This window comes from Acipenser ruthenus, chromosome 1, assembly GCF_902713425.1.
Source record: "Acipenser ruthenus chromosome 1, fAciRut3.2 maternal haplotype, whole genome shotgun sequence".
Taxonomy (NCBI): domain Eukaryota; kingdom Metazoa; phylum Chordata; class Actinopteri; order Acipenseriformes; family Acipenseridae; genus Acipenser; species Acipenser ruthenus.
The window spans coordinates 47,524,523-47,596,611 of NC_081189.1; positions in this window are offsets into that span (position 1 = coordinate 47,524,523).

The following is a 72,089-nucleotide window of genomic DNA, read 5'->3' on the forward strand; positions in this document are numbered from 1 at the left end:
GACTGGAACTATTTATGCATTTAGGATAAGTAAAAGGAAAAATAATGTATAAAAGAGAAAAATTGAAGTTGTGAAACAATTTACTTATATTTAATGGTCATTCGGGGAGTGTCCCAATTACCATTTTAAAAATATAGTATAAAGATATTGTTAAATTGGTATATTTATGAATGACCTGTATGCAACAAGTGCAGACTTGCAGCTACTGAACTGTGTGTCACTCATGACCATATCACTCCAGCATTCCCGGGACAGTTTTGAGGTCATTCTGGAATTTAAGTTCCCCTTAAATTTACACAAAACATCACATCTTTGTTATTGACAAATGCCTAGCTAATTACAGTAGGCCAAACAAGTAAGTCTCTCTGATCAGCTTTTTAGAAATTCTGACAGTGATAATTCTTTATTTTCCAAAAGGAACACAGTCTGTATTTGTGTGGTTTTTTTTTTTTCTTTTTGAAGATTTTGTCCAGACTAAACCCTGTTAACTTAATTCTGATTGATTTCAGACTTGTCAGGCAGTAACATAGTGGTGCACCTATGTCTGATTATATCAGGGGTGCCCAATCCTGGTCCTGGAGGGCCGATGCCCTCCTGGTTTTTGTTCCAACAGTACACTAAATTGCTTAATTTGACCAATTAAGCTTCTAATAAGTGCTTGATTGGTCCAATTAAGTAATTTATGGGACAGTTGGAACAAAAGCCAGGAGGACACCGGCCCTCCAGGACCAGGATTGGGCACCCCTGGATTATATCATCCTTGGGGGTTGGCCTAGGGCAGGGCTACTCAACCTTGGTCCTGGAGGGCCACTGTCCCTCCTGGTTTTTGTTCTAACTGTACACTAAATTGATTAATTGGACCAAATTAAGCTTCTAATAAGCACTCAATTGGTCCAATTAAGTAATTTAGGGTACAGTTGGAACAAAAGCCAGGAGGGACAGGGTTGAGTGTCCCTGGCCTAGGGGGATCAAACTTGGGTACATTTAGAAGATTTTACCTATAAGCTTACTGATTTCAACCTTGGCATGCTTTTAGCATGGATAGAGAAGTTGTGCACCTGAAATTATAGAGATGATCACCTTCATGGGTGGAGCATGAAGTGTTGTCACATATGGCCTTGCTGGTTCATTAAGTGAGACACCTATGTTAAGAAAACATAAGTGCAATGTAATATATAGGAGCAATAGTGACGAGTTTCATTTATCCATCCATCCACAGGATTCACTAAGGTGCCATGTATTGGAACGACTCAGATCCTGGCTGATACACACTACAACAGCTAGCACTAGATCTGGACTACTGTGATTTTGTTTGCAATCAGGAGTTTTTTTTTTTTTTTTTTTAATCAGTGCAGCATTAGATGTTTTGGAAATTCCTTCTTGTATTATGGTTAGTCTCACAGAATTTCACAGACTTGTTCGAGCTGGAATTACACAGCAAAGTCATTCACAATTATTCACATTGGAACAGGGTGAAAAGGGACGTCCAAAGTTTGACATTTCTTTTCTCCCACAGACTTACGTCTCTCCTCTGACACTGTCTCCCCATAATGAGCTGGGAGTGGGTCTTTTATATCTGTGGCTGGAGCCTTAATTACCTATTAAACAATGACCTTATTAAGGCTCCAGCCACATTCTCACAAGCTTTACAGGGATGGGGATTCAACCCCATCCACACCAGCTACACTGTGAGACTGGCTTTTTCGCCGGTCTCAAACAGTAAACAATGACGGACAGCTTTTGTCCGTCTGCACAAAACATAATATATATATATATATATATATATATATATATATATATATATATATATATATAATATATATATATACTAATAATACTAACAATAATAATACAAATAAATTACAAAAATAGCACACAATAATATTGGGGGTAGGGCTCTCCGTCACACCAGATTTAACTTAAATCTTGTATTTTTTCCCCAGATTTATAAATGTTGTGAAAATATTTTTTTAAAGGTGTACATTCAGATATCATTTATAAATCTAGTTACAAGATTTAATTTTTAGCTAAATATTTAACTAAATCTTAAACCTCTTAACAAGATTTAACATTTAGCTAAATATTTAACTAAATCTTAAATCGCTTAACAATATTTAACATTTAGCTAAATATTTAACTGGCCAGCTAAATCTGGAGTTTGTATGCAAATGAGCTCCACCCACATAGCCCATCTGCATTTTCGTGGGCCGCCCCCGCTCTGTGATGGATTGTATACTGGTAGGGCTGGAGTTGCTCTATCCAGCGTGCCACCTGCCCTTTGGGCTCTCGAAAGGACATGAGCCACCGCAACAGCGCATGGTCAGTCCGAATCCTAAAGGGCAAGCTACGGCTAGCAGCTCCCTGCAGGTGACACAATAGTTGCACTCAGGTTTGCTGAGTGTTTGACTAAAGTAAGCGACAACCCTCTCTCCTTCTGGAGTCTCCTGGGCCAACACGCCTCCGAGCCTCCCGTCACTGGCATCCATGTCGAGGATGTAGGGTCGTTGAGGGTCGGGGGTGGTTACAAGGCCCTTTTTAGCGTGTCGAAGGCCTCCTGTTGTTCTGTATTCCACTCGAAGGGGACCCCTTTTCTGGTCAGGCTATGGAGGTGAGTAGCAATGGTGGTGAACCTGGCGACAAAACGGCAATAGTATGAGGCAAGGCCCAGAAAGGCTCTCAACTGCCGCAGGTTAGCAGGGGGCGGCCAGTCCTGCATGGCCGCGACCTTATCCTCCTCAGTGGTAATGTCCACTTTGCTCACCCGATGGCCCAGGAATGACACCTCCTGCCTCAGTAACTTGCACATTTCAGGGTGGAGTTTGAGGCCCACCGATCGGACCCTGGTCAGTACCTCCCTCAGTGTAGACAGGGCCTCATCGATGTCCTTCCCATGCACAAGGAGGTCAGATAGACTAGACATCGGGTCGGAGGTACTCCCGCCAACATCCTCTCCATCAGCCGTTCAAAAGTCGCCGGAGCGTTGCAGAGGCCGAACAGCATGGCACGGAACTGCCATTACCCTCGCCCTGTGGAGAATGCCATTTTGGGCCTGGCTTCGGGGGTCAGGGCTACCTGCCAATAGCCGCTTTTCAAGTCCAGGAACGAAAACCACTCTGACCCTGTGACCAGGTCAAGTGATTCATCGATCTGAAGTAGGGGGCAGGAGTCCTTGAGCGTCACCTCATTCAGCCGGTGGTAGTCCACACAGAACCTCCACGTGCCATCCTTCTTAGGAACCAGGACGGCGATGCCTAAGGACTGTCGGATGGCTTGATGATACCTGCAGCCCTCATTTCCTCCAGGGCTTGGTCAGCAGCAACCTGGCGAGCTTGCGGCATCCGGCGGGGGTGTTTGATTGGGTGGGCATCCTCATTGTCAATATGGTGTTGGACGAGATGGGTTCTTCCAACACACTGCGTAGTGGCGAAGCAATGGTGGAACTCGTACAGCAGGTCCCAGAGCCTTTGGCATTGCTCGGCTTGCAGGTCCTCACAGTTCTCTGTCCACACTTTGCGCGCAGCAGCGACGGCGGCTTCCTCAGCTGCCGTCTCGTTCGCAGGGGACCTGGCTGTTGAGGGGACCTGGGTTTGGTATGCCACCATGCCTGAGCCTCTCTTTAGTGGTTTGCAGGCTTGTAGACACACTGGTGGCCCATCACGGAACTGCATAGTGCCCGCTTGCAAGTCAAGTAGTCCCCCGCCGCATTGGAGGTCCAGCCCTAGGATGCAGGACTCTTGGATTTCCACCACCCACACCACGTGGAAGAAGGTGCGGTCGGCTATATCAATCCGCATCTGACCCCGGACCCTCATGGCGGTTTCTTCACCGGTCACTGTGGTCAGCAGCGCTATTGCTGGTTCCAGCGGCGTGCCCTCCGGCAACAGGTCAGGGTGCAAGAGTGTTACGGTGGACCTGGTATCCAGCAGGGCGTGGCTGGGTCATAGGCTGTTCACTTGGGGTGTGACGAGGTCTGGTCTAGTGGGTGGGGAAGGAGAGGAGGATTGTGGCAAGATCGGGATGTGCCTCAAGGCCGGTGGTGTCCCTCCTATACCGGTCCGGGTTTGTTTCCCTGTGGAGTAGGCGGCAGGGTGGCAAGCGAGGCCCGGCAGCGGCGTCGGATGTGCCCCAGCCATCCACAGCACCAGCAAATGAGGGGCTCAGTCTGAGCATCAGGTTCAGTCCCTGTGTTTGTGTCAGTAGGACTCTGGGTGTAGCGAGCACTGAAGCGGGGCAGCTGCTTGAAGGGGGCTGAAAGCAGCGGCTGCTCTCCCAGGACCACTTCCACCAGTTTGGCCTGGGAGAGTGCAGCGTCCAGCATCGTTGGAGTGGTGAGGCGAAAATGAAAACAAATAAAATAAAATTAATAAATATTACAAATTGTATGTAATATATATTATAAGTTACAATGAGGTTTGAAAAAGACTGGTTAGGCATGTGGAAATGGTTGCCAATAGAAGTGCTAGTAATTTTGTTGCTGATGGTGTGTCTGTCCGAAGATGTTGTTTGGTTTCGCCTATGTAGGTCCCATTGAAGAATTTGTTACACTTAATCATGTAGGTTATGTTTTTGGATTTGCAGGTAAATGATCCTTTTATCTCCAGTTATTTACCTTGTGCTGTGAGGATGGTATTCTGTATCGAGATATTGGGACAGGTTTTGCATCTGTTGGTATTGCAGGGTTTAGTGCCATTATGTACATTGTTTAGGTCAGTTGGTAGTGTGCTCTGGATGATAACTTGGGACAGGTTACGTGGTTGTCTGTAGGACAGGAGAGGTGTTTCCAAGAAAATATATTTTTTTTCCAAAAAAGTCTCCATAAAATAAGTCCACAGAAATCTCAGCTGGCTGATATCATCCTTCAAAATATTGCTTGTTTTCTAAACTAATCGTGTAGCACTGACAATTATATAACACAATACGCTTGCAAACTGAAGGTTATAGTTTCAGTCAAATTCCACACATACTAGACCTTTTTTATATTTATATTATATAAAAGATATATGTATTTTTGCAGGCAAATGTTCCATTTTAAAACAGATATAAAGTAACATAAATGATATAGACGTCACAATAACTGTGTTCCCTAGTATATTAACATGTTGACAAAACATAAGAACATAAAGTTTACAAACGAGAGGAGGCCATTCGGCCCATCTTGCTTGTTTGGTTGTTAGTAGCTTATTGATCCCAGAATCTCATCAAGCAGCTTCTTGAAGGATCCCAGGGTATCAGCTTCAACAACATTACTGGGGAGTTGGTTCCAGGCCCTCACAATTCTCTATGTAAAAAAGTGCCTCCCTATTTTCTGTTCTGAATGCCCCTTTAATCTGCACTTGTGACCCCTGGTCCTTGTTTCTTTTTTCAGGTCGAAAAAGTCCCTTGGGTCGACATTGTCAATACCTTTTAGAATTTTGAATGCTTGAATCAGATCGCCGCGTAGTCTTCTTTGTTCAAAACTGAACAGATTCAATTATTTTAGCCTGTCTGCATATGACATGCCCTTTAAACCTGGGATAATTCTGGTTGCTCTTCTTTGCACTGTTTCTAGAGCAGCAATATCCTTTTTTGTAGCGAGGTGACCAGAACTGAACACAGTATTCTAGATGAGGTCTTACTAATGCATTGTGAAGTTTTAACATTACTTCCCTTGATTTAAATTCAACACTTTTCACTATATATCCCAGCATCCTGTTGGCCTTTTTTATAGCTTCCCCACATTGTCTAGATGAAGATATTTCTGAGTCAACATAAACTCCTAGGTCTTTTTCATAGATTTCATCTTCAATTTCAGTATCTCCCATATGGTATTTATAATGCACATGTTTATTGCCTGCATGCAGTACCTTACCCTTTTCTCTATTAAATGTAATTTGCCATGTGTCTGCCCAGTTCTGAATGCTGTCTAGATAATTTTGGATGACCTTTGCTGCTGCATCAATGTTTGCTACTCCTATTTTTGTGTCGTCTGCAAATTTAACAAGTTTGCTTACTATGTCAGAATCTAGGTTACCTCGCTCCATTTTGAGGTTTCTCCTCTAATCAGTACTTTCTGTTTTCTACAGGTTAACCACTCCCTAATCCATGTGCATGCATTTCCTTGAATCCCTACTGTGTTCAGTTTGAGAATTAATCTTTTATGCGGGACTTTGTCAGAAGCTTTCTGGAAATCTAAATAAACCATGTCATATACTTTGCAATTATCCATTGTCGATGTTGCATCCTCAAAAAAATCAAGCAGGTTAGTTAGACACGATCTCCCTTTCCTAAAACCATGCTGACTGTCTCCCAGGATACTGTTACCATATAGGTCATTTTCCATTTTGGATCTTATTATAGTTTCCATAAGTTCAGGATTCAGGCTTATTGGTCTGTAGTTACCTGGTTCGGTTTTGTTTCCATTTTTGTGGATTGGTATGTTTGCAATTCTCCAGTGTGTCGGTACAACCCCTGTGTCAGACTGTTGCATGATCTTGATTAACAGTTTGTAAATAACTTCTTTCATTTACTTGTCATATAGAGCATAGCTTCCTCTTGAAATGTAGTGTTCTGCTATTTGCATTGTAGATGTAATTAAGTTGTACCACTGCAGGGTAAAAGTAAATAGCTAAAGGACTTAAGAAAAAAAATGCATTTAACAAAACACTTCAAAGTGTTTTGAAAGCTAGAACAAAAATAATGGAGTTACTGTTTGTCTTTCAACACAAGCAAAATATATACCTATGCCGAAGAATGAACCGCTTGCCATGTGACAGTGTAATTGTTGTTTTTGAGGATTTTTGCCACCATCTCCCTTGCTTCTTTTGTGTTTTAATTACTGGACTCTCAAATTTTTCCTTGAGTCCCCTCTAGTAAGCAGCATGACAGCTGCATGAGGCCAAGTAAATGCACCTGGAACATAAACAAATGTATATCTATCTATTATCTGTCTTCCGCCTGTTAATTTCTGTCTGTCTACCCCTCTCTCTAAGATATATTAGTTAGACACGATCTCCCTTTCCTAAAACCATGCTAACTGTCTCCCAGGATACTGTTACCATATAGGTCATTTTCCATTTTGGATCTTATTATAGTTTCCACAAGTTTACTTGGTATCTGAATTTGGCGGCCTATAGCATGTCCCTATTATGCCCTTTGAATTTTTGTCCATTATTCTGACCCATATTGATTCTGCGTTGTTTTCTTCATCCAGATTTAACACCTGGGTTCAAGACAAGTTCAAGTTTTTATGTATAGCGCTACCCCTCCACCTCTTCTGTCCTGCCTGTCTTTCCTATACAGTGTATACCCACTAATATTATATTCGCCTCCATCACTCTCGGATAACCAAGTTTCTGTAACACCTATCACATAGTAGCTAGTTGTTACTGCAGTAGTTTCAAGTTCTAACATTTGGTTTCTGAGACTTCTAGCCTGTAGTATTTTGTATTTAATCATATCCTGATGTAACTATCACTATTATCTGCTGTATTATTGAATTGTGGTTTGTCACACTTGAACAAAAGTTATTGGATTTCTTGCTCTTATTGTATTGTATTGTAACACTTGAAATGTATTTGCTTGCGATTGTAAGTCGCCCTGGATAAGGGCATCTGCTAAGAAATAAATAATAATAATAATTGTCCAGACAGTAATTTGTGTGTAAAAGAATAAATAGTTTTATTATTATTTTTCTTTACACAACAAAAATAATCAAAAAAAATAAAAAGAACGGCGTGAGGGAGGGGGTGCTGGAGTAAAGAAGAGAAGTGGAAACACCCTTAATCGTCTTCACAGTGTTCCCAGACATAAAACAAAAAAGAATAAAACAGAAAAGAAATTATTAGTACAGTTTCCAATTCGTATCTCCAGAAATTCAAAAAAACCACCACCACCAAACTTTCGTTCTCCCTCCGCCCGTTACTCCGCCTATTTTCCCTCAGGACCAACCCCGAACACAGTAGTACATTCCCTTTAGTATGCAACGTCCCGCCTCTGTAGTCAGTGGAACACCAATCCCCAACTGACAAGTGTCCTTATAACTCACTTGACTCCAATGGCTGGAATTTACATACTCGTACTTCCGCCCCTCACCAAGGTGCCGCCCCTCATAAAGATGACTTTCGTCATGGTCACGAGACCTTGGTAAGGGAAGTCCTGAGTTGGTTTAATGCCTTCTACTGTCAGGAGACTGAATTACAGACCAAAACCCCTTTGACCCATCACAATTATGTATTTCCAGCTGTTCATATTGTCCTTTGCAAGGTGCCAGCAGTATCCCAGAAAAAAATACAGTTTTGGTGTTGTCTTTTAATTTCCTTCCTAGCTCTCTGAATTTGTTTTGCAGGTATTTCAATCTTGTTTGTCATTAAACAAGTTAATTGTAATTAAATTTGGATGTCCTGTAATATACTGTATATATGCATGGATAAAACTCCCTGGGGTCTTCAAAAAAGTTTTGGGTTTTTTTTGCGTGTGTGTCGACTAGTCAATTTTAAATATAAAAAAAAACGTTTAATATAAATGATACAGACGTCAAAATAAATGCATTCCCGAGTATATTTCCATGTTGACAAAACAAGTTAATTGTCATTAAACTCGTATGTCCTATAATATACATATGCATGGATAAATGTGCCGGGGGTCTGCAAAAATCTGCAAAAAACATTTGACCTTACTTTGGCAACTTATTTCTCTTACTGTGTAACAGGTATTGCCTTTTTTCTACATTTCACCTAAGAGTGTTGGGAACTGCAAATTAAAAGTGAAATAGTGCTTTTGGCTGATTTACTTTTGCTGCACCATTACCCTGAAAACATGTGAACTATCCTTCTTGTATAGAGTGTGTCTGGCAGTTCTCGCTGATAACTTGGTGCAAATAAATTATTTTCTCCTTTGCAACTTTCTTTTCCCTCAGTTCGAGTTTACAAATATATTTTTTAAAACAGTTCAATACAGCAACATTTCCCGACAATTTTGATGGATTACCGTCCTTGTTACATTCAATGAAATAACTTAATGCGATGTTTGTCTGAAATAAACTCTGCAGCTAATCAAGATCATGGTTCCATCAGACATGCTTTTTCTGTTCTGTTCCACCTTTCAACTTTGTGGGGTTTTTAACTTAATACAAAAAAAATAAACATTCTTCCAGGGCTCTACACATCTGCCATATATTTGAAAGGTAATAACAAAATAACATTTTTGTGACAAACATCTCTTCGGAGCATTACATATTTACTATAACCTACATATTTCTTATTGCGGTAAAATGTCTTAATATAGGAATATAACTAGCAAACCTCTGATTATTAACAAAGCACTTCACTTGCCACACATACTTTTACAGCTTGTTTTCTGTGTACATAACTTAATAATAAGTTAATAACAGTACCTGTTTATTTTGAGCAAATACAAGACTGATCACGGGGAACTTTAAGATCATTTGTTATCTTTTTCTAAGAATACAATTAGAATCCACTGTAGATAAATTTAACACCCATTTAATTTGTTCTTAATTATTCAAGCCCTGTTGATTTAATTTCTTAGATCAATGTTATTCTACCTCTGTGTACTTAAGTCACTCTCACATGTAACATCTGGTATTTTTGACAATTTTAGTATTTGTAATATACTTTTAATAATCATTTCATTGACTAACTATTTCTTGTTGATAAATGAATTAGTTCAATACATGTAATGGCTGCTAGGAATGGGTGAAAGTGATATACAATAGGAGTCTTATTTCCATGCTTGTGTGTGTGTGTGTGTCTGTCTGGGTTTCTCTCTCTCTTTCCCTCTCTGTCTGTGTCTTTCTCTATCTTTCCCTGTCCCCTCTTTCTCTGTATTTCTCTCTCCTCCTGTGGCAGGGCAGAAAAGCCCTGCCCTGCACCGCCCAAGGATGCCTGCACGGTTAGGAGACCACCTCCACCAGCAGCAGTTCGACTACCAGGATTGCCTTGGCCGGAGGAGCCAGCTTGTTCGTGGTCAGCCTGGCTGCTGCTAGGGTTGGCATGGGAGGAGGACCTCCCATCGTGGCTGCCACCCATGGACCATGGTTGCCTGGGCCGAAACTATGACCAGGACTATTGGGACTTGGCTGTTGGGGCCAGGTGAGCTGCGCACAAGGAGGAGGGAGAGAGATATGTGGCAGGACGGAAAAGCCTTGCTTGTAATTTAGAGGGGACGGGGCAAAGCCCTGCATGTAAATAAATGTGTCGGCCATGCTAACAAAAACCTGGTGACTGACTCCAGATTAACCCTTTGCGGTCCTATGTCGGACCTGGTCCAACATTGCAATTATTCCTATCCGGTCCAATGTCGGACCCTGTCTGACATCATCAAAAAAATGCAAAAAACAGGTTTCTAGTCGTTTTTTTCTCCGGAAAAAGCCGAGAAAACCATTCAATGGCCGAGTGGGAGCGACAGGAGCCGAGACAAGCTGAAAAAAATAAATAAATAAAAATAAAGGGCGTATCTCATGAATAGTCATACTTGCCCCTGGCATCAGATAGGGGCGTCAATAAGGAAACAAGCTGGCTGTTACTGAATCAGCGCACAGAGAATATCACGGACATCTGCAGAGCTTTTCTGAGATGTTATAGTAATAAAATAATGACTTGGATCGCATTATTGAGGAGTTTGGTGATAAAATGAGTGATCAGGAGATGATTGATCGGTATGTACGACTATTATTATTATTATTATTTATTTCTTAGCATATGTGAAAGCAATAGCGAACGAAAGGGTGGGGTGGGGCTGGAGATGCCTAGTTAGTGCTTTGTCGATATGCAGGGCCTTTTAAGCCCATTTGACTGTGGAAAAAAAATACTTTTAAACAGTGCGTCTAAAATTAACTGCGCGTGTGAAAATAAATTGGACCTGACACGCCTTTCACGCACTTAATAAATGGACTGCAAAGGGTTAATTAATTGATTCATTTATTGGTAGTCTGGAGATGGTCACCGGTATATAAGCCTGCAGCTTTCCTTGTTCAGGGTGGTTGTTCAGGAAGGAGGAACTGTGCAAGAGAGAGCGAGAAACGAAACAGAAAGTAAAGAATAACAATTGCTACGCGTGCTGGAAGCACCAGCACGGTACTTGTTTATTTGTTTGGTGTCAGTGTGTTTGTGTTTGTTTTTGTTCAACTTTTTATTTTGCTTTTTATTTTATTTTTGTTTAATAAAAACGGCACCGCAGAGTGCTTTTCATCTGTGTTGTCTCTGTCAGCTGTCTGGTCTGGGAACATCAACCCTCAACTACCTCTCCCCTGATCTGAGAACTGCCGGGGGTGGAGACATATGTTCTTTGTTAAGTGAGGAGTTGCTGATATGGAGGTGGGCTTGTCAAAGAATGTATGGGCTGTGGGTGGAGGTTGGAGGCTTTATGTAATGTTACAATGTTAAAATCAGCACAGCTGGAAAAACAGGAGGGAGGCTGACATGCACCAACTGTCCAGAGTTAATAGCTAAGTATTTTACTTTATCTGTTACTCTGTATCAGGGTCTAATTCATAAACTCTAGTGAATTTATCTGTATAATTTTACCTGTATGTTGATAATAAAACCTGAGTACTATGATTTGAAATTGTTAGTCTAGTAATTTTCACTCTCACGTTTCAATAAATATTAATAAAATATTATTTCAGTTAATTGAAACAACATCTAAATGCACTCCTTTACATTTCACATATATCAACCTTTTTACAATTATACATATATTACATTCCCCAAGTATATTTCCTGTAACTCTTTCAATTCTTTAGTTTAATGGAGAAAAAGTTATCGAATACATTTGATAACTTTTGAGCATTGTTGCTTTCAGGACTTTGCTTTAATGAAGCTCTTTTTCACATCAACTATTAACCTTTCCTTTCTTCAATGGTGATCCAGTTTAATATAGCTCATTTTTAAGTCATTTTATCAAATTTAAAGTTTCTTTCAAGTGTACAGAATTGTTTGGGGTGTTTAGCTGGATTTAATGGGGAGCTGGTATTTTCTAGTCCTTGTCTGTTGTCATCTTCTCTGTCTGTCAAACTCTCTGAAATAAAGACTGATCTTTCTGTAACCTTGGGATTGTTTTTCAAATTTACACACATATCTTATTCCTTCAACAACAAGCTCAGGGGTGATCATTTCATCTGGGACTTCGAGGGAGTCCCCCAGTTAAGCAGAGGTTTTCAAGTTCTTATCACCTGTTTCCATGGAGACTAGGCCAGCCTAGTGTCTAAATAAATTCCTTGTTACAATTTCAATGTACTGGTACAAATAAAAAGATGTTTAACCCTTTAACTACTCTTATGGCAGTACAGCACTGATGGGAATTGTGCTTCCAACCTCTATGGGAATTGTCTGGGTCACCCTTACACTGTTAAAGTGATCAGCTCTTTAACTCAAATTTCAAATCATTATATATATATATATATATATATATATATATATATATATATATATATATATATATATATATATATATATTATATGATCTATATCCTGTGGAGTAGTTTAACATTTACATTATCTGGGGAGTGGGTGAAAGCTATGTGAAGACAAAACTGCCTAAACAGTGTAAAAAGTCTTGAAAACTGTACCATATGATTACTCAGCCTCTACATATTAAAAAGCATTATTATTGTATGAGTTACTACTTCTTTAATCATGTAGTATAATTCGATGTTTCTCATTGATTTACTGCCCCATCTGGACAACTTTGTCTTGGCTTGGAAGCATTTAAATGTGTTAAAAAAAACTCATATAATGATTGTTTAGTGCTGTAATGGGGAAACAGTATTGCCAGAGGAGATGTTGGGCGGATGAGGCAAGAAGGAGAGCAGTACAATAAGAGTCAGTACTTATCTTGAAATTAGAATCTTTGTTTCAGAGTCTTTGGGCCTGTGTGACTGAGAGAGAAGGAATCTGAGCTGCAAATCTCCCTCCTGACCAGAAAGGGCACTGTGTAAGGTTGGTGGTATGCTTTCTTTTAGACCGGGCGACTCGATGGTCGGTGGCAACCGGAAGTCGGCCATTTTGGAGAAAGCGTGTAGCTTCGAGTTTACTAAACAACTCCATTGTGGTCAGCAGCGGGGAATGCAGCGATTGGATAGACCATGGCGCCAGGCTGATCACAGGGAGGAGCTTGGTAGTACAAAGGGGACGCAGCTACGTGAATATGGTCCCTTACGCTGAACTTAATGCATCAGAGCGCCGTTGTTTGTATTTGTTTTGCAGAGTATGAGTAGGACTGGGAGCTGCAGCCACTAAGCCAGCATGTACACCCATGAGACGAGCACCACTACCTCTGCACTGCACAGCACATCACAGGCACAATGCACCTTGAGAAGCACTTTTCCGTGACTACAGTTGGAGTACAGCTGTGTTCTTATTTTGTGAAACCTTTCTGATTGGGACTGTAAACCTGCCATATCAACACCCATACCTTTGCTGGTATATGGGGTACTTGCAGGATATTGTAAACATCCAGTTCTCACACCTTATAAACGAACCAAGTGCACTTGCAAACTGCATTGTGAACACAAATGAACTCGGTCCTGAAAAAAAAGGAAAAGGACCAAAAAAACAAACTTTAGTTTGCATCTAAATTAACTCAGTCCCTTTGCTCGCAGATATGTGTTAACAACAAGTACATTGATACATTGTTTCAAACAAAACGAACCAGACTGAGTTTGAAACGGACCCACAGTGTGAATGTAGCTTTAATCCCATTTTCACAGCTTGTCAGTATCTTTTATCAGTGCTGTTAAAAACATTATATTTTAGAATATATGTTAAATATTGAGACTTAACATTATATACTCTGACATCTTTTTTATTATTTTAATTTTTGATATTTCTTTTGAAAGTAAAATGTCTTCTATTTCCTCCATTATATTACATTTGTGATATTGAGGTTTTGTCAGTGTTCTAGGAAAGCTGCTTCCAGTTATATCTGCCTATTTTTGTACTATAAAATACATTAAGATAATATGTTGATTAATTGATTGAAACCGTGCCTGTATACTTATTGATTACTAGGAATCGTGCAGTAGGGGTAATGTGTTTTGTGTAAAGTAGTATATTTGAGTATATTGGCCTACATTCAATTTCTATAGACATTTTCAGGATGCATACATTTTTTTTTTTTTTTTTTTTTTTTTTACAGTATGGCCCACCAAGTGAACAGTCTTAACTTAAACAGCTCTTGCTGCCAGATTAGTTTGACACCAAGTTTGACATGAGTTTTGAATCAAACGAATCAGTCAGTAAAAATAATCGAATTGCATATCACTAGTTTTCATTTTTTTAAATGTATTTTGCTAACACATTTTAGGTCTAATGGTAATTTAAATACTGTATGAGGTAGCTGAACTGAAGAACAGCTCCATGTAAGTAGAAGCTTTTTTTTTTTTTTAGTATTGAGGTATTATTTGGCAATTGGAAATACCCACGAAGTGTCCACCGCTGAAATTCTGAGAAAAAAAACATGAGGAAAACTTTGTGCTGCATAAAATCACAAAAATGAACAAGAGAAACAATGTTTAGTTTTTTTAACGTATCCATTTTCTAATAGCAATAGAACCCTAATAAGAGGGCTTTACTGTCTGGTTTACCTTCTCGTTATATTTAACTGGTTATGTTATGCTACTTGTTATGTTATATTTAACTCATTATGTTATATTTAACTCTGTAACAGTAGCTCTGCACAACTGAGAGGCAGCTGCACTGACCTATCTAAGGAGATAGTACTGGCCCTATTCCTATAACTAAATAAGTCAGCAAGACTGACACACAGCAAAAGCAGGGACGTCAGAGGTGTCAATTTCAAACCGGTTTATTGTTATGAACGACAATGTCAACAAATGGGAAAATATGAACAAAAACCAAAATACAGATGGGATAGAACAAATAAAGAAATAACAAAAATAAGAACTTTTGGAAGCAATAATAATAAGAAAGGAAAACAAATAATTGCAGGGAACAGGTAAGAATAAAGCTGGTACAGATAAGTAGGAAAGGTGGACAAATCAGGTATGTGTAAAGATGGTACAGGTAAGTTGGTAAATGGAAAGCAGAAGGCCAAAAAGTAACACAAAGGAGAAATGGGTGGGCCTCAAATAACCCCCCCCCCCCACTCACACAAACACAAAAACAATGCACAGACAGACAGAGAAAGAGAAGGAGCCAAAAGCACTATTTCACTTTTAATTTGCAGTTCCCAACACTCTTAGGTGAAATGTAGAAAAAAGGCAATACCTGTTATACAGCAAGAGAAATAAGTTGCCAAAGTAAGGTCAAATGTTTTTTGCAGATTTTTGCAGACCCCCGGCACATTTATCCATGCATATGTATATTATAGGACATACGAGTTTAATGACAATTAACTTGTTTTGTCAACATGGAAATATACTCGGGAATGCATTTATTTTGACGTCTGTATCATTTATATTAAACGTTTTTTTTTATATTTAAAATTGACTAGTCGACACACACACAAAAAAAAACCAAAACTTTTTTGAAGACCCCAGGGAGTTTTATCCATGTATATATACAGTATATTACAGGACATCCAAATTTAATTACAATTAACTTGTTTAATGACAAACAAGATTGAAATACCTGCAAAACAAATTCAGAGAGCTAGGAAGGAAATTAAAAGACAACACCAAAACTGTATTTTTTTCTGGGATACTGCTGGCACCTTGCAAAGGACAATATGAACAGCTGGAAATACATAATTGTGATGGGTCAAAGGGGTTTCGGTCTGTAATTCAGTCTCCTGACAGTAGAAGGCATTAAACCAACTCAGGACTTCCCTTACCAAGGTCTCGTGACCATGACGAAAGTCATCTTTATGAGGGGCGGAAGTACGAGTATGTAAATTCCAGCCATTGGAGTCAAATGAGTTGGAGTCAAGGACACTTGTCAGTTGGGGATTGGTGTCCCACTGACTACAGAGGCGGGACGTTGCATACTAAAGGGAACGTACTACTGTGTTCGGGGTTGGTCCTGAGGGAAAACAGGCGGAGTAACGGGCGGAGGGAGAACGAAAGTTTGGTGGTGGTGGTTTTTTTGAATTTCTGGAGATACGAATTGGAAACTGTACTAATAATTTCTTTTCTGTTTTATTCTTTTTTGTTTTATGTCTGGGAACACTGTGAAGACGATTAAGGGTGTTTCCACTTCTCTTCTTTACTCCAGCACCCCCTCCCTCACGCCGTTCTTTTTATTTTTTTTGATTATTTTTGTTGTGTAAAGAAAAATAATAATAAAACTATTTATTCTTTTACACACAAATTACTGTCTGGACAATTATTATTATTATTTATTTCTTAGCAGATGCCCTTATCCAGGGCGACTTACAATCGCAAGCAAATACATTTCAAGTGTTACAATACAAGTAATACAATAAGAGCAAGAAATACAAAAATTTTTGTTCAAGTGTGACAAACCACAATTCAATAATACAGCAGATAATAGTGATAGTTACATCAGGATATGATTAAATAGTGATAGTTACATCAGGATATGATTAAGTACAAAATACTACAGGTTAAACACTTGGCAGATTACAATATTCTGAAGTACAGGATTAAATGCAGTAAAATAGGGGGCAGATAAGAGCAAAATAAAGCACATTTAAATAAAGGGTGATAATGTCCCAGGATACAACAGAGGAGTTCTACAGGTGCTGTTTGAAGAGGTGAGTCTTAAGGAGGCGCCGGAATGTGGTCAGGGACTGGGCAGTCCTGACATCTGTAGGAAGGTCGTTCCACCACTGCGGAGCAAGGGTGGAGAAGGAGCGGGCTCTGGAGGCAGGGGAGCGTAGCGGAGGTAGAGCCAGTCTTCTAGTGCAGGCGGAGCGGAGAGGTCGAGTGGGGTTGTAGGGAGAGATGAGGGTCTGGAGGTAGCTGGGTGCAGTCTGGTCAAGGCATCTGTAGGCTAGTACAAGAGTCTTGAACTGGATGCGAGCAGTGATCGGGAGCCAGTGGAGCGAGCGGAGTAGTGGAGTAGCATGGGCGAAGCGAGGCAGAGAGAACACCAGGCGGGCAGCAGAGTTCTGGATGAGCTGGAGCGGACGGGTGGCGGACGCAGGGAGGCCAGCCAGGAGGGAGTTGCAGTAGTATAGGCGGGAGAGTACCAGGGCCTGGACCAGGAGCTGGGTAGCATAGTTGGTGAGGAAGGGTCGGATTCTTTGTATGTTGCTCAGGAAGAATCGGCAAGTGCGTGCCAGAGTGGAGATGTGCTGGGAATAAGAGAGGCAGGGGTCCAGGGTGACTCCAAGGTTCTTAGCGGAGGAAGAGGGAAAGAGTGTGGTAGATTCCAGAGGAACAGAGATAGAGAGATCAGAGGAGGGGGAGGAGGAGGGAAAGAAAAGGAGGTCAGATTTAGAGAGGTTGAGTTTGAGGTGATGCGAGTGCATCCAGGAGGAAATAGCTGACAGACAGGTAGAGATACGGGAGGAGATGGTGGAGTCAGAGGTGGGGAAGGAGAGGAAAATCTGAGCATCATCAGCATAGAAATGGTATGAGAAACCATAGGATGCGATGAGGGGGCCCAGGGAGCGGGTGTAGAGAGAGAACAGGAGAGGACCCAAGACTGACCCTTGGGGGACTCCAGTTAAGAGTGGGTGAGGTGTGGAGGTTGCTCCACGCCAGGTTACCTGGTAAGTGCAGTTGGAGAGGTAGGAGGAGAACCAGGCCAGAGCAGTGCCAGAGATCCCCAGGTCAGCAAGAGATGATCAACAGTGTCAAAGACAGCAGAGAGGTCGAGGAGAATTAGGACAGAGGAGAGAGAGGCAGCTCGGGCACACTTAAGTGAGTTGGTGACAGACAGGAGGGCGGTTTCAGTGGAGTGAGCAGAGCGGAAGCCAGATTGGAGAGGGTCAAGCAGAGAGTGGTTGGACAGGAAAGCAGAGAGCTGGCGGTGTACAGTCCGCTCGAGGGTTTTGGAGGGGAAGGGTAGGAGGGAGACAGGACGGAAGCTCTGGAGGGAGGTGGGGTCGAGGGTAGGTTTTTTGAGGAGGGGAGTGATAGAGGCTTTTTTGAAGGCAGAGGGAAAGATACCAGAAAGTAGAGAGGTGTTGAGGAGTGAGGAGATGAAGGGGAGTAGAGCAGGAGCAGCAGCTTGAAAGAGGTGAGTGGGGAGGGGGTCCAAGGCACACGTGGTGGGTTTGTGACCCTGGAGCAGGGAGGAGAGGTCAGAGTCTGAGAGGGGCAAGAAGGTGGAGAAGGAGGGCGAGTTAGTAGGGGATGTAGTGGGTGTAGGGGTTGGAGCAGGAGGGGGTGCGGGGGAGGGAGAGGTGTTAAAGAGTTTGCGGATATCTGAGATTTTAGAAGAGAAGAAGGAGGCAAAGTCGTCAGGGGAGATAGAGGAGGGAGGAGGAGGGGGAGGGTTTAGGAGGGAGGAGAAGGTAGAGAATAGTTTACGTGGGTTGTTAGTGGAGGCTTCGATTACAGATTGGAAATAAGCACATTTAGCAGAGAGTAGAGGAGAAGGAGGAGAGGAGAGTGCGGTAAAGGTCTAGGGCAGCAGGGAGTTTGGTTCTCTTCCATTTCTTTTCAGCAGATCGCAGTGTGATTCTTGCCGAGCGGAGCGCAGAGGAGAGCCAGGGATGGGGAGGGGAGTCATGGGCCGTACTGCAAGGAATTCATCGCACTTGTCCAGGTAGTTGATGGCATTGCTGCTGGCCTCCCCACCAAACTCTGGGAAGTTAATTTTAATAGGCACCTTTGCTTGGGGAAGACTTTCATCATTTCTGGAGCCACGGTAATCAGCTGACCCACCCACTGCCTTCCAGATGAGAGCAACAGCAAAGCAAGCGGCAGAGGAGGGGTGCTGGTCTTCTTGAAGAGTTTTTTCAGCTCTTCTTCCCACAGCCAGGGGTGGCGCCATGAGGAGCCTGGGCCCACCCATTTTGCTCATGGGCCCACCCAGTTATGGAGCGATTGACAATTAAAAACATTTCATGCCAAACCGTATCAGACTATAATCCGCTGCTGCGAGTCTAGCTCATCCTTGTGGTTCAAAAAATATATCCGTCCCACACACCTCAGCACCGTTGTCATGGTTATGAAAAAAAAGATTGGTGATTGGACGGCTGAGATATGAGATGTTACATCTTCGATACTATAGTATCGAAATTACAACGTATCGGCAGCATACATACAGGAACTTTTCTTTCATTGCAAGGCACGCAAGCAAACTTGTGCAGCTGCTGTTTAGTTATTTTTTACATTTGCAATTAGCTATCTAATTACCTACACAGGGCAACAGTGTGGAGTAGTGGTTAGGGCTCTGGATTCCTTATTGGAGGGTTGTGGGTTTAATCCCAGGTGAGGAGGCACTGCTGTTGTACCCTTGAGCAAGGTACTTTAACTAGATTGCTCCAGTAAAAACCCAACTGTATAAATCGGTAATTGTATGTAAAAATAATGTGATGTCTTGTAACAATTGTAAGTCTAAGAAATATAATAATACCAAATGTTTAGCCAACTTTGCAGTAAACCATAGCTAAATTTGTGTCTTACGCATTAGCTATGTCCCGACAAATTTTGTAAAAAGAAAACGAACCGACAAATCAACAAATGTGCCAGTAATGTAAGTACCTACATTTAATTTTATCAACTTGAATTCAGTTGACTGATGCAGCTGAGATGTATGTTATGCTGAACTCATGCCTCTATTCCTGTTTTTCTTTTTGTTCCCATGTAACTGACACTTTTTTAAAGCTCAAATGGAAGTATTAACATTCACTTTTAATCAATGTATGAGAGCTTTTTAAATTTAAGCTCACTTTGGGAAGTCGAAACACGTGTGAGAGCTTTTGTCAGACGCTAACGTTATGGAATTTGTGCTGCTGTGCCTGTTGGTGGTAAATTGGATTTCCGACTGTCAAAATGTCTTGGTAGAGTGTGCGTTCGTGGAGAATATGGTGCTATTTCAGACAGTATGGAGTCAAAGATCTTCTAGTTACTATAAAGATCTTCGATAGCATGTCCTCAGTACGCATATTAGTAATTACGTCATTACGTTTATGTCATTAAGTCATAAACGACCCATCCGTGAAAATTTGGGGCCCAGCCAGGAATTAAATCCTGCAGCCGCTACTGCCCACAGCATATCACGGCATTTAAGGCACTTCACCACTTCCAGATTCATTTCATCTATGGCCTCTTGCCTTCGGGCCACCAATTTCTTCTTTGTGTTACTTTCCATTTACCAACTTGTACCATCTACCGACCTGTACCACCTTTCCTACTTATCTGTACCAGTTTTATTCTTACCTGTTCCCTGCAATTATTTGTTTTCCTTTCTTATTATTATTGTTTCCAATCTTTCTTATTTTTGTTATTTCTTTATTGGTTCTATCCCATCTGTATTTTGTTTTTTGTTCATATTTCATTTGTTGACATTGTTGTTCATAACAATAAACCGGTTGTTTGTGAAATTGACACCTCTGACGTTCCTGCTTTTGCTGTCTGTCACTCTTGCTGACTTATTTAGTTATAGGAATAGGGCCAGTAGTATCTCTTTAGGGTGGACAGTGCAACTGCTTCTCAGTGCAGAGTGACAGTTACAGAATTGGTGGCCCCTACGGGAATCGAACCTGTGACCTTGGCGTCAGCACCATTTAATAACACAAGGTGGGCCTTACCAGACGGTAAAGCCCTCTTCTTCGTGTTCTATTGCTTAATTAGTTTAGTCTACTGGGGCATAGGAACAGCATATATAACTAAGAAAAAAATAAAATAAGATGATAAAAAAAACATTACAGGTCAACCGTAAATATTGTTCAAAATTGTTTTTAATTAGGGGGTTAATTTAATGTGGAGCCATGTACTGTATATAAATTGGTGTCTGCTGTATGTAGTATATGATCAGAGATTGCTTATGTAATGTAATGTAAGTTTAATGTAGCCAGTTATCATTTTATATATTTTTGACACACCCTCGCTATAACGAACCTGTTGGGATCCAAGCCTTTTGTTCTTTATACCAAGGGGTTCGTTATAGCGAAAGGACAATCAAAATGAATGATAAACTGTTGGAGTAAGTTAATGAGATGATATTGTGAATAAAAGTAGAATTACATGTACCTGTTTGTTTCATGTATGCAGTATTCTGCCTTTGCTTTAAATTGTTAATTAAAACACAGTACAAAAAGCTAAAATCCTGAATTGAAGCTAAACTTTTATTCAAAATCAATCTGACATGAATTGTTTCAAAGTGCACCAAATCTTAATCCAACATGCAAGAATCCCAAACTGATATTTTATTCTGAATCAACCTGACATGAAAAGTTTGACATGAAAAGTTAACCAGATCCTCATGTTTTTTTTTTTTTTTTAAATCAATTTTGCTTTGCTGCATGGTTGCTGAACAAGCCAAAAACAGAGTGCTTTTTGACAACCTATATTCACGACAGAGATATGCCTGCAAACTCCTTTTTTCAAGTGATCAATATAGTTTCCAGCTTTGTTGCAACATAAAATGACTTCACTGCGAGGTGGCATCCTGTGTGTACAGACCAGGATGTTGACAGTGTGTGTATAGTGTAACAAAAATCCTTTACCCTATAAGAATAAGCCTTCAGTCGATTCAGAGCCAAACTCGATATTTATTACACTAATAAATGATCAAAGACAATATGCCAATTGTTAACTAACAATTAACAGGTTGCTGTGGGCCACGACCTACATCGCTAAAACAAATTCATGTTTAAAAGGAATCTCAGTGTGGAACTATTCTGTCTCTGTTTATTCACTTCTCTCTCTGCTTCACAACAACAACAACAACATCTACAACAACTCACTGGTCTTTAGCCCCAGTTAGTCCTGCCTCGTCCCACTCCATGACCAATCACCAGCCAATCAATTGCCCATAGGCTGAAACACAGCCCCTCCTACTTCAAGCATTCCTGCACTTCACATACCTCACATATGTTACAATATTATCTTTTTTTTTTTTTTTATCTGGGGTCCAGGGGCCAGGTTTGTTGCAGCCAAAGGTTCGTTATAATGAAGGGCATTATAGCGAGGGTGTACTGTACTGTGCCCAGACTCTTGTCTTGATTTACATTATTATATTTTTAGGACTCGATAAATAAGATTCTTGATAATGCAGTTGAAAAGACTCACCTGAGTCTGAAATAGTTTGAGTGTGAAGGGGGTGTTGTCCAGTCATTATATATTCATGTGTACAAGCTGATCAAATGAATATGTAACAGCAAGGAAAACTTTCCTTTTGAGCTCAGTCCAGCTTGGTGCATATTACGGCATCCCCTGTGCAAGTTATTTTCAACTAACATATTTTTACATTCAGAACCTTTTGTGTAAACAACCTAACTACAGCAAAGACTCCTGGTCCTGACGTAAACACTTTATCTGCATAGCGGCACTGCCACTTTGACTCTGTTTATTTATATATAGCATTCATTTTTATATGGCACACTGTTTTCCAGTGCAAAAACAGAAAATCAGAAAAAATACTAAAGCTAAATTAACATTAATATTCCTTTTCTTTCTTTCTTTTTTATAGCATAGCCATTACAAATCCCATTAATGACTGGCTAAAGTAACAGTAATGTAGTTGTACACATTTTAACATACAATGAAGACAGAAATTAGCCCAATAAAGCAGCTGTAATGGTTTCCCATTTACTATTAAAAAATGTTATTATACAAATATTATACAAATACACAGCTTAGCAATAGTCGTGGTTACTTCTTTTATAGGTATAATATAAAATGTATTTCTCAGAGGGATAAATGTTCTGTATGACTTGAATTTATTATTCAAGCAGTAATTAAAACAAAACAGGTATCTTTCTACTCAGCTGTTGTATGCATTCTGTTTTCTATTATGTATATTCAGTATACCATATCCGTATCCCAGCTAGCTGTATTTGGGACAGACCCTGACAATGTGCAATAAATTAGTAAACTGAAGGACATTGTTTTTTTTTTTTTACAGCTCATAGCTCTGTGCTTTTTTATGGCAGGGTTTATGAGTTTCAATCTCCATTGGATCCATTTTTATGTGTTCCTGCTTGATTTATGTTTTTAACTGTCTATTTAATGCAACACTAAGGTGCTTCAGTAGACATAAATCAGGAAATATCCCCTTCACGAGGTGCAGGCAATCTCTAAAATGTCAGAGGCTGCCTTTAGATCAGAAAGAGCAATATCAGTGCAAGGCATTCTTGGTAAGTGGAAGGACTCTCTTCAGTTCAGGTCACGTTGCTATCTGTATCATCCTGTACATTTAAAGACATCAAGTATTGCACCTGGAAAGGGTTGTATTGTGTTCTCAGTCCAGTGGTTCTTAAAATGCTTCTAGGAAGTGCCTGCTGTACTGCTACACTTTGTAAGCATTTTACTCCACAATCTAAATAGTTATTTATTTCAAAGGAGTAAAAACCTGTTCAAGTTGTTGAACTAGCAATCAGGCAGTAATTCTTAATCTTATGCATTCATGAAAGTGGATTTTTTTTTTTTTTTTACTTTAGAGTCATTTATTCTTTAAAGTAAAAAGTGCCTTAACCACTATGTAAAATAGCCTGACTTTTCTGCATGTGTGGTTATAGAGCTTTTAACCTCATCTCATTGACTGTGGTTTAGAATCGGTAACACCAGTGTATCACACAACATTGTATGTTAAATTTGCAATGATTCGGAGTTGAAATTACTGAAATTATGTGAGGCCAAGTTTCAGGTTCCATTATTTTGTGTTAAGATTTAAAACTATGGCCGATTTGCATACAAACGGAAATCTGTGTTTTAACTTCCTTTAAGTGTCGCATCCATGCTGTAAATCTTTAACGTACAAAAAAAACGATGTCTTTATTAAAAGTCAGTAAAGGTCTAGAGCGCAAGTTTGGTGTGTAAATGAACGATTACGATGGATATGAACTCTATCATATAAATTGGAACAGAGAAAAGAGTAGAAGTTAATATGTAACTAATACAGAAAAAAATATTACTCTACAATAAAAAGTATGTTATTTGCTATTGTAAATATGTAATTCATTGCATAACAAGTAAAAAATCTCTAAAAAAAGCTGTAGGATTGTTTGATATTCTAAAATTTCAGGGTTCCAATTATTATTAGAATAATAATCACATTTATTATTATATATAAACCTTTTCTTGATATCACTCACTGAAAACAGCACCAGATTTACATATTACAATAAACTCGTATAAGTACTTGATACACATTTCACAGATTGTGTTTGTTACAGAGTGAATGATTTATTAGGAATCTAAACAATGGAATTTATTAATCATGCAACAATAAATTCAGAAAATCAAATATAACAATCGACAGTCAATATTAAACTAAAACAACATTTTGATAAAGCCAAGGCAATAGGCAACCCTTTATTCTTAATAAATGTAATGTAATAGACAGGAAGTTAGTTCCATGATCAGTCAATATCTCTTTGGGGATCCCTACTCTCGACATAATCTGCACTAGTACCTTAGCTACCGCAATGGCGCTAGTGGACCTCAATGGAACTGCTTCTGGGTATCAGAAGGTAGCAAAGGGCCCACTATGTCCATTGCAATGCATTCAAAGGGAGTGGAAATAATTGACAGTGAGACCAAAGGGGCGGGGTGCACTCAACCCAGCGCTACTTTCTGGCAGTCTGGGCATGTGGCTACATATTTCGACACTTCCTTATGAAGCCCCACCCAATAAAATCGAGCAAATATCCGTTCCCTTGTTTTGTTAGCTCCGAGGTGCCCTGCAAAAGGGATATCGTGCGCCAGCCTCATGACCTCAAGCCGACAACATGGGGGAACCATCAATTGTGTTACAGGCTGTCCTGTGCCCATGGCAAGGTTTACCCAATATAATAATTGTCCCTTGATAATGAAGTATGGAAATACTAGCGCCCCTTCAATAGACTGGGCCTGTTCCCAAGTGTGCACCAGTGTGGGATCATTGCTTTGGCTCCACACTAGGTCCAAACTTGAGGCCCACATGTCCGGTATATTGAGAGCAGCTGGAGTAGCCTCTGCCCTGGATGGGCCAGTAACCTCGCCCTCTCGGTCACACTGCGTACCAACTCCCTTTGATTGGCATTTGTTACCATCTGGGCATTCTCCCACCAGACCCCAGCCTTGTCTCATTGATGCTCCCTCCCATTTTTTGATCCGTCTCTCTTTTTTAGTTTTTCTAGGATGAAACATAGGGGAAAACATTGTGGCTTGTAAGGGAAAAATATCACCAATCATCTCCCTTTTCCCTTTTTCTGTCATGTTTATCTGTGTGGCTGAGACTGCCATTAATTTCACCAATTCTTTATAGAACTACTGGGTGTGGTAGCCTTTCCGTCACCCCTAATACTAGGTGACGTTTTATCGGTCCCACTGATAAAAATATATTTTTAATGTGGGGTATGTCACCGTATCTCCATGGATACAGGAGATAGCCACCTGACCTCGTGGTTGCCACGACACACTGCCCAAGAGAGCTGTCCGAATTAAGGTCTGCTCACACCCCGTGTCCACTAATGCATGGGTTTTCACATTCTCTAAAATCATATCAACCATACAAGGCCCCTCCCGACCATTTTCCCCTTGCTTACCCGCTTCTGATGCCCAATTGCAAGCTGCCACGTCACACCCCAATCGCAGATGGGCATGACCTGGCCTGGTATCCCGGTTGGTGGCATCTAAAACAGGAAGGGGGGTCAGATGAAGCAGTGGTTAAATATCTGTCCCGTTGCTGGTTGAGCGGAGCGAGGAGGTGGTGCTCTTACAATTATTACAAGATATCACATTATTTTTACATACAATTACCCATTTATACAGTTGGGTTTTTACTGGAGCAATCTAGGTAAAGTACCTTGCTCAAGGGTACAGCAGCAGTGTCCCCACCTGGGATTGAACTCACAACCCTCCGGTCAAGAGTGCAGAGCCCTAACCACTACTCCACACTTTAGCCATGACACGGTGGTAGCCAGCCGCTCAAAGGAGACCAGGTAAGCTTCCGGGTCATCCTCCGCCATCATCTTCTGTGCCCTTGCCTTTATGGCTGTCATCACGGGTCCTGCTGGTACATTGGATGGTATTGCAAGACCGACCCTCTCGATTAGCGCCGTGTACCTCTCCTCTCTCCTTCTCTCCTCAGCCTCCCATCTGCTGTCTAGTGCCTCCAGCAGCGCCGATAGTGAAGCATGATCCATCTTTTCTGACACCATGTGTGGCAATGGTTTGCACAGGTTGGAAGGGAGATTTATCACCAAGAATCATTCTGTCTCTGTCACAGGGAGATATCACTTTTTTTAAGTCTGGTTGCTAATAACTTTGAAATAATTTTAAAATCCACATTGAGTAGGGCTATGGGGTGATAGTTGGAAAAATAGGTATCGTCTTTGCCCTGCTTAGGGATCAGCGTTAACAATGTTTCTGACTTAGTGCCACTCATGCGACTTTTCTCGAAAAACTCATTATCCACCTCTATGAGAATGGGGGAAAGGGTAGTTCTAGGGCTTTGTACATTTCAGCAGGTTCCAGGTCGTTTCCAGGTGATTTGGAGTTAGGTGATTTGGAAATGGCTTTCCCTGTTTCCTCAAAGGTTATTGGTGCATCTAATAGCTTCCTGTTCTCAAATGAGAGTTTTGGAAGAGTTCGTTTTCTAAAAAAGCAAATCAAATTTTGTTCAGTAGAAGATGTTTCTGAACTATATAACTTACGATAATAGTTTTCAAATTCTTGATTCATTTCTTTGAGGTCTGTTTTAAGATAGCCTTTGAAGTTCCTAATGCCTGATATGTATGAATAAGTATTTTATCACCTTATCGCCTTCCTCATAATATGGCAACCTACAGTTAGCTAACGCCAATTCCAAAGTTTCTGTCTGTAACATGTTATACTTACATTTTGTTTGTACTAGGGTGCAGTATATTTCATCGGTCTGTGCGTTTTTTGTAGCATGTAGGGTTTCCAGCCTTTTAATTTCTTTTTCTAGTTTATTTTTCAGTTTTCAATTTTTCTTTTCTTTTCCCTGCAGCATATGAAATAATTCTGCCTCTCATAAAAGCCTTAAGGGCATCCCATAGAATAATATGACTATCCACTGACTTTCTTTCCATAAATTCTTTAATTTCTCTGTTAATATTATTTCTAAAGCTCAAATCATTCAAGAGCAGAGGATCAAATCTCCATCTAAAGTTTCTGTGGTTAGCTATTTCTATATTTATTTGTAATTTTATTGGTGAGTGGTCTGAGATTATAAAAGTATCTATTTCAGAATGTATTACGTTAGAAATTAGGTTTTAGATATTAAGAAGTAGTCCAGTCTAGAGTATGTGCTGTGCACTGGGGAATAGAAAGTATAATCTCTGTCCCTTGGGTGTAATATTCTCCAAATGTCGGTGAGTGTCAAGTCTTCCATCAGGGCCTATAGTGCTGATCGGGCTGTAGTGTTATGTGTGTGTTTCGTGTTGGAGCGGTCTAGAATAAGATCCATTGTTTGGTTTAGGTCATTAACATGCAGAATTAAAAATCTGGATCAGAGTATGTGTAGTAGGGTCTTATTATTTTATTATAATTCACGTGTGGATTGTGTTTCTTATAATATTATTTGATAAATGTGTATTGTGTGTGTATTGATTTATTTTTACAAATGTGTGTTTTGTTGTACAGCACTTTATTATTATTTTTCATCACAAGCCTGGTTTGATGTATTTGCTTTCACTGGACACACCCTAAACTACTTTCTCTCTTTCCTCTATGGAACTATCTGAGCTAAACTACGATTGACTGAAGGACTGTCTGTCCAATGCACACCCCCCTGTTGCTTAGCAACCGCGTCTCCCGTTCCACGGCTCTGCTTGCCAATGGCTTGCTTTTTGATCACGCCGCCCTGCCAATTATCTACTGCCTTTATAAATGTGGAAGAATATTGTGAGAGGGAAGAGAGCCTTACTTATAAAGGAGATTCCTTGCTGCAGACTGGAGCTGGAACGTGGAGAGACTTTATAACTTCGTATAACACACCAGGAAGGTTGTGTTTGACCGTGAGTGTATCATTTCCAACACGAGGCATAGCGTGTTGGGGTTCCCCGGTCAGTGAGCCTGTTAGTTTATTGTTAATGTTGTGTGGTTGATTTGATAGTTGTCCCACTCCTGCAGCAAGGAATCCTCTGTTTCATTTGTTATATTTTATTTTATTCTTGCGTGCACGCAGCTGTTTTATTTATTCATTTTAAATAGATTGGGGGAAATTGTTACTGTGTACTTTACAAATGTAATCTAGTTTGTAACGAGACCATTCAATTGCTGACGTTGTTGTCCACTTTGTATGTATCACAAAAAGAACAGATTTGCTGAACTGGTTAATTAACTTTACTATAAGAAACTGATAGATCCAAGTATTTTATATAAACTGCAATAATATAATCTGAGTTAACTAGTTTAATTAACTTCACTACAAGAAACTGATAGATTTAGACTTTGTTTTATTGTATCATCCCTATATATATATCTACTAGACAATTGTTATAGACTGTGAAGTGAAGGTGGCATTGTCATATGGTTTACATTATTGTTAATGTGCTTGAGATTTTCAAAAACAATTATTACTAAAAAACTTGTAAAGATTATTTTTGGTGTATGATTGCTTGGTTTCTCCTGGATAAAAGAGTTTGTACGGGAACCAACCACTCGAGGTCCTTGTCCTCAATAAACACAAGGTGACGTAGTCAAATTATTAACATAAATGTAGCTATATGTATATAAAGACATGTTACATATGCACTAACAATATTGTGTTGTATATTTTTCTTGATTAAAATTGCCACCCCTCTTGCTTTGGAAGAAAAGCATGAAGAGCACACTTCTCCCACCCAAGCTTGTTTAAGTTTGTTTCTTTCCCTCTCTGTCAAGTGGGTTTCCTGCAACATTGCAATGTCACAGTCCAGCTTTTTAAATTATTTAATATCCAGCTTATTTTAATTTGGTTATGAATACCTTTAACATTCCAGGATACCAAACTTTAGTTTATACTTGAGGGTGTACAACACAATGTAATTTTGTTATAAAACAAAACTGTTACTTAGTTCCCACTGACACACAACCTTTTAACAAAGTTGCTGGAGTGTTTAAATTGAGTTACGATGTTGCTACAAGGTTGTGTTAGCGGCTTCTCAATGACTGCATGAAGTATGTGAAGCTAGTGATCAAATATAAACGCCAGTCTCCAATACGCGCCACATGCCCAGACTGCCAGCGAGTAGCGCTGGGTCGAGTGCGCCCCGCCCCTTTGGTTCCACTGCCGATTATTTCCACTCCTTTTGAACACATTGCAATGGACATACTGGGCCCACTGCTACCTTCTGACTCTGGGTATACGCATATATTAGTAGTGGTAGATTATGCAATGCGATATCCAGTTCCATTGAGGTCCACTAGTGCTGCTGCAATAGCCACCGAGTTAGTACAGATTATGGCTAGAGTAGGGATCCCCAAATTGGAACCAATTTTCTGTCTAACACGTTACAGCAGGTATATAAAATATAAAAAATACGGACGTCTGTTTATCATCCACAGACGGACGGTTTGGTGGAACGTTTTAATCAGACCTTGAAGTTGATGCTGAGACGGTTTGTAACGCAAGAGCAAAATCATTGGGCATCGCTCCTTCCCTACCTCCTTTTTGCAGTAAGAGAGGTGCCGCAGAGTTCATCAGGGTTCTCCCCCTTTAGCTCTTGTACAAAAAGGTGAATTATGAAATTAGACAGCCCGATTGCCATAATGAACGTGAAATTTATTAAAGCCCTGGCAGGCAAGGGAGGTCTTGTTTATAGCCCCAGGCAACACAGAGGATGATTTAGGCCCCTGTCCAGAGACTCCTAGCACAAAAATCATTCCGATGGGTGTGAACAATTGGTTCTAGATCAGCAACGGGAGCTGTGTAAGCTTATTGAGGAATTCAGCAATGTTTTTTCTGACTTGCCTGGCAGAACTAATTTGGTTGAATATGACATTATCTTTCCACCAGGTGTCATCGTGGGGGAGAGACCTTATCGGATCCCAGAAAGTCGACGAAGTGGCGTTCGCAAAGAGGTATGGGACATGCTCGAACTTGGGGTGATTAAACCTTCCAGGAGCGAGTGGTGCAGTCCTATTGTCATAGTGGCTAAGAAAGACGGCACCAACCACTTCTGCATGGATTTCAGGAAGGTAAACACTATTGCCAAGTTCGATGCGTACCCTATGCTTTGGGTCGACAAACTTTTAGACAGACTGGGTAAGGCGAGGTTCATCTCCACTTTGGACCTGACGAAGGGATACTGGCAGATCCCCTTAACCCGCAGTTCTAGAGAAAAAAACGCATTTTCAACACCAGAGGGGCTGTTTCACTTTAAAACCATGCCGTTTGGGCTACATGGTGCGCCCGCTGCCTTTCAGAGACTGATGGACCAGGTTTTACGCCCACATCATGAATATGCAGCAGTGTATATTGATGACGTGGTCATTTACAGCTCCACCTGGCTAGAGCATTTGGCTAGAATTACAGTCGTCCTTCAGTCTCTAAGGTTAGCCTGGCTGACAGCTAACTTGAGAAAATGTGCGTTTGCCAAGACAGAGACTCAATATTTGGGATGTTTAATGGGGAATGGAAAGGTGAAACCTGTAGTCACCAAAATCCAGGCTTTGGTTGATGCAGCGATCCCCAAAACCAAGACTCAGGTGAGGTCACTACTGGGATTAGCCGGTTATTACCGCCACTTTATTCCCCAGTATACCACAGTGGTTAACCCTTTAGTTGACCTCACCAAAAAGAGTGCTCCAAATTCAATTAAGTGGTCAGCTGAGTGTCAGGGAGCGTTTGATACTATTAAGCGTAGCCTTTGCCAGGCCCCCACTCTTATCACACCAGATTTCACCAAAAGATTCATCCTCCACACCAATGCTTCAGATGTGGGTTTGGGTGCTGTCTTGTCTCAAAAGGTAGATGGAGTAGAACACCCGATACTGTACATCAGTAAAAAAATGCTACCTCGGGAACACAACTACTCCGTAGTCGAAAAGGAGTGTTTGGCCATTAAATGGGCTACTCACTCTTTATGATACTACCTGCTGGGACACTCATTTGATCTTGTCACAGACCACGCCCCACTCAAGTGGTTAAGCACAATGAAGGACAGCAATGTCCGGATAACTCGGTAGTATCTGGCGTTGCAGCCCTTCATGTACCATATGGTACACTGTGCAGGGAAAGACCATCAAAATGCAGATTATTTTTCCTGGGAGGGGGGAGTAATGGGAAAGATTCAGCCAAGTGTTCCTTCGGCTCCACTCTGAGCGGTGGGATATGTGACGGTAATATGAGTTCTGGTTGTAAATCTCCCTCCCGACCTGTGATGGCGCTAAGTAGCGAAAGGGAAAGGCTCGAGGGTCAAAAGTCAGTCAGCCTGGAAAGAGACAAGGCTCTGTTGCAGGAACGTATTGACCCGGAAGGTAAATGAGGTAGCAGCTGCAGGCAATAGAGTCAGCTGTAATCATTTACCAAGGGGTCATGCGTGATTGCATAAAGGGGGCCGGAGAATTGTAAATCTTTTCCTTCATTTGGGTTCAGAGACGCACGGAACTGGAAGGACCGGGAGAGTTTCCCAAAAAGAAACAAAAAAGTATTTGTGAGTGTTTTGTTTGTTTGTTTGTAGCACTGTTAGTAATTGTCTTTAGTTTGTAAATTCACCAGACGGCTAACACGTCTCCGGAGCTGTCGCCTTGGGCCAGCACTACCCAGAACAACAACACCACAGTCACTGTTATTTGTTATCACCCACCTTGAGCACTATTGCACGCACCAGGACTGGTGATTTGTGTTAGTAGTATTGTGGGAGCGGATAACGTGTTATTATTTGTTTTGTTTACAAATCATTATTATTATTTTCCTACTGAGCTTTACAACAGGGGTGTATTGCCGGAGGATTATTGTTTGGTCGCCAGACCAGGATTTGTGAAATAATAAAAATAACATTTCCAAATTGGATTACAGTTTTCACTTGCGATTATTTCTGCACTGCATCACCTCTGCATCTGTTCTTAATCAGCAGCCACTTTGCCACAAACAATAACAGCTACTGGGACGAAACAGGTCATTGAAATAGGCATCCCCATTGGTGAGGTTTTGTTGTTTTTTGTTAAGTGTATGATGTGCAGCGCAAACCCACAGTTAAACTAGGGATGCACAGATTATCGAATCGGAATCGGCGGCCATTATTAATAAAATACAATTCACGCTCATTTAGTCAGGACAATCTTGTGTTTAATAATCTTACAGATTTCCAAAAACACTGAACTCAAACAATTGGTGAATAAAAATAAAAATAAAAGTAGTTGGAGCACAGCCTCAACCCTTGGAGCACACGTCAATAAAATAATACATATATGTGACGTTGTAACAGGGCGAGGAGCCCTGTACAGTGTTTTGATTATTTATTTTTAGAATGGGGTCTCCCCCTCCGCCCCTGTGTTATTTTATATTTGTTTTGTATTATTATGATTATAGTGATTTATTATTGTATTTATATGTCGGCGAAGCGTCGTCGATATTGTTTTTGTATTTATTTATTGTATTTAAGTATGACGGCGTAGTCGAGGGTTTGTTTTATTATTGTATTGTTTAGTAGCGTGGATGGGAAGCCCCATCCACAGTAATTTAAAAACCTTGTGCAGAAGGTGACCATCTCCCGAGTTTTAGTTGTGTAATTGTTGCTAATCAGGAAATGGAACCTGCAGCTCTCTGCACTCCGTGTGGGTGTTCAAGAGGAGGAACGAGAGCGAGTGAGAGAGAAAACGAAACTTAAAAAATGTATAGGAACAGTGAAGGCTACTGCCCAGCCTGACCTGTATTGTTTAGTATTTTTGTGTTGGTGATTATTTTGTTTAAATATTTATTTTCGCTCTGTGAGCAAGTCTTTTTGTTAAAACCTTTTATTTATTTTTTGTATTGAAATAAACGACGCGCAGCGTCTCTTGAACTGCAGTACTACTTGTGTTTTGCTTCCTGACTCTGGCCTGACGTCACCACTCGTCCACCCTGTCACCGGTGAACAAAAATGATTATGCAGAGCAGTATTGTATAGTCCCCCCCCCCCCCCCACGCCAAATTACAGCGAAGAGCAAAAACTGCCAGTGACTATCTATACAGCACAGATAGTTTACTTGTTTTCAGGGTATTGGCACAGCAAAAGTAAATAAGCCAAAAGCACCATTCCATATTTAAATTGTAGTTCCCAACACTCTTACGTGAAATGTTGAAAAAAAAGTAAATAACTGTCATACAGTAAGAGAAATAAGTTGCCAAAGGAAGGTAAAAATGTCCTCCTTCTTCCGATGTATTTTTTTTGCAGATTTTTGCAGACCCCAGGCACTTTTATCCATGCGTATGTATGTTATTATTATTATTTATTTCTTAGCAGACGCCCTTATCCAGGGCGACTTACAATTGTTACAAGATATCACCTTATACATTATTTCACATTATACAGATATCACATTATTTTACATACAATTACCCATTTATACAGTTGGGTTTTTATTGGAGCAATCTAGGTAAAGTACCTTGCTCAAGGGTACAACAGCAGTGTCCCCCACTGGGGATTGAACCCACAACCCTCCGGTCAAGAGTCAAGAGCCCTAACCACTACTCCACACTGCTGCTACATGTTACAGCACATTCGATTTTAATGACAATTAACTTAAGTCAACATGGGAATATACCAGGGAACACACTTATTGTGACGTCTATATAATTATATTAAATGACTTATTTCTGTTTTAAAATGGAACATTTGCCTGCAAAAAATAAAGAAATTACTTTATGTAAATAAAAAAAGGGATTTGGGATTTGAACCTACAACCTTCAGCTTGCAAGCATTTTGTGTTAAATGTCAGTGTTACGCGATTAGTTGAGACAAGTAGTATTTTGAAAGATGAAGTCAGCCAGCTGAGAATTCCCTGAACTTTGTAATATTTTTTAGATTTTTCGAGCCATAATCCGTCTTTATCATTCTCATTCTGAGATTTTGATGAGATTTTGAGCTGGAGCTCTGAACATTTATTGGTTTCCTTTGAGTGTAACGCTCATTATGGTCCCTATTGGCACAAGGAGGTACGATTGTTACAAAATAAAGTACTAATATGAATTATATACAGTAATTCTATGTTGTTCGTATGTAAACGTGTAACATCTTCCGTTAAAAAGACTCACAATTAAAACAATGTATATTGCACAGGGATAAAAAAAAAAAAAAAAACTTTTGTTCTACGATGTGTCAGTAACTAGAATCTGTATATTTCCTGTAAAATCAGCATCAGCGATTGACAGCTAAATGGTTAAGGTAAGCCAAGGAGACTTCTGTTCAGTTTTCAACTTGCCTAAAATTACAGGTAGATGGATGCTGTTTGCAATTATTGTACTTTTAAATATGTTATAAATTATGTTTCGTGATTTCATATTAGTTTAGTAAAATAATACATGTAGTACAATGCATTCTGTTAACGGTAAAGGCATATTTTATGTAAGGACTGGGAATCAGAAATGCATTGATTGCTTGATTACTATTTCTAGTAATCGGGTAATGGTTTAAATGACAATGAGTACCAAGTGCATTTAATAGATCTAATGTCCTGCTTTCAATACGCTCTGATGAAGACAACATGTCAAAACACGTCAGCGTACCTGTTTCTAACTTGTTTTAATGAATGAGGTATGAATAATTTACACTTTTAGGATGTAGACTTTTATTTAGCGGGAGTTACTGTCTTTGCTATTTGGCGGTGGCAACATCTAAGAAGTGTTTCCTATTTAACGTTTCCTGGGACTGAAACATCTCTGTATTGCCAGCATCTATATCTATAATTTTTCATATAAAAAGAAATGCAACACTCAGGTCTGATGGATTTAATCAAATATTTTAAACAGAGATATCAAACAAAATCACAGAAAATGTAAACAATAATACAGATCAAAGAATCATGATAAGTTTTCAGTATAAAACGTGACACGTTAGTATCGGGAATGACCCCCCTGAGCATTAACACAATCCTGGCAGTGTTGACACACAGACCTGGTCAGCCTCTGGATAGACTGCTGTGGGATGTTCCGCCACTCTTCCTGTGTACCTGCAGCCAGCTGGTGAAGGTTGGCTGGTCGCGGTTGACCCGCTGGTTGGCTTGAACAACGCAACAGTCAGCGTAACGGTCTTGGGTTGTTGTGGTGACCTTCTGCCTTCCAGGACGTGGCCTGTCCCTCACAGAGCCGGTTTCCTGGTTTCTCTGGACTAGTCTGCTGATTGTTGAAGCAGAACATCTCATTCTCCAGGCAACCTCTCACAGACAGGCCACCTTCAATCATGCCCATAGCAACCTGGCGATCTTCATTACTCAAGCGGGTTGTGGTTGTATCTTTCGCTGTTCTTGCGTTAATTAAAATCATATATTTTCGAATGGCTAGTTATACAGATTCTTAATCAACTAATTTAGGCAATTTTGACTCAACTCAAATACCAAACAATGAGCATCTGGCGTTTCTATGAAATCACATGACTTTAGCTCAGTATTTTGTTACCCCAAGGAATAATACTACTCAAACCATTAACAAACTTATCTGCTCACTATTTAAAATGCAAATAACATTATGTATGTGTCCAATGAGCAATTGATATAAAATTTAGACTGTTGCATTTTCATTGTGCATCAGTGTGTGTATACTGTATGTGTATGTGTGTGTATGTGTGTGTATATATATATATATATATATATATATATATATATATATATATACCTGTGGCAGAGCAGGGCTCTGCCCTTGGAAATACTGGCAGGGATGGAGTTAAATTCTCCTCCCTGCCCAGGTTGATTGCGTCAGGTGGGAGCAATCAACCAATTAATTATTCAATTACCATCCAGCCACCTGGCATAAAAGGAGGCCTCAGCCTCCCATTGGGGGGAGAGTTCTAGAAGGATAGGAAGTAAGAGTGTTTTTTTTCTGTGTGTGCTGTTTTGTTCATTTTTAATCCAGTGAAGGCAACGCCCAGCCTGGAAGCCTTATTGTGTAAGTTTCATTTTGTTTATTTTGTGTCTTAGAAACCTTTTCGTTTGACCCTCGTGCCGGTTTATTTTGTATTTTTGTATATTAAAGAGCTTTATTTTTGAACTTTTCACACTGTCTCTGAGTCTCAACCTCTGTCATCCTGTCACATTTGGTGTCAGAAACGGGAAAATGCCACCTGGAGGCTCAGGGCAGTATTTTTTTTGTGTTTTTTGAGTTTTGTGAGTTTAAAAAAAAAAAAAAAAAAAAAAATGGGCAGAAGCAGCAGGCAGCGACTGCAGCATCAAAAGCTTCTGCCACCTCAGCTGGAGGACCCAGCCAGCCTTTTCCCCTGGTGCTCTTGGTGCGGGAAGGAGGACCATCGCTGGAGATCCTGCCCAGAGGTGCCACCAGCGGACTGGTGTGGGTGCTGTAAGGTCTACGGCCACAACTGGGCAGGATGCTCCTACGCCCTGGCCCAGGAAGAGGCAGATGACGACTGGGAGTTGTTTTTAAAAAGTCTCGCGGCAGAGTTGTGCCCCAGCTGTGGAGCATATGGGTACACAGTGGCCATCTGCCCCACCCAAACAGAGGGGAGGAGAAGGAGGCAGAGAGGAAGGAAGACATGGGAGGAAGAGGAGTGGTGCACCCAATGAGGGGGGAGTCGGTGCGTCCAGAGCCCAAGAGGGGGGAGTCGGTGCATCCAGAGCCCAAGAGGGGGAAGGCCGAACATCCACAGTCTAGGTATCCGCCAGCAGAGGGAGAGTTCCTGCTGGTTCCACCTCCACCACCGTGGGAGGACTGTGTGTCGCTCCCACCTCCACCAGCAGAGGGAGAGTGCCTGCTGGTTTTGCCTCCATCGCCGCCACCAGCAGAGGGAGCATGCCTGCTGGTACCCCTGCTGCTGCCGTCCCAAGAGCCAGAGGGGGTGGAGCTGCCGTCCCGAGAGCCAGAGGGGGTGGAACCACGGACCCGAGAGCCAGAAGGGGAGAAGGCTGAAGCCCCTCAGTAGCCCTTGCACATGCTGCTGAAAGGAGCTCAGGGGAGGCGCACCCGACTGCGACGGCAGGAGGTGCCAGCCCGACTTCAGAGACTGCTAGAATGGCCACAGCCACCACCGCCAATGCCGGAGTATCTGGAACCGTTGCCACTGGAGGAGCTGGAACTGCTGTTGCCGGAGTGGCCGTCGTCTCCGCCTGCTGTTCCAGAGGGTCTGTCTGCTGTTCCTGAGGGTCCACCGTCTCCACCTGTTGTTCCAGAGGGTCCGCCTGCTGTTCCTGAGGGTCCATCGTCTCCGACTGCTGTTCGTGAGGGGTCGCCGTTCCTGCCTCGTCCACCAGAGGGAGATGAGCTGTTGTTCCCGCCTCCGCCACCAGCCTGAAGCGAGTTGCTGTTCCCGCCTCCGCCACCAGAGGGAGACGGGCTGCCGGGTTTACAAGTCGAACATTGCTCCAAGATCCCAGATGTTCAACCTAATTCATTTGGCCAACTGATGGTTAACACCCGAGGTCCACACCAGTTGTCAGGTTATTGAATTAATGATAATGGACCAATTTCTACATGCTGTGCCGGCTCCACTTAAAAAGGGGGTGGGTAAAGAAGACCCAAAATCCATAGATGAGTTTATCGCCTTGGTTGAATGCCAGCTAGCAGCAGAGGAGCCGGTTCGGTCAACCTCTACTCCAGGCTCCAAGACAAATCTCATCAAGTCTCGCGATATGGAGGCGACCTCCTTCCCCTAAACTGAGTAAGACACCCTTTACTGGGTAAGAACAGCCTTATGCTGCAAAGGGGCAATGGCCAGGACAGAGACAAGAGAAGGGATAAATTTATTCACAGTATAAATGTTTTAGCTTTAATAATATGGGCCATATGGCTGAACATTGCACCCAGCCAGAGGAACCTATGCAATGTAATGTAGGAGAGTTTTTTGTAGGAGTATTGTAGTACCCGGGGTACTAGAGGGGTGGTGTCCCTATACCACTTAGGTTAAGGTTAACGGGTATTGTGTACATGTCAGGGTTAGACTCCCACAGTAAATAGTGAGTGGACGCTAGGGTCACACAACGTGGACCAACGGTGCATATTTTCCTATGCACAAGGGGCCTGGGACCTATCAGGCTACCCCAGTGGGGTCTAGGGGCCCCAGGGGATTTTTTCACATTTACAGTGCCAGTGCAGTCAATTTTACACCTAAAAAGATATTAATTGGGGAGCTTTGTTCCATGAAAAATCATACTGTTAGTTGGATGAGAAAATGTTAATTTGCATGTAAAGAATTATATTATTGGATGTTATTATTATATGATAACATTCTTTAAAATATGTATTTGCCCTTTAAAAAACAGTTTTTAAAAACCACGCAGACGCATTAAAAGGAAAAGGTGCGTCAGGAACATTAAAGGATTAAGTATTGGGGTGAAATCAAATAGGCTACTAAAGACAAATAACAATGAAGATGGACTGTGAAAAATGCCCCCAGTCTAACACTGGTACACCCCCTGATTGACACCAGGAGTTCACATACCCTAGTAGCAGCTGATTTAATAGATACTGTACACCTTGATTCTCATCTCCTCACTGGGATCACATGTATTCATGGTGATGTAAAACATTACCCCACTACAGTGACAGTTATTACACTATTTGGTAAGGGTTATAAAATTAGGGTAGGAGTGATCCCCAGGCTACCCCATAGAGTGATCCTGGGGAGAGATTATCCTGGTTTAATGGATTTGGTTAAAAATACAGACAAGCCCGATATTCTAGATAACAAGATGCACAGTGCCAAAGAAAGTTTCCCTTTTCGGACGAGGCCTTGTTTACGGGACCAGGTCCCAAGAAATGCTATAAGACCTGTAGACAGTGTTATTGGGGGAAACAGAGTAACTAAGACAGAAAGGTGTGGGTACGCAGTGCAATGAAACACAGATAGGAAATGAAACGGGTGAATTGACACTTGAGGGAATAAGAAATAATGACGATTGGCACAATATATTACAAACAGTAGCGGGACAATTCGGCCGGGATCAGACAGAGGATCCCACATTGATGAATATTAGAGACCGGGCTGTCTCTGTAAACAGTATTGCCATAGAGAATGCTATTATAAACCCTCAACAACACTATCATAAAGAATGATCTATTATAAAGGGTAACTGAAGTTAATGGGGTTAGGGTAGAACAGTTGTAAAGTGCTTAGGTTAGCACATAGCCACCTGTTCGGAGCACATTTAGGAAAAGAAAAAATGTCAGAGAACACTTCAAAAGGTTTTACTGGATAGGTTTTCATAAAACAGTAAAGCGGTTTTGTAAGTCCTGCCCCGAATGTCAAAGGACTAGCCCCGACCACATTTCCGGGCTCCCCTCCAATCGATGCCTATCATCAAAATCCCATTTGAACGAATCGCGATGGAGTTGGTGGGACCCCTGAATAAGTCTGCCCGAGGAGACGAGTATATCCTGGTAATTGTGGATTATGCCACAAGGTACCCTGAAGCCATACCCCTGAGAAATACTGTGTCTAAAGTAATAGTTAAATAATTAATACAGGTGTTTTCACAAGTAGGAATCCCAAGGAAATCCTCATGGATCGAGGGACCCCCTTTGTTAGTTGTATAATGCAAGATTTATGTACAATGTTACAAATTACCCCAATCAAAACATCAGTTTACCACCCCTAAACAGATGGATTGGTTGAACGTTTCAACAAAACTCTTAAATCCATGTTGAAAAAGATAATTTGTAAAGATGGAAAAGACTGGGATTTATTATTGCCTATCTTATGTTCGCTATCCATGAAGTACCCAAATCGTCAATCGGGTTTTCCCCATTTGCGCTCTTATATGGACAGCAGCCAAGAGGGATCCTGGACATTGCCCGAGAGACATGGGAGGAACAGACATCAGAAGGTAATAATGTAGTAGAGTATATCCTTCAACTGCAATACCGTATTAATAAAGTCACCCCTATTATACAGAGCCATTTAAAACAAACACAAGAGAGACAAGCACATTATTATAATCAAACTGCAAGAGTTAGGCAGTTCAAACCACGAGATTGGGTGTTAGTGCTAGTGCTCACACCTGATAGTAAACTTTTTACTCACTGGCAAGGACCCTATGAGGTTATTAAGAACATAAGAAAGTTTACAAACGAGAGGAGGCCATTCAGCCCATCTTGCTCGTTTGGTTGTTAGTAGCTTATTGATCCCAGAATCTCATCAAGCAGCTTCTTGAAGGATCCCAGGGTGTCAGCTTCAACAACATTACTGGGGAGTTGGTCCCAGACCCTCACAATTCTCTGTGTAAAAAAGTGCCTCCTATCTTCTCTTCTGAATGCCCCTTTATCTAATCTCCATTTGTGGCCCTGGTCCTTGTTTCTTGTTTCAGGTCAAAAAAGTCCCCTGGGTCGACATTGTCTATACCTTTTAGGCTCTTGTTACACGAGTCAATGCACTGGCAACATAAATTGTAGCAACATGTTGCCTATGACGTCACCGCGGGGATTTGACCTGTTACACCATACAACTACAAGTTAACTCGCATTCGATACAAATTGCCTTTAATCCAAGCAATATCCAATCATATTTAAGAACTACATCACGTGGTTCTGGTTTTCAGGTCATATACTTACAAATACCAAGCATCAGTACAACTATTTAGTATTACTGTCATCTTTAAATAATTGAACAACTAATAATTATAATAATAAAGTAGTAATGTTTACAGAATAAAAGCAAATTAACCAAATATGTAAAACTCAATTTAACGTACAGTACTACACGAAGATAAAAATGAACGATAATTCTTAATTTCTTTAAATGCTGTAAAATACCTACTGTTATATGCTGTTCCCGTGCCATTAACACCTAGAATCCCACTGAGTTCAGAGAGTTTTGCCTCTCGTTTTCCTCTTCTAAAATATTGTTCATCCCTCAGATCCCAGATGAATTTGTGCTCTAAACAGTTCAATTAGAATAATTAAATCCACCTTCATTACAAAAAGCAGCATATATATATATATATATATATATATATATGTATATATATATATATAATCAGTCATAATAAAAAAGGGCCTTTTATGGTTATATTAATTATCACAGTGCTGCAGAGTAATGGTTTAAAAAAAGGTAACAAAATAACATAATATGGACATTGGTTTAGCAGAGTTACAGTAGCTACATTTTTATTCCCCTATTATTATTATTATTATTGATGTCTTTTATACAAAGGTATTTTAAATATTAAGAAGGGGAGGCCTGAACAAAGGTGCAGTTCGGGCGTAGTTAACGATAGTTGGACAAAGATTTTAAGTAGTTTTAAAAACTTGTTAAAAGTAACTCTCCCAGCATTGGTTGTTATCAAAATAGTCCACTACCAAAATAACGATGCGTTGACCAACCTTCATAAAACTCTATGAGAATTATTTCTTTCTCCTGAGTCCAGGTAATTGCGTATTTCGTTTCCATTTCAACTGTGGTTTTCACTGGAGCAGACAGAATCACGTGGCACACACCAGTGCTCTGATTGGATATTGCCTGGAACCTGTTGCTTGGAGTAGGATTGCTGTCCACTCAAGCAATCGCATTGCCATGCAGTTGCCAGAACGTTGACAATACGTTGTCAGGGAGGTTACACGGGGCAATCCTCACGGGATTTGGTCGCAGGTGATAAAAGTTGCTAGTAAATTGACTCGTTTAACAAGGGCTTTAGGATTTTGAATGCTTGAATCAGATCACTGCGTAGTCTTCTTTGTTCAAGACTGAATAGATTCAATTATTTTAGCCTGTCTGCATATGATATGCCTTTTAAACCCAGGATAATTCTGGTTGCTCTTCTTTGCACTCTTTCTAGAGCAGCAATGTCTTTTTGGTAACAAGGTGACCAGAACTGAACACAATATTCTAGGTGAGGTCTTACTAATGCATTGTAAAGTTTTAACATTACTTCCTTTGATTTAAATTCAATATTTTTCGCAATATATCCGAGCATCTTATTGACCTTTTTATAGCTTCCCCACATTGTCTAGATGAAGACATTTCTGAGTCAACATAAACTCCTAGGTCTTTTTCATAGATTCCTTCTTCAATTTCAGTATCTCCCATATGATATTTATAATGCACATTTTTATTGCCTGCATGCAGTACTTTACACTTTTCTCATGTCATTTGCCATGTGTCTGCCCAGTTCTGAATGCTGTCTAGATTTAGATTGCAGTGTGGAGTAGTGGTTAGGGCTCTGGACTCTTGACCAGAGGGTCGTGGGTTCAATCCCAGCTAGTACCCTTGAGCATTTTTTGTCTGTTACAGAGATAAGTCATAGGGACAGGCTCCGTCTAAACAGCATCTATCCAAATGGATAACAGGTGCAATATAGACTTCTTTTGAACTGGCTAACGTGCCCCCCCCCCCTCCCCCCCCCCGAAGCTCACAGGCCATTCCACCAGGGGTCAGGCGACTTCATGGGCTTTGTTCCAGGGTGCATCTGTCCAGGAGATATGCAATGCAGCGGTTTGGGCTTCCTCCCATACGTTTGCCAGGTTCTATCAGAGGAGCTGAATGTTGTGGACCTGCAGAATCCTGGATTTGGCACAAGAGTACTGAGGACAGCTTCCCAGTCCACCCTCATGACATAACATTAGAGGTGAGTCCATTCTAATGTTTCAGTTACTGGAAGATTGTTGTAGCACAAGCGGTTTGCTTAGCTTGTAGCTCGGTGTTGTATATGGGCAGCAGTGTGGAGTAGTGGTTAGGACTCTGGACCAGAGGGTTGTGGGTTCAATCCCAGGTGGGGGACACTGCTGTTGTACCCTTGAACAAGGTACTTTACCTAGATTGCTCCAGTAAAAACCCAACTGTATAAATGGGTAACTGTATGTAAAAATAATGTAATATCTTGTACCAATTGTAAGTCGCCCTGGATAAGGGCGTCTGCTAAGAAATAAATAATAATAATAATAAATGTATCACTCAGTTAAACCTTAAATGATAAGTACTAAGAAATATTACACTATGCAGTAACTGCTGTAGAGAGGGAGTTTTCTTTCAAAATGTGGATAAAGAAAACAACTGTGCTATGAACAAATGATACAAAAAGGTCTAAGTCAAACAATGAGCAATACGGGCTAAAACACCCCTCTATTATTTAATGTACCAGGCACTACTCTTAAAAAGCTGGCCATTTCAACACAACTGTATAAATGGGTAATTGTATGTAAAAATAATGTGATATCTTGTAACAATTGTAAGTCGCCCTGGATAAGGGCGTCTGCTAAGAAATAAATAATAATAATAATAGATCATTTTGAATGACCTTTGCTGCTGTAACAGTGTTTGCCACTCCTCCTATTTTTGTGTCGTCTGCAAATTTAACAAGTTTGCTTACTATACCAGAATCTAAATCATTAATGTAGATTAGGAATAGCAGAGGACCTAATACTGATCCCTGTGGTACATCACTGGTTCCCTCGCTCCATTTTGAGGTTTCTCCTCTAATCAGTACTTTCTGTATTGGTCTGTAGGTAACTACAGACCAATAAGCCTGACTTCTATTATATGTAAACTTATGAAAACTATAAGATCCAAAATGGAAAATTACCTATATGGTAACAATATCCTGGGATACAGTCAGCATGGTTTTAGGAAAGGGAGATGTCTAACTAACCTGCTTGATTTTTTTGAGGATGCAACACTGACAATGGATAATTGCAAAGCATACGACATGGTTTATTTAGATTTCCAGAAAGCTTTTGACAAAGTCCCGCATAAAAGATTAATTCTCAAACTGAACACAGTAGGGATTCAAGGAAATGCATGCACATGGATTAGGGAGTGGTTAACATGTAGAAAACAGAAAGTATTGATTAGAGAAGAAACCTCAAAATGGAGTGAGGTAACCAGTGGTGTACCACAGGGATCAGTATTAGGTCCTCTGTGATTCCTAATCTACATTAATAATTTAGATTCTTGTATAGTAAGCAAACTTGTTCAATTTGCAGATGACACAAAAATAGGAGGAGTGGCAAACACTGTTGCAGCAGCAAAGGTCATTCAAAATGATCTAGACAGCAGACACATGGCAAATGACATTTAATAGGGAAAAGTGTAAAGTACTGCATGCAGGCAATAAAAATGTGCATTATAAATATCATATGGGAGATACTGAAATTGAAGAAGGAATCTATGAAAAAGACCTAGGAGTTTATGTTGACTCAGAAATGTCTTAATTTAGACAATGTGGGGAAGCTATAAAAAGGCCAACAAGATGCTCGGATATATTGCGAAAAATGTTGAATTTAAATCAAAGTAAGTAATGTTAAAACTTTACAATGCATTAGTAAGACCTCACCTAGAATATTGTGTTCAGTTCTCGTCACCTTGTTACCAAAAGGACATTGCTGCTCTAGAAAGAGTGCAAAGAAGAGCAACCAGAATTATCCCGGGTTTAAAATGCATGTCGTATGCAGACAGGCTAAAATAATTTAATCTATTCAGTCTTGAACAAAGAAGACTACGCGGTGATCTGATTCAAGCATTCAAAATCCTAAAAGGTATAGACAATGTCGACCCAGGGAACTTTTCTTACTTGAAAAAAGAAACAAGGACCAGGGGTCATAAATGGAGATTAGATAAAGGGGCATTCAGAACAGAAAATAGGAGGCACTTTCTTTACACAGAGAATTGTGAGGGTCTGGAACCAACTCTCCAGTAATGTTGTTGAAGCTGACACCCTGGGATCCTTCAAGAAGCTGCTCGATGAGATTCTGGGATCAATAAGCTACTAACAACCAAACGAGCAATATGGGCTGAATGGCCTCCTCTCGTTTGTAAACTTTCTTATGTTCTTATGTTGTTCTTATAAGAGGTAACTCTGATATCTGATACTGTGATATATACCGAAAGAACACAGTAAAAAAACAACGTTTTTTTAAACACAGTAGTGGCTGTACAATCCTACTAATATCATTGATCACATTAGTACAAGCTGGTGTAACTAGAGCTGCGGCTGGTCAGGGAGACATTAATATTAACATACAGTAATAGCACTGTCTACTGGCACAATTTTGCTTTACCATTCTGTAGTGGAAAGAAAACCGCATCACAGTCAAAACAATGTAAAGGATTATGCAGTATATGAATATCTCTGAAAACAATTCAGAATTTAGGAAATCTGTAATGATGTTTTTTCACAAGGGACTAAGTTTGGCATTTATTAAATGGGAATCAGAGTTATAGTGCAATTTTAATATAATATTTATGTGCATTGTAGATGGTAGGGTCTGACATTTAAATATATACATGTTTTCATATTTTTTTCTTAGCAGACACATCTTTTTGCTTTGCTGAAACAGTATGTTTATAGTATTGTTAAGTGGCTAAAGTTTTTCCAGTGTGGCTAAAAAATGTTAAGTTACTTTAGCCACAGTGGCTAACTAGGGAGAACATAGTTATGGTATAAATCATAAAGATCTGCAACGTTATTGGTTGTTACAGAGCTGTGTATCAGGGGCACACCCAGGATCTAGTCTCATCTCAACCCTGTTTCACAGGATTATTATTATTTTTTGGCCGTTATGCAAACTGAAAACACAGCGTAACGGCCTGAATACAGCGTCATTTTTCCAGGTAACAACGTAACATCCCGTTACGCTCAACAGCGCGGGCGAGAACCCTGGAGCCATGGTAGGTGAAGTAGCTCACCACTACCACCCCTGTGCTGACTCGGGAGGGCAAAGACGAACACACGCTGTCCTCCGAAGCGTGTGCCATCAGCCGACCGCTTTTTTTCACACTGCGGACTCGCCACGCAGCCACCCAAGAGCTACAGCATTGGAGGACAACACAGCTCTCAGGCAGCTTACAGGCAAGCCCGCAGGTGCCCGGCCAGACTACAGGGGTCCCTGTTGCGCGGTGAGCCGAGGACACCCTGGCTGACCTAACCCTACCTCCCCCCCGTCCCTGCCCCCCGCTCCCCACCCCCCGCCCCCCAGTGCACTACAATTGTCCACGGTCGGCTGTGGAATAGCCTGGACTCGAACCGGTGACGTCCAGGCTATAGGGCACATCCTGCACTCCACGCGGAGCACCTTTACTGGATGCGCCACTCGGGAGCCCACAGGTGAAGTACTTTTTATTTTTATTTTCTTTAAGAATAATTTGAACGTTTAATAGTATGTATTTATAACGGCGACTAGCACTGCAGCCGCACGTAATGTTTTGATAGTTTAATTCGAAGACAAGACAATACTGAGTTTGCAAAATAGGCATATATACACCTTATAGGTTAATTGGAACTTGCCGGTAATAGGTTTGTAAATGAACCAATGAATATAACAGGCACATGTACTGTAGACTTCCTGCCTGAAATCTCGCAAGCTTTCTATTATGACATGTGTAAGGTTCGTCTTCTTTATAATCAAATAGTCTGGACGAAGATTGTCAAAATTAAAAAGTCTTTATTGTGGCAAAAGCAGATGAGGGGGAGAGATCGTTACCGGGGTACTTTGAGCAAGTTTCATTGAACTCTGTATTTTAATGTTGTAACTAAAAGCAACAAACCTGTGCCAAGGAAATAAACAATATTGCTAAGAGGGACAAGACTGGAGTGCGATTAACATACATTAAAAAATTAATCTCCCTAAACAATGTACGCATCAATTGCAGAAGTTAACTTCGATTTTATTGACAGCCCTAATTACTACCCATCTGCAAAAATCTCCTGCTGTACACAGTATATAAAGGTTAGCTACAACTACATTTTACAAGCATAAGCACACATGACAAGAATCACGTCTGCTTACAATTACACCCAAAACAAATAAACCCCCCCTTGTCTCCTGTGGCAACCAAAGAGAAACATGTTGAGAAGCTTTATTTTTTTCCCCTCCCCATGTATCCTGCCTGTCAATCACAAATGCAGATAACAGCTCCTTTCTCCATTCTTTACAAGCTGAGTGGCACTTAATTTAGCCAAACCATCCACCCCCATTGCAGGAATAAATACCAGATATTTACACCTAAAACACAAGATAAGAAGCTAATCCACAGAAAGGTGTGTTGCTAATATAGTACCCCAAACATTAAGCACAAACAGAGTTTCAATGATCTCTTGGTTCCTTACCATTTAAAGGGTACATGTACATACCAAATATATATATACAACCTTACATGTGTATATTGCGTTCACTTGATGATCAAACGAAATGGCAGCTTCAGTGATAGACAATAGATGAATTCATACAGTTAAAGCATAAAACAGATTGCAATATATATATATTAAGTTTACAATTACATATTGTCTTGCAGTGTGATTAGAATGCTGCAGCCTGCTAGCCTATTGTTTTGAAATGAACTTTCGACTGGATTATGTACACATATTTTAAGGTTATGTAGCAGTCGACATTTTGTTTGTATTTTATTTGCTGATCTGTCTTTAAATTATTATTATATTTTACGTAACTTAATGTTTTTTAAAAGCAAAAAAGCCACAATGGTGAAAGACCTGTAAGCATCAGATGCATGTAACCCTATTTATGCACAAACAACTATCCCTTGTCCAAGACATGCAGTGTTGTAAACAAGACAGACTTTTATACATGTAACCATTAAATTAATCTGTATGTTTAATTTAAGCATGCTGCTTTACCAGCCAGTGGTACAACTACAGCTGAGCAGTGTAGTGCTACACATACTGTGACAAAATAATCAAATCAAATACAAGAAAAGAAAGTCTAAAGCACACTGTTTTGGCTGCGCTACAGCCAACTAAGTGCAGTCTCTGGTTTCTTCCTTGGTTATCTTTAGTCCAGCTGCTCTCTGGCTCTCCTTGGCTGTTTCTCTCAAATCTTTCTCTTGGTTCTTCAACTCTCTTTCATCTCACTGCCAGCTTGCTACTTATCTCCCCGTCCAGGCCATGCCCCCGGTGCACCAGCCACCAATCCCAAGCATGCACGGCTTCCCGCTCTCGATCCCTTGATTGTTGCAACATCTTATCCCCTGATTTCTGACAATAGTGTTGCAACCGGGTCCCGCTCGCACGGAAAGCCAAGCTTCTGATTGGTGGTGATTCTCCCGTCTCTGACGTCCCTAAACACCTGCTGCCATTGAACATTTGACTCTGGGTCACAGAACCTGCAGTTACAGTAGACCCAGGGTTATTACAATACTATAAAATTAAGCCAATTTTATAACCAATCCACATATAATTTATATATGAACATATATGTATACACATAAAAAACCAAATGAAGAAAAATTAGAGGCATATAAGTGTAACATATATCGGTTTTAATATATGTAAAGTATAAGTTATTTCTGTATGGGTGAGGTCAACAACACATACATAAAATAAATGTGCAGTTATCTTTTTGCAAAATGTAAACAAACTAAACATTCCAGTAAAAAACTGGTTTGTGAAAGTTAACTAGCAGTTACTTTAAATATACACTTCATTCCCTACTTCAGTCTGTATTCATACCACAGGCACACACACCTACGCTGCTGCTACACTGTCACAGAAACAAAAGCATAAGAATATTTTTGAACTCTGCTTAACCCTTAACCCGTGAAAGCATGTTGATGGATAAGTCACATGGATTTACACAAACAATGCTGTTTTCAATGAAGTCGTTCCAGATTTCTGATGCCAAGGCAAATATATCTGTAGTTGTTCTCAAATCAAAATGCAAAAATATCAAGATTTCTTGAAAAACTCTTGTAATAGTAATATTATAAGACAGCAGACTATATATGCTCATGTAGACAACCAGACGGCAGTTCTCCAAGGAATTGATAGGATTACAATAGATATTTGGATAACACATATCATATCTAGTCAAGAGCAATATTTTATTTAAATACATACTGCTATAAACTCAGCGAAGGTACAGATAACAAACTGGCTTGTATACATATAAAAATAGCATATTGTAGGTTATACTAACAATAAAAGCATGTATTGTAACAAGCCGTCAAAATGACCCTGTCCGACATCATCATAAAAACGCAAAAAACGGGTTTCTAGTTGTTTTTTCTCCGGAAAAAGCCAAGAAAACCATTCAATGGCCGAGTGGGAGCAACAGGCGCCGAAACAAGCCGAAAAAAAGGGCGTATCTCATGAATAGTCATACTTGCCCCTGGCACCAGATAGGGGCGGCCATAAGGAAACAAGCTGCCTGAATCAGTGCACAGAGAATAACACGGACATTTGCAGAGCTTTTTTGAGAAGTTATAGTAATAAAATAATGACTTGGATCGCATTATTGAGGAGTTTGGTGATAAAACGAGTGATCAGGAGATGATCGATCGATATGTACGACTGTTATTATTATTATTATTTATTTCTTAGCATATGTGAAAGCTATAGCGAACGAAAGGGTGGGGCAGGGCTGGAGATGCCCAGTGAGTGCTTTGTTGATATGCAGGGCCTTTTAAACCTGTTTGACTGTGGAAAAAAATACTTTTAAACAGCGCATCTAAAATTAACTGCGTGTGTGAAAATAAATTGGACCTGACGCGCCTGACACGCACTTAATAAATGGACTGCAAAGGGTTAAAGTTGCAGAACGTACCGATACGTTCGTACTCCCTGGGGACCAGAAAGCAGCGAACGTACCAGTACGTTCGTACTACTCGAAGGGTTAAAGAGAACGTTGAGTTTACCGTGTCCCATGGTTGGTCCAGATCTCTCTGTGAACTGTTTGTCCAGATGACCTCCATGTGCGAGCTTGCAGTAGACAGATTTAAGCAGTCGAAGTTCGAGGGTGTACCAGGGTCAGTTGCGATCTTTCTTGAGAATTCTGATTGTAAGCGGGGCAACAGTGTCAATGATATGAGTAAGGGTGGCATTGTAGAGGGTCACTGCATCATCAACTGAGGACAGGAGAGTACCAGTTAGAGGGGATGCAGAGACACATTCTGAGGGTTTCAGAGGATTCAGTAGATTCCAGGGACGGAACAATATCAGTAGGAAGGAGCAGGGAGGTTAATATTAGCAGTAAATAAGAAATGGTCAGCGAGAGAGACATCTGAGACGGAGAGATTGGAGACATCAAGGCCCCTGGTGATGAGCAGATCCAGGGTGTGTCCTCGGGTGTGAGTGGGGATGTCGACAGATTGAGAAAGTCCAAGACAGTCCAGAAGCGTGTTGAAGTCAGTCACTACGGGGGAGGAAGGCAAGTCAACATGAATGTTGAAGTCACCTAGGAGTAGGATTTTGTCAGTTGAAGTGCAGACGAGGAAGAGGAATTCTGAAAACTCGTCAATAAAAGCAGAGTTGTTTGGTGGACGGTAGAGAACAGCAAGGGTAAGGGACATGGGAGAGGGGAGCTTGATGACGAGATGCTCAAATAAAGAAAAGGCAGGCAAAGAAAAAACTGAGGAAGCGACCACAGAATTTGCAATAACAGCAGTGCCCCTGCCTCAGCCAGTGAGGTGAGGTTTGTCAAAGAGGGTGGCTAGATGCAGCGAGTGCAACAAAGTCTTCAATCCCACATTGGATCAAACTCGGCAACAAAGCTTTCAATTCTTGATAGAATCAACAAACAGCTGCAACAAAGTCTTCAGTCCTCGGTATAGGATCCACAACAGCACCCGTCCACTCTGTCCTCTTCGCTGAATCTTTTAGCTACGCAGGGAGCAGGGCACAGTTTCTTTTGGATACTGGTTTTAGATGTACAGCAGACCTAGACTAGTTTGACTGATAACAGTCTCTGTAGGTTTTACGGCAGTCCTCTAGCCGGGGCTCAGTCTCGTTGCTTGTGGTCATTGACTCGCTTGCAGCTTGCTTCCTCGTCTTGGGTCCGTTTGAGGCAGAGGTCGTCTTAGGTACCGGAGTTGCAGCTTTGCTTAGCAGAGTGACAACACCTTGTTTAGCATTCGATTGTGGAGTGCAAAATGTTTAGTTTTGCTTGAATATTTATAGTCTTTTCACTCTACTGCATAGCCACTTGAGATAATTTGTGTGTCTTACCTTTTTTTAAACTCACAGTCCTTTGATGTTTTAATGTCCTTTTCCACATAACTAGTTTATGTCTTCCAGGGGGTACGTGGGAAGATTTTCAAAAATGTGCAAAAAAAAAAAAATATTGGGAAAAATATGTTCAAGTTATTTCAATCTCAATAGGCAGGAAAACATTTACTGAGGTCACTGGTGTGAAATCTCTAGTTTATTTTGTATTTATAGGACAATTTTTTACTTTAGTTTCGGTGTGTATTTTTTATTCACCCTGGCCACTTCCCGCCAGCTGACCCTCGCTCGCTCCTCCGCGGCCGCGCGCCAGAGTCACTCACGATTTCAGGTAACAGGCAGCTAGCTTTGAGTAGAAGAAAGACACTAGCTATGGATCAATGGCTGAAAAAACGCACTGTTCCAAGCAGCAGCAACGCTAGCGGCAGGTCAAGTGAACACGTGGAGAAAAGAAAGAAAGTTGACAAGTCAAAGTACCTTCAATTTCATGAACAGTATGTCCTCTTCGGTTTCACATCCACACCTACAGAGCCGCCTCAGCCACTGTGTTTCCTCTGCGGCGATGTGCTCTCAAATAATAGCATGAAACCAGCCCATTTACAACGGCACCTCAGTACCAAGCATCTTTCCTGTGTGGGAAAGACAGCAGAGTTTTTACATAGAAAGCTGTCGGAATTTAAGGGAAGTCAAGAGAAATTAAAGAAAGCAACTGCAGTATCAACCAAAGCATTGGAAGCCTCATATGCTGTGTCGCTACTTGTGGCTAAGTCCAAAAAGCCGTTTACTATAGCTAAGGAGCTAATTTTGCCTGCTGCTGTTATTCTCGCAGAAACAATGATTGATAAGAAAGCAGCTGATGCACTGAAGACTGTACCATTGTCAAATAACACGGTGTGTCGCAGGATCGATGACATGGGCGTTGATATTGTTGATCAAGTGGTGGAAAAGTTCAAACATTCTGGTTCATTTGCTCTGCAGTTGGATGAATCGACCGATGTCAAAGGGGAAGCCCAGTTGATTGCGTTTGTGCGATACAGAGACATTTCGGAAATTAATGAGCACATTCTGTTCTGCAAGAAGCTAACGGGGAGCACTACGGGTGAGGATGTGTTTCACATTATTGACAGCTTTTTCTCAGAGCACAATCTGGATTGGAAATCCTGTACTCATTTGTGCACGGATGGTGCGGCATCAATGACTGGGAGGGTGAAAAGATTACTTGCCCAAATAAAGAAGGTCAATGCCGACGTTGAGTGGAATCACTGTATCATTCACAGGGAGGCACTGGCCAGCAAGAGAATGAGTCCTGAGTTACATGATGTTTTGAATGACGCAGTGAAAGTGATTAACTTTATCGAGTCCAGGCCTCTGAATCACAGACTGTTTGAAAGGCTCTGTCATGACAGTGGGACTGAGCACCAGCAGCTACTGCTTCACACTGACGTACGTTGGCTATCGAGAGGGAAAACACTACAGAGGCTTTTTGAGCTGCGCGACGAAGTAAGTGCTTTTCTGTCAGAGCACTCACACCCCCTTGTGGCTGTGTTCGAGGACACAGACTGGGTAGCCCGCCTTGCCTATCTTGCTGATGTGTTCAGCAAACTGAACAACCTGAATCTAACTCTGCAAGGTAAAGACACACACATTCTAAACGTGTATGACAAAGTGTGTGGATTCATGAAGAAGATCAAACTCTGGGAGCGGAAATCTGAAGATGGGGACATAAGTTGTTTCCAGCAGCTTGACACCTACCTTTCTACAGGTGATGTTGACAGAGCTCCTATGGTGCAACTAGTGAGCACACATTTATCCAAACTCAACAGTGAGTTCAACTCCTACTTCCCTGACATTGAAAACAAGTCTGCCAAACTTGACTGGGTGCACAAACAACAACATTCCTACCAGACTGCAGGAAAATCTGCTGGATGTGTCCTCAGACCGTGGCTTGAAGATGAGGTACTCAGAGACAACACTGTCACAGTTCTGGTGTGATGTGGAGAAGGAATATCCTGATTTGGGGAAACATGCACTGAATGAACTGCTGCCATTTGGATCTACATATTTATGTGAAGTGACATTTTCATCTATGACCATAATCAAGACCAAGCACAGGAACAGACTCAACTTGGAGAAAAGCCTGATAACTGCTGTTGCCACACTGTCCCCGAGACTGACAAAGCTTATGAGTGAGAGACAGGGTCAAGTTTCTCATTGATTGGTGAGTCCTCATGTGTCATACGCAAGTCTATACATATGGGTGATATTGAGAGTAGGCTGCTACTATGTGTATAAAATGTGATCTTTGTTTTTGTATAACTGGTCTGGACTCTTGAAGATGTGAAAAAGTCATACAAATATTAAACTGATAAAAGTATGAGTATTATTATAGTAATACATTATCGTTATTCACAGGTAAATGACACAGACAAATAATATTGATATTAAACCTAATTTAGTCAAATTTACACCTAATCTAGGAATCACACCGGTCACACACACATAAGGGGGTACTTCAGGCAGGTGAAAGTGTTTTGGGGGTACAATACCCAAAAAAGGTTGGGAACCACTGGATTAAGTTAAAACTGGAACATTGAGTCTTTAGATGCAACAAAGCAACATCTACCCCACAGGCTTCTATTTCTGAAAATTTTCTCCACAAGATCAAGAGGTACAATGCATAGAAGATATAATTACCTTAAAGTCTGTGCAAAAGATTTGCAACCATACAAAATGTTTGAAAGCCAGTCTTTTCAAGAACTTGCATAGTCACTTATCAACATAGGAGCTGCGAAAGGAAAAGTTAATGTGGATGAACTCATCTTGTTTTAGCCACGAAAAAATGTTCTACAGTAAAGGCTGAAACATTGCCAGTTATTTAACGTTCGATTTCAGAAGCATCGGCCTGTGGGACTTCAACTGACATGTGGACAGGTGATTACTGAAAGGTCCGCTATTTGTGTATTACTCTGCATTTTATCGATAAGAACTGGAGTCTGCAATCTCGTGTGATTTGTACATGTGCTTTTCCATATCAATCAAAAATTTCAGTGAACATAAAATCTAAAATGTAAAAACAATTATCAGATTTTGGATTGTCATCTGATGAAATCTACAAAATTGTGGTTATCACTGACCAGGCCAATATCGAAGCTGCTTTAGGTCAATTAAATTTGAGCACACTTTCAAGAAGAGAACAAGGAATTTCAGCCAGTGACCCTGTGCCTTGAGCAATGCAAGGCATTGGTTACCTAGTTCAAACATGCAGGATTGCAAGTCAACTTGAAGCACACGCTGAAATAAGAATGTCAAACTAAATGGAATACAGATGTGTTCAGATGATTCTTGTGAGCTGTGCTGAAATTCACAGAAGGAGCAACATCGTAAGGAAATGCTTCAGCTAACTCCAACCCTTCAAACATGCAAGTCTTCTGCGTCTGACTCCAGAGTGCTGGAGATCCTGTAAATCCACTGCAAATGACAACTTGCAAACCAATTTGTACTAGAGCATCACGCTATGCTGTCAGTAATGCTAAAACATCTATGCATGTTTATCAAACAAGAGAGTTAAGACATCTATAAAAGAGCAAGGGTTGAGGTGGTGAAGTTTGCTGCAGACACAGGGACTGATCGTTATGGGCCACAAAATTAATGTGAGCACAGCTACTCTGCTACAGCAGCACATCCAAATCAAAGAGTAGCACAAGGCTCTGAGATTGATTTTAGTCAGAGGGAGGATTTGGATGTGAGAGAACAAGAGGTGTCAGACAAAGTCACAACAACCTTGGAACAGAAATTGGCCATGGGTGATAGTCTGTCATTTTGGAGAACACATGAAAAAGAACCCTCCTGATGTCCAGGCTTGCCAAAAAGATTCTGTGTGTTCCAATATCAAGGCCATTTTTGCATTGCCAGGTCGTACACTGGAGAATCGCTACACAATCAATCCCCTCGCAAAAATTTGTGCTTTTGCACATAAATTGATATTTTCCAACACGGCACAAAACAGTTGTGCGAAGTTGGAAATGTGTTTGTGCCTCGCAAAACCACCTGCGCATTCAATACAAAAATAGCAGAAATGCACAAGGGCTATGTGTGAATGCACAGAATTGGAATACTACATGACAATGGACTGCTAAAAATACCCTGCCAAGCAACTATCATAGGTGTACAGTACATAGCAATATTCGTCAGATACACTCAAATGTAACCTGCACGTGGAATGCAGACTGAAAGCTCACCACACCTTGGCACCCCCACCCCCACCCCCACAAACATATAAATAAGCTTCTAAATGGAGAAATGAAACAATGGACCACTGGATAGTGTAGGCTATTCAACATATAACTTAAATAAAAAATATATTGTAGTGCCTTACTAACTGGTTAAGTGTCAACATGAAGGAGACAGACAAAATATTTCTGTAGCATCAAATTCCACTCTTTATTTTACAGAAACGCGCCTGTCAGCTGGTGTTCTGAGTAGCTCTGACCCGTGCTCCTTACACTATACATAAACATATTTACAGAAGTGTGGACTGTAAAGAAACCCACAATGCTGAAAACACTACTCTATTCAGAAGCTCCAAAGACAGGAATCTCAGCATGGAGCTGGCCAAGAACGTTACCTGTGGATGCAGCCTGCATATGTGCATCCCTTACTCATACTCCTGCTGAAAGCCCCTTCCAATTGCCCCCCACTCACCACTCACCCTGCTCCTACCACACATGTATGGCATAGTCAATAGCATGGAATGCAGATTGTGGGTGTCAAAGTATGCTTCTGATATCAATGAGAAATAAATAACAATACTTAAAAAAAAAAAAGTCAGCTGTGTCCTTATACCTGAGTGTGGAATTACCGGGTGAGTGGCATGAAAAGGAAAGGGAGCCTTTGGAGAATGCAACTACAGGGATATTTTATGGATTGAGCCCTTGGGCACTGTGTCCCTTTGCCAGTGTTGCTGAGGATAGGGCACTTAGCTAAACGCATGAAATGGAAACATTCTGCGCATTGCAAGCCTGTCACGCTTATCACAAAACTTAGCCATTTTCATTCAAATTTGGCCTTTGGAGCAATTCAAATATTTTTGTGCTTATGCATATGAAATTTGCACCCATGCATACATGTGTACCTAATGTTTATCACTATCACAGTCATTAGCATGGCTAATAAGCTAAATATTTAAAGGGCCATCATAGATTCTACGGAATTCATACAGATGTATCTATGCTGTGCTGTTTGCTGGGGAGTGAATCTATGATTTCTCTACTTCTGTCTCCATAATTTTGACAGGTGTCACACAAATATGAGTACATGTTACCTATTCTAATTCGTTTACATTATTTGACTTTCTTGTTTTCTGTTACAGTAACATTCGTTTTTTTTTTCTTTCTCAGTATTAGCCGTGATCCTGTTTATCAAACCGCTATTACTCCCTGTCTGAATCCACAATCATAACAATCTCTGTCTCGTAGTCAGTTTACAAACAAAGAAAGGCTTGACATAAAAAAAACGTGTGCTAGGAGGAGGGGGGCGTGTCTTGTTTGCTGCATTTAAAAAAAAAATTGAATAGCTTACTTTATATTAAAAAAAGACATGTGTTGTAATGCATAGGTCACATTGACCCATGTGGCGGTTCTAGGTAGAACTGTTTTTATAACTTTAAATTTTTGCGATTCTGGTATTTATCGCCGTCTGGATATATATTTAGGAAAAGTCAAAAACTGACATACACATACGATTTACAACGGAAGAGTAATTAACATTTTAAATCCAAAATGGGCCAAATTGACCCGGATGGCGGTTCTAGTTTTAAAGCTAGGGCTATGAACAGTTACTTTTTAAGGATTTCTTCCCTCCAAAATGGATGAACTCTTGATCTGAAGCAGCAGAAATCCTAATTCATAATATGGGTAATTCAATGAAATCCTTTCTTGATCCACAATATTACACTTGTCAGATTTTAAAGAATACAAAAGCAACTTTTGTAAACATTATTCAAAAGAACACAACAAATAATAATAATTCATGGGCGGGAGCTAGAGCTGCGTGAAGAATATGGGTTAGTATTTAGAGGCTTAGCCTCGAGGGAGTGATGATGGCCTGCAGAACAGGAGAGCTTGTGATGATGGCCTGCGGGCCAGGATTGCTTGTTTTGAACTGTTAGTGTCAGGGCCAGGGCAAAGGACGGGGTCCGGACTTTATACCGCAAGAACCTCGTACTGCGGAGGTCGGCCCCCTGGGCCCCCGGGACCCCTGAAAAGAATCCTTGGAGGCCTCATGGACCGGGCCATGCCCTCAGAGGACGGAAAAGTTCATAACCTGGAAAGAAGGAAGAAAAGAGAATTCCTGTCTCCAGGAGCCGCCAAGGCCAGGCACTGGAGTGCGCCCGCAGGGGTATAGAGTTTTGTTAGTATTTGGTTTTAGTATTTAAGAATTGTAGAAGACCACCGCTCCTACTGGTACAGTAAGAGATAAACGACAGAGTCTCTGTGTGAGACAAGAAATAGCGCATGAACTGCGAAAGAACAGCATGGCCGGTGGTCTCCTCTGACTCACTGCGGCGAGGACCCCCCTTTTTAACGAAGGCATGAGTAGCTGCGGCTGACTTGAGGCCAGGATAGTGAGACTCACTGTCCCCCCAAAAGGATGGACCACACCTGTGAAGACAAACAAAAGACTGCATGCCAATGCGCAACAAAAAACAGAGCAGGACAAAGAGAGGAGGTGGTTAGTAAGACGGTCTATGTGCAACCCTCTGCTCGGTGGAGAGGAAAAACCTCCTCTGCTAGGAGGAAACCTCTGGTGGTGGGAAGGGTGCCCCCACTCCGGGCATACCAGCAATTGATTGGCGAGCTGCTGAGATGTCTGTAGGAAGAGAACGGAGTAGGAGTGATCTGCTGCTGATGACCAGAGACCCATAGTTTTTATAAGGTGATGACTAAGATTGGCTTTTTCTGCTGTTGAGGCTGTTTGAGGGGGATGGAGGGGCAGATGCAGAAAAAACTGCAGTGGCAGTTGATGTTCCTGCTGAAAATGTTCCCTTTCAGAAAAATAAAATGAGCGTGGAAAGTAGCTTTGAAAATATCTTTAGTTCAGTAGCAGTGAATACTGGAAGTGTACAGGATGGGAAAGTCCAGTAAAATGCAGTGTGAAGCCTTTTTCCAAAAATTAAACTTGACAGAAACAACAACTCAGCCATTTCTATTTGCAAGCACTCTAAAATTAGAACTGTATTAGAAAATGTTCCTTTTCAGAAAAATAAAATGAGCTTGGAAAATATCTGATTTCCATTAACGAGGGTAGATGTTAAAATTTCATGGTGATTTTAACTCAGCTCTCGCCAAGATAAGCACCAACTGAGACGTAGATTTACAGTAAATAATGTAATTGAATATAAAAAATAATGTGATATCTTGTAACAATTGTAAGTCGCCCTGGATAAGGGCATCTGCTAAGAAATAATTTAATTTAACAGTAAACTAATGTGATCCATCTGTGTCTCCATCCATTTGCGCTTCCTTCCATATGATGATGTAGATATCCTTCTGTCTGGTGTTGATGGCTGAAGTGTAATGCTGGCTCCAGGGATCAGCTTATTGCCTCCCTAGCGCATCAGCACACACAACGGCTGTGATGCTGGCTCCGGGGATCAACCACAGTGCGATCTCCCCAGTGCATCAGCATGACAACCGTCTGGATTGAGCTAAGTAGGGTACATCTCTGGGGTCTTCAAGTGGGCACCTTCCATCGACTAGCCCACGACACCTCAAGAGGGCTCGACGGTGATTCTGGCGTCCCAGCATCACCCCCCTCCATCCCCCATTCAACTCAGCCCAGCTTACTTACCCGTACATCAGCGTTTCTTTCTTTCTATTGCGCTTGAGATCCCCAGCCAGAATCTTTCCGTCTCAACCACAGCCACTTGTTGCTCCTCTCTGCTGCTTCAGATAAGTTCTTCACTGTGCGAGGCAACTCTTGGCCACTGAATCCAATGTCTCTGAGAAACCGGGTTGTAGAGTGTGCCACAAATCCTCAACAACCCACCTCCATTGGGTAAACCCGGACTCTCCATCCTCGCTGTTCCGCTTCAGTGGCTAGTTGAGCATACCGGAGTTTCTTCCTCTCATACGCCTCATCTACAGCATCCTCCCATGGCACTGCTAACTCTAACAGGTGAACAAGGCGTGCTGCTCCAGACCACAAGACAATATCTGGTCGAAGGTTAGTGGTGGCAATCTCGGGTGGAAAAATAAGCCGTTGACCAACATCTGCCAGCATTTTCCAGCATTTTCTAGCAGCTTCCAGTTGTCCTGGGCGAGGATTGGTTTTAACACCTTTTCTTGGTGGTTGCTCTGCTGGGCGGAGGAATGTTGTCTTTTGTGTGTAATGTTTTGATGGAACAGGTGGCAAACATTGCAGCACCTGGTCATGGCGCCAAGTAAACTGTCCTTGGCTAAGAGCCACCTTACATCCTGTCAAAATATGCTTTAATGTTGCAGGTGATGAACACAAAGGACATGAGGGATCCTCTCCTACCTAGAGGTTTAGGTGCTGTGGTGATGGGAGAACATCATATGTTGACCTGATGAGGAAACTGAACCTGCTTGGTTAAATTGATCATAGGTCTTGCCAGCCAATCTTGCGTTGTTCCACACTCTCCCATCTCATCCATTCTCCCTGCTTGGCCTGGGAAATGGCCTTTATGCACCTCATCCTCTCCTGCTTTTGCACCTCGTTGACTACCAGCTTCCTCCGTTGAGCTTGGGCTGCCTTGTGGCATGTAGGAGGAGCTGAACTGAGACCAAGACCCCCTCTTCCATACTGAACTTGCCCCATGATATCACCAATTCGAAGGGCAGCCTTTGCATCTTCCACAGCTTTCTTTGCCGCCCACTTTCAGTTTTCAACACAGGTTGCCTCCCTTTCGCATTTGTCGCGTGACTCTACTAATGTAATTTCCAGTCTGACCTTGGCGCACTTAAACTCCTCGGTTAGAGCAGAGACTGGTAGCTGCAGTATTCCTTTACCATAAAGTCCCACTCTGCTGAGGCAGCATGGAACTCCCAACCATTTCCTGATGTATGAACTGATTAAAGCTTCCAGCTTCTCTACTGTTGTCAAAGAAACCTCGTACACAGTCAGTGGCCACAGCAACCTCGGCAGTAGACAAACTGAAAGCACCAGAGTTTTAGTTTACCTGGTAAAGCGCTGCTGTCTATGCTCTTCAACCCTTCCACTGCTTGTTGTCTAACTTCTCCCACACAAACTGTGTCCTTTAGATCCCCGTCGTACCATCTCCCAAGACTCTTCACTGGCTTCTCAGACACTTGGTATTGCCTCACCATTAATGAAAAACGTTTTATCAACTACTTTACCTTTAATTATAGAGATGCCCCTTGATTTAGTGGGCTTGAATTGCATTCATGCCCATTCAATGTTATTGGTTAATTTGCCCAATAACCGATTAGTGCAGGCTACTGTTGTAGTCATGGTTGTCATGTCATCCATGTATGCTCGAATTGGTGGTAGTCGCATTCCAGAAGCCAAGCGCTCTCGTCCCACTACCCATTTTGATGCCCTAATGATTACTTCCATTGCCATGGTAAAAGCCAGTGGAGAAATGGTGCATCCTGCCATTATTCCAACCTCTAGGCATTGCCATGTAGTGCTGAATTCTGAAGTTGAAAAACTAAATTGCAAATCTCCAAAGTAGGCTTTCACTAAATTTGTTATTGTCATCGGTACACTGAAAAAAATCAATGCTGCCCAAAGAAGTTCATGTGGCAATGAACCATGTGCTTTAGCCAAATCCAGGAATGTCACATGGAGTTCCTTTCTCTCCTTTTTAGCTGATTGAATTTGTTGCCAGATCACATTGATGTGTTCTAAGCATCCTGGGAAACCTGGAATGCCCGCTTTTTGTATTGAAGTGTTAATGAAACAGTTCTTTAATAGGTAAGTTGACAATCTCTGAGCAATAATACTGAAGAAAATCTTGCCTTCTACGTTTAATAGGGAAATAGGGCGAAACTGACTGATGCTTGTAGAATCTTTTTCTTTAGGTATAAAGACTCCACCTCTTGCTCTTGGTACAACCTGTTTTTCCCATGCCACTTTCATCAATTTCCACAGGATTCGTAGAACTCCTGAAGCACTCTTGTACACTCTGTACAGAATTCCATTAGGCCCTGGAGATGATGAAGCCCTTGCTTTTTTCACAGCTTGCTCTACTTCTTTCCACTTAGGTGCACAGTCCTCCATTTGGTATTCTGGTGGATTGATAGGTGGGATGTCTGAAGGAATTGACTTAGGCTCCTGCCTTTTTGAATCTGTATATGTTTCCTCCAAACATCTATCCGTCTCAAACTTAGATGCTTTTAGTGTGCCATTCTTCTCACTGGTGAATAAATTTGAATGGGTCTTTATAAAAGTTAGTTCTCGCATGCTTTTTGTAGCGTTTCCGTAGGCGCTCAGCTCTGCGCAATGTTGCAAGCTTATCTTTTATGACCCTTTGTAAGAGATTGAGTCCCTCTTTCTGACTTTGTTCTGCTCTTCTCCATTGCTTCCTCAGCTGTCTCCTTTCTCCTGCTGCCGTCTAGACTTTCTAGGAATAGTTTGTACTTTTTCCTTCCTTTTTTCAACTCCAAACCTCTCGCTTCCATATGCGTAGATGATGTCCCCAAATTTATCCATCTTCTTTTCAACTGTAGCAGAGAATGTGTACAGGACAGGAAAGTCTCCTGGTTGCTGTGCTTCTGTGCTGAGAGGAGGCGACAACCATGACTGGAGAGGAGGGGCTTCTGCAGCTTGTTCTGGGAGCTGCAGCCTGTCCTGTGAGCGAATTGTGCGAGCAAGTTTGCAGAAGCACGCTTGTGAGAGGGAAGCAACGTGGATGAAGCAGATATAAAGGTACATTTATTACTGAGCAACGCCATACACATGCTTCCAGCCAGGGTTTTTAAGAGTTTGGCAAGTGGCCGATCCTTATAAAATAGCTGCTCCGGAGGCTGAGCCTGCTGGCGGGGGCGTTTTGATCTCCGTAGTGCCGGGTCAGCAGGTCTGGTGCTGGGTAGAGGTCTACATTAAAAGTAGACTGTCCATCGGAGAAATTAATAAGATATTTTGAGGCGAATCAGGCAGGGAGTTTTCCTGCAATGGATGCAAAAAAGCAAAACACACAAAAAAGCATAACGCAAGAGAAGGAACATAGATTGTGACGTGGCTTAAATAGGCAGCTAGCTTTGATAGGCAGGAGAAAAATAAGAGGAGAGCAACTCCAGCTCCCGCCTCCGAACTCCACTTTAAAGTTAACATTAAAAAAATGTCTATGAATATGTTTCACTGCCTGCATTTGGCACAGACATTTTTCTATTCTGTTTTATTTTTCTGCTACAAGTTTAAAGTTAAGGACATGAATTTGTAAGTTAAAGAGTATGACAAGCAGTAATTTAGACTGAGACATTTTTGTTTGGTGGTTTGATTACTTTAAAGTTAGAAAGCAGTCACTTTTTATGATTGCATGTTCTGAAGTACAAACATTTACAATAAAAAAAAACGTTTTTCAGAAGCTGTGCAGTGTTATTTGTTTAAAAAAATGTTTTAAATGTAAATACTGTAACAAGCTGTCCTTACCGTAACTATAGTGTCATCACCGTAACAATGGTTATTTTAACAAATAAAACTGCAGCTGCAGTACCAGGGGTGGGGGTTATACTGTCAAGGTGTTCAGAGATTCATGTCTTAAATAAAGAAGTTTGTTATGTTTTTTCCACTGCTACTTATTTTACAATAAAAAATATCTACACAAAACCTCATGCACTTGCAAAAACTAAATTTAATTTTAGTAGTCATTAAAAACTAAAAATCGAAGTTTTTCTTCTAAATATGAATTATTATTTTGTATTAATATGTAATATTATAATATTTAATAAATATGGTGTGTATTTCTTTATACAAGATATTTTATTTGTGTTACGGTAATGGCAGCTGCATAAGTTAAAAAAAATTGAAACCCCCAAAATATATAAAAATACTAAAATTTTTATATATTTTCATTGATTCAGATTGTTTCAATGAAAAAAAAAAATTCCCGTAGAATGACCCATTTATATATATTGTGAACTGGCTGGCACCACTCACGGTTCTTGCCCCTTTAAAAATTTGACCCAGACACAGAAATTGATTTTTTTACACACTAACACGCTATATTTTTAATAAACAAAATAAGCAAAACACAAAATAAACAAAACAAACACCTAGCTCCTTTTAGAGCACTGACTAAACACACGGGAACCTAACTAACCCGCAGGACGGCTAAGCCGTTTATCTGCTACAAACACCAAAATACTCTCTTGAACTTACTTCTTAACGACTGCTTGGAAGCAGAGCACCTCTTCTGCCTCCTTCTCCTCAGCAGCCCCGAGCAAACTTACTGCTTCCCTTTTATACCCTGCACCTGGCTCTAATTTAATAATAAGCACCAGGTGCAGGGGATAATTAGGCAATAAAACAATTCACAAATTAAAATTAAACAATAAAGCAAAACAATCAAACAATAAAGAAAACAAAAATGTGCCTGCGCACATGTCCTACAGAGGGAGGATTTTAACCCCCCTCCCTACTGTCTTACACATCCCACCCTTGCCTTTTCAAGACACCAGCCATTCAATGGCTACCTCCCTCCACCCTTAAAAGACCACCCACACTCAAGTCCAGCAATGTCAATTGCCGCCCTCTTCCACGGGCGGGCTTGAGGGTGGGTCAGTCCCTCCGGCGCTGCCAGGGAGGTACCACGACCCGGTGACACGGGACCCCACCAGGATGACAGGGCCGACTGCAGCGACGACCGGGACACCGGAGACTGCAGCAGCGGGCAAAGGTCTTCACCTGGGGACTTGCATAGCGATGTCCGATCACCCGGGGGGAGCGAAGAAGCGACATCTGGCAGCAGCCCAGCGACGTCTGGGTGATTGGGGAGAGCGGAGTGGGGAACCAGGTGTGGAACTGTGGCTGATGGTGTAGGTTCCTTGGTTCCAGGTCTAGCGCCAGGTGGTCTAGGCAGACCTGCAGGGTGTCCAGGAGCAAGGGGTAAGGGACCGTACCCGACAGCACCAGACTGGTTTCCAGGGGTGGTGGTCGGGGCTGTGGTGGAGGTAACTCCCTCACCTCCTCTGGCTCTCAGGGCGGCAGCTCAACCCCCTCTGGCTCTCAGGTCAGCAGCTCCACCCCCTCTGGCTCTCGGGTCGGCAGCTCCACCCCCTCTGGCTCGCGGGACGGCAGCTCCACCCCCTCTGGCTCGCGGGACGGCAGCTCCACCCCCTCTGGCTCGCGAGACGGCAGCTCCACCTCCTCTGGCTCGCGGGATGGCAGCTCCACCCCCTCTGGCTCGCGGGACGGCAGCTCCACCCCCTCTGGCTCTCGGGAGCAAATGAAGACTTTTCAGCCTGTGACCTTCTGGGAGATGTAGTTCTTTTTCCCCCTCCAGGACTACACTCACACATCCTCCCCCTTGTCTTTACAAGATACCGGCCATTCGACGGCCACTTCCCTCTACCCTTAAAAGACCACCCACCCTCAAGTCCGATCTTTTTAATCGTCACCCTCTTCCACGGGCAGGCTTGAGGGTGGGTCGGTCCTTCCTCTGGCGCACTCAGGCAGGGTCCACACACCAGCAAGAAGGGACCCAGACGGCTTGTCCTGGGCAACCGAAACGCAGGCGGGTGACCAGGAGCAAGGACTGACAGGCAGAGGTGCGCGGCTGTGGACCAGCGCAGTGACATCTTGGATCTCAGGGGGAGTGGAGCAGGAAGTAGGGGGAACGGAGCAACCAGCAGGGGGAGCGCCAGTGACGTCTGCCTTTTGCGCAATGACGTCTTCCTTCTGCGCAGCGACGTCTGGGTTCCAAGGGGAAGGGGAGTAAGGGACCAGGCAAGCGACTGTGCCTGACCGTCCTGCGACCTGGGCACAAGGTCGAGTGGAGGGAGGTCGAGTCATTCCGGGCTGGTGTCCACGTACCTGGAGCACGGGACCACACTTGATAGCACCGGAGTGCCTCCCCCGGCCTGTTGCTGAGGCTCTGTTGGAGGTGGGTTGCTCACCTCCTCCCCCTTGACTTCAGCCGGTGGCTCCAGTGACAGGAACAGCTCCTTGTCCTGCTCAGGAAGCAGCACCTCCTCCTCTGGCTCTCGGGACGGTAGCTCCACCCCCTCTGGCTCTCGGGATGGCAGCTCCACCGCCTCTGGCTCTCGGGACGGCAGCTCCACCCCCTCTGGCTCTCCGAACGGCAGCTCCACCCCCTCTGGTTCGCGGGACGGCAGCTCCACCCCCTCTGGTTCGCGGGACGGCAGCTCCACCCCCTCTGGTTTGCGGGACGGCAGCTCCACCCCCTCTGGCTCGCGAGACGGCAGCTCCACCTCCTCTGGCTCGCGGGATGGCAGCTCCACCCCCTCTGGCTCGCGGGACGGCAGCTCCACCCCCTCTGGCTCTCGGGAGCAAATGAAGACTTTTCAGCCTGTGACCTTCTGGGAGATGTAGTTCTTTTTCCCCCTCCAGGACTACACTCACACATCCTCCCCCTTGTCTTTACAAGATACCGGCCATTCGAAGGCCACTTCCCTCTACCCTTAAAAGACCACCCACCCTCAAGTCCGATCTTTTTAATCGTCACCCTCTTCCACGGGCAGGCTTGAGGGTGGGTCGGTCCTTCCTCTGGCGCACTCAGGCAGGGTCCACACACCAGCAAGAAGGGACCCAGACGGCTTGTCCTGGGCGACCGAAACGCAGGCGGGTGACCAGGAGCAAGGACTGACAGGCAGAGGCGCGCGGCTGTGGACCAGCGCAGTGACATCTTGGATCTCAGGGGGGGTGGAGCAGGAAGTAGGGGGAATGGAGCAACCAGCAGGGGGAGCGCCAGTGACGTCTGCCTTTTGCGCAATGACGTCTTCCTCCTACGCAGCGACGTCTGGGTTCCAAGGGGAAGGGGAGTAAGGGACCAGGCAAGCGACTGTGCCTTACCGTCCTGCGACCTGGGCACAAGGTCGAGTGGAGGGAGGTCGAGTCATTCCGGGCTGGTGTCCACGTAGCTGGAGCACGGGACCACACTTGATAGCACCGGAGTGCCTCCCCCGGCCTGTTGCTGAGGCTCTGTTGGAGGTGGGTTGCTCACCTCCTCCCCCTTGACTTCAGCCGGTGGCTCCAGTGACAGGAACAGCTCCTTGTCCTGCTCAGGAAGCAGCACCTCCTCCTCTGGCTCTCGGGACGGCAGCTCCACCGCCTCTGGCTCTCGGGACGGCAGCTCCACCCTCTCTGGCTCTCGGGACGGCAGCTCCACCCCCTCTGGCTCTCGGGACGGCAGCTCCAGCCCCTCTGGCTCTCGGGACGGCAGCTCCACCCCCTCTGGCTCTCGGGTCGGCAGATCCACCCCCTCTGGCTCTCGGGACGGCTGCTCCACCCCCTCTGGCTCTCGGGACGGCAGCTCCACCCCCTCTGGCTCTCGGGATGGCAGCTCCACCCCCTCTGGTTCACGAGACGACAGCTCCACCTCCTCTGGCTCGCGGGACGGCTGCTCCACCCCCTCTGGCTTGCGGGACGGCAGCTCCACTTCTGGAGCAGCAGGTCCAGCTTTGTAGGCTCTGGCTCCTGCAGCCCTAACTTCACTTTTCACCTCTTAGTCTGCTCCACTTGAGCAGCGGTGTTTCTTTTGATCTGGTCGATCAACTCTTTTAAATCCATATTCTCCTGGTCTTAGGGGCGCCCACACATGTTGCCACCATATGTAATAAATCTTGCACCACTCAGGTTCATTGCCCCTTTAAAAATACCAACCCAGGACACAGAAATGGATTTTCAAAGCGCTCTTGCACTATTTTTAATAATCACAAAAAAAAATAAACAAAACAAACACCTAGCTCTTTTCTTGAGCACTAACTAAACACAAAACAGGAACCTAAACTCTCTTGCAGGACAGCTAAGCCGTTTGCCTGCCAATTAAACAAAATAATCAAACAAAACAAAACCACACAGGTTTCACACTGATCTAAAAGGTTTACACTACCTTTTCCTTTCCATAAGCTTGTACACACAATCAAGCGGGCTCTCCACACAGCAGCCCAGAACAGACTGTCTGCTTTCCTTTTATACCCTGCACCTGGCTCTAATTTACAATAATCACCAGATGCAGGGGATAATCACTAATCAAACAATTAACAAAAATAAATTAAACAATTAAACAAATGACCTTCTGGGAGATGTAGTCCCTTTTTTCCCCCAGGACTACACTCTCACTATATATATATATATATATATATATATATATATATATATATATATATATATATATATATATATAAATGTTGAACTTATTAAAATGTAACAATTTAAACGTAACTATCAATAAAACAAATGATACACATATAAAAACATGAATCTCACTCTGTGACTAAAAGTAAGGTTACTAAGTAAATTAAATAAAAATAATAAAAATAATAAATCTTAATTTAATTAACAGAACAAAAAGATTAACTCACATTAGGGACACATATCCTCTTGTCTTACTCATTGCTAAAATCTCAAAAAACCTTCACAGCCCTGGGGGTGAAAATTGGCCTGACAGGGTGAGGATTAGCCTAGGACAGAACTCACCCGGGGTGAGAATTAGCCTAGGCTAATTCTCATGGGGTTGACTTTTAGCCTAGGCTAATTCTCACAAAGTGATTGCTATAATTTCATGAGGTGAGAATTAGCCTGGGGTGAGAATTAGCCAGTAACACCGGCCAGTCTAATCATTACTAGCTGACAGTCACACGTTCCCACAAGGTATTTACAACTATAAACAAACAATAACACACACACAGCTTTGCTGTCATATTTATAAATACACAAATTATAATAAAACAAAACAAAATAATACACACTAAACACAGGGACAGAGGGGTACCCCATTCTAATATAAATAAACAATACAAAAACAAAACACCACATTTTATGGCAGGGCTTTGCCCTGCCCTCTTTTCATGTGCAGGGCTCCTCACCCTGTCACATATGGGTAGACACAACTGATATAAATTGTATAGTACAGTTAATGCCATAAAGCTATTACAGTACAAGTAGATGTGATTTTAATGTAATCCGTTCTGTCAGAGCCACATCAACTATTCCATGCTTTGCATTGTGTTTATTGTTCTGCCATCAGCGACCTTACACTTGTTCAGCTGTATGTGATTATATAATTTGTGTTTTAACAATGTAGTTTATGAAGGTTTACTACTGCACATTTGCATGATTTACTGTGTTAATTTCACACAATTTCTCATGCTTTTATCATATATCCTGCATAGTATGAAATTATTATTACCACGGAACAAGGGTTGTAAGAAACAAATTAAAAACGGGGTAAAAATGGCAGAAAAGATATGTCACATTGCTTGCTGTCCTAAATCACAATAAAATCAGTACCAGTAGTTAAGAAGAATACATATGCAGTACATATATATATATATATATATATATATATATATATATATATATATATATATATATATATATATATATATATATTGTAACACAGCAGGGAGGGGGTTAATATCCTCCCTGCAGAAAACATGTGCAAATGCACAATTGGTTGATGTAATTGTTTTGTTTTATTATTTAATTATCCCCTGCACCTGGTGATCATTGTAAATTAGAGCCAGGTGCAGGGTATTTAAAGAAAGCAGCCAGTCTGTTCTAGGCTGCTGAGTAGAAGGAGGCAGGAAGAGGTACTCTGCTTCCCAGCAGTCGTAAGGTAAAAATACGTTGTATGAAACCTGTGTGGTGTTATTGTGTAGTGGGGAAACAGCCTAGCTGTCCCACTGGTAGTCAGGGTGTTCCTGAGGTGTAGTTAGTGCTCGTACAGAGCTAAGTGTTTGTTTTGTTTATTTTGGTTTTGTGACTATTAAAAAATTAGCGCAACAGCGCTGTTAAAAATCAAGTTTTGTGTGTGGCTGGGTCATTTTAAGTGCTGGAAAAGAACCCGAAGGACTAAAACCCTTCACAATATATATATATATATATATCAAGTCAAGTACAAGGTTGTCCTGGAAGAAAACTTGCTTCCTTCTGCTCTGACAATGTTCCCCAAATCTGAGAATTGGTTTTTCCAGCAGGACAATGCTCCATGCCACACAGCCAGGTCAATCAAGGTGTGGATAGAGGACCACCAGATCAAGACCCTGTCATGTCCAGCCCAATCTCCAGACCTGAACCCCATTGAAAACCTCTGGAATGTGATCAAGAGGAAGATGGATGGTCACGAGCCATCAAACAAAGCCGAGCTGCTTAAATTTTTGCGCCAGGAGTGGCATAAAGTCACCCAACATCAATGTGAAAGACTGGGGGAGAGCATGCCAAGACGCATGAAAGCTGTGCTTGAAAATCAGGGTTATTCCACCAAATATTGATTTCTGAACTCTTCCTAAGTTAAAACATTAGTATTGTGTTGTTTAAAAATGAATATGAACTTATTTTCTTTGCATTATTCGAGGTCTGACAACACTGTATCTTTTTTGTTATTTTGACCAGTTGTCATTTTCTGCAAATAAATGCTCTAAATGACAATATTTTTATTTGGAATTTGGGAGAAATGTTGTCAGTAGTTTATAGAATAACACAAAAATGTTCATTTTACCCAAACACATACCTATAAATAGTAAAACCTGAGAAACTGATAATTTTGCAGTGGTCTCTTAATTTTTTACAGAGCTGTGTATATATATATATATATATATATATATATATATATATATATTGTGAGCGAGCTTGCCACTCACTCAGGTTCGTGCCCCTTTAAAAACTGAGACCCAGCATACAGAAATGGATTTTCAAAGCGTGGTTGCGCTATTTTTATTAAACAGAAACAAAATAAACACAAAACAAACTCCTTACTCCGTTTTTGGAGCGCTTACTATACACACTGGAACCTGACTCACTCGCAGGACGGCTAAGCCGTTTACCTGCCCCAAACCTTCACAGGTTTAAATTGTACCTCTTTCTCCTGACTGCTCAGAAGCAGAGCACCTCTCCTGCTTCCTTCTACTCAGCAGCCCGGAGCATTCTGGCTTCACTCCTTAAATACCCTGCACCTGGTCCTAATTTAATAACAACCACCAGGTGCAGGGGATAATTAAACAATAAAACAATTAACCAATTTAAATTAACAATAAACAAATACAATTAAACTAAAACCAGTGTGCATTTTCACCTGTTTTCTGCGCAGGGAGGTTTTAACCCCCTCCCTGCTGTCTCACATATATATATATATATATATATATATATATATATATATATATATATATATATATATATATATATATATATAGTAAATGAACTCGCACCACTCACGGTTCTTTGCCCCTTTAAGAATAGACCCAGGACTCGTGAAATGCTTTTTTTTTTTTTTTAACGTGCTGACGTGCTATTTTTTTAATAAACACAAAAATAAAACAAAACACAAAATAAACACCTAGCTCTTGTTCGAGCACTAACTAATACAACGACAGGAACCTAACTAAAACAGGACAGCTAGGCTGTTTCCCTGTCACAAAAACAAAACCATATGACCATGGTTTTCTCAACTCACAGATTTCACCATACCTCCTTTTGTATGCTTGCACACACACACACACACTCACAAGCGGGCTCTTCACACTGCAGCCCTGAGCAGACTGACTGCTTCTCTTTTATACCCTGCACCTGGTCATAATTTACAATTACTACCCAGGTGCAGGGGATAATTAAACAATAAAACAATTAACAAAACTAATTAAACAATAAAACAAACTAACCAAAAATGTGCCTGCGCACATGTCTTACGCAGGGAGGATTTTAACCCCCTCCCTGCTATGTTACACTGAAAGCGGCGGCTCCTACCCTCTGGGCTCTGGAAGTGGCGGCTCCTCCCCTTGGGCTCCGGAAGTGATGGCTCCTCCCCTTTGGGCTCTGGAGGCAGCAGCTCCTCCCCTCTGGGCTCTGGGAGCGGCAACTCCTCCCCTCTGGGCTCTGGGGCTGGAGTCAGCGGGGCACCCCCTGCCTGCTCCCACCTTTGGAGCGGCAGGTCCAGCTCCGTCGGTTCCGGATCCGGTAGCCCCAACTCCTGTCTCCACTTCCTACACTGCTCTTGTTGAGCAGCAGTGTTCTTATTGATTCCCTCAATCAATTCTTTAAAATCCATTTTCTGGGTTACAGGGGCGCCCACTCTCGCTGCCACCATATGTAAACGAACTCGCACCACTCACGGACACCTTGATTGACCTGGCTGTGTGGCATGGAGCATTGTCCTGCTGGAAAAAACAATCCTCAGAGTTGGGGAACATTGTCAGAGCAGAAGGAAGCAAGTTTTCTTCCAGGACAACCTTGTACTTGGCTTGATTCATGCGTCCTTCACAAAGACAAATCTGCCCGATTCCAGCCTTGCTGAAGCACCCCCAGATGAGTCCATTTTTCAGCTTTGCCCAACACCTGGTCGTCTAATGGTTAGATGGAGACCTGGAGAGGCCTACAAGCCAAAGTGTCTCGCACCCACTGTGAAATGTGGTGGAGGATCGGTGATGATCTGGGGGTGCTTCAGCAAGGCTGGAATCGGGCAGCTTTGTCTTTGTGAAGGACGCATGAATCAAGCCAAGTACAAGGTTGTCCTGGAAGAAAACTTGCTTCCTTCTGCTCTGACAATGTTCCCCAACTCTGAGAATTGTTTTTTCCAGCAGGACAATAATAAACACACGTTATCCGCCCCACAATAATACAATACACGGTCACCAGTTCGGGTGTGTGCAGTAGTGCTCGTGGTGGGTGATAACAATTATACAGTGATTGTGGTGTTGTTGTTCTGGGTAGTGCTGGCCCGTGTTAGCCGTCTAGTGATTTACAAAACAAAAGACAATTACTAACAACGACAAAACAAACAAAACACTCACAAATCCTTTTTCTTAGTTTTAGGGGTTTCTCCCGGTCCTTGCAGTTTCTTGTTTCTCAAACCAGCGAAGGAGTAGATTTGCGATTCTATGTCCCCTTTATGCTATCACGCATGACCCCTTGGTAAACGAGTGCAGCTGTCTCTACT